This window comes from Hyperolius riggenbachi, chromosome 10 (assembly GCF_040937935.1).
Source record: "Hyperolius riggenbachi isolate aHypRig1 chromosome 10, aHypRig1.pri, whole genome shotgun sequence".
Taxonomy (NCBI): domain Eukaryota; kingdom Metazoa; phylum Chordata; class Amphibia; order Anura; family Hyperoliidae; genus Hyperolius; species Hyperolius riggenbachi.
Window position 1 is genome coordinate 211,523,906 of NC_090655.1, and position 56,623 is coordinate 211,580,528.

General features: G+C 46.0%; 2 protein-coding genes across 6 annotated transcripts; one reads left to right on the forward strand and one right to left on the reverse strand.

Annotated features, from left to right (window-relative positions):
- Positions 1-1,864: 1,864 nt before the first annotated feature.
- On the reverse strand, positions 1,865-33,968 carry LOC137534341 (gastrula zinc finger protein XlCGF26.1-like). 2 transcript variants are annotated; one of them, XM_068255794.1, is made up of 6 exons: positions 33,886-33,968; positions 24,842-24,995; positions 24,631-24,728; positions 24,035-24,143; positions 14,065-14,490; positions 1,865-10,849 (listed from the first exon to the last, which is right to left on the reverse strand). In XM_068255794.1, the coding sequence occupies exons 2-6, from the start codon at positions 24,957-24,959 to the stop codon at positions 9,852-9,854; spliced, it is 1,749 nt and encodes a 582-aa protein (XP_068111895.1). In that variant the 5' UTR covers positions 24,960-24,995; positions 33,886-33,968; the 3' UTR covers positions 1,865-9,851. The 2 variants fall into 2 exon arrangements, with proteins under 2 accessions (XP_068111895.1, XP_068111896.1); XM_068255795.1 differs by lacking the exon at positions 33,886-33,968 and having other exon boundaries at positions 24,842-24,884; positions 24,923-24,988.
- On the forward strand, positions 33,754-54,630 carry LOC137534349 (zinc finger protein OZF-like). Of its 4 annotated transcripts, XM_068255810.1 has the most exons (8): positions 33,754-33,815; positions 43,728-43,874; positions 44,729-44,856; positions 47,482-47,661; positions 48,324-48,447; positions 48,552-48,649; positions 49,402-49,513; positions 52,471-54,630. In XM_068255810.1, exons 3-8 carry the CDS (start codon positions 44,782-44,784, stop codon positions 53,424-53,426), a joined length of 1,545 nt encoding a protein of 514 aa, XP_068111911.1. In that variant the 5' UTR covers positions 33,754-33,815; positions 43,728-43,874; positions 44,729-44,781; the 3' UTR covers positions 53,427-54,630. The 4 variants fall into 4 exon arrangements, with proteins under 4 accessions (XP_068111911.1, XP_068111909.1, XP_068111910.1 ...); XM_068255808.1 differs by lacking the exons at positions 33,754-33,815; positions 43,728-43,874 and adding an exon at positions 34,106-34,139 and having other exon boundaries at positions 44,732-44,856; XM_068255809.1 differs by lacking the exon at positions 33,754-33,815 and having other exon boundaries at positions 43,533-43,874.
- Positions 54,631-56,623: the final 1,993 nt, after the last annotated feature.

Here is a 56,623-nt window from a genome sequence, read left to right on the forward strand (position 1 = left end):
GCCCGCGAAACGGCTGTCAGGCCATAACCTTGTATTGTATGTCGGGATGCTGGGAATGAATTCAAGGTGATCAAGCTGCTATTGAGGTCGGTGCCCGGATTCTGTTGAATTTACTACTCCACACTGATACAGAAAAGTTAATTGGCTTCCCCTAGAAATTGATCCTAGACCACGATACATACACTACACGATACATAGACATATGATTATGGTAGGGATTAGATTGTGACCCCTCTGAGGGACAGGTAAGTGACAAGCCAATATACTTTGTACAGTGCTGCGGAAGATGTTGGCGCTATATAAATACTAAATAATAATAATTCCTACCTTGAGTGCATAAAGGAGGGCTCCAGGGAGTGTGGGCACATTGGGGGCGTGACCTGTCACTGGTGGCTGTTTTGTTTGTCCACAGTGGAGGCGCCAATTGGTCTGTCGTTTTTTCTACGTACGTGATAGTCAAGGAGTATCTGGATGCACTGGTTTTGAGCAGTGAGCCAGGCATTGGAGGACTGACTTTTTGCAATTAGCCACAGCCTATGTTTGAGACTTTCAGATCTGAGCTAAATTCATTTTGTCATTTTAGTTATTGAGCATAATTTCATAGTTGTGCTAAGGATCTGCGCACCATGTTTTTTCTTGTCACTACTTTCTCATAAGCGCAGAACTTGATTTTGTTTTTTGACTTTCTAACTCTTGTTCTGCATAGTCTGTCTACACCCATTAGAGATGTGCAGTAAGATGCAAATAAGTCCAACTTACATGCAAATTTATTGCAACTTATAATTAGACTGGTGCAGGAAATGCATTTGACTCGTCCACTTCCGAGCTGCATATAATCTTTATGCAAACCAGAATTACCTGCATCTCATTGACCATCTGTACTTGTCAGCCAAATTCAGATTTCATCCACAATTCTGGGCCTAATTTACTGTATTTCAGCTGCAGGATTAAACATCGTTATTGTTAGTCTTTAGTCAGGTTAAAGGGTACAAAATCAGATACTTACCTAAAGAGAGGGAAGCCTCAGGATCCTATTGAGGGTTCCCTCAGTTTTCTGTTGTCCACCTTCGCTGAGCGTGGCGTTGTCGCTAATCATATCGAGGCCACGTGAGCCCGCCTGTGCAGTAAGCCAGAGTCACGGGCTCCAAGCTACTGTGCATGCGTGCTCGCAAGGTTACTGCACGGCCGCACTCGTAACAGATTTCAGACCACCGAGGGAAACCCCAATAGGGTCCTGAGATTTCTCTCTTCAGGTGAATATCTGAACCTGGGCTTCATCTTGGGATCACTTTAACAAACAACTTACAGGGCCTGTGATAATGCTACGATGTGAATGAGACGACTTACATGACCCTTTGCACATCAAGAGCTCTGATTGGTTCTTTGGAAAAGAATAGTTAATACTGCCCATCCATCATCATTCCCTGTTACGGTAGTGATGGTCATGTGTAGAAGAACTCATCGAGAAGCATGGGATCTGTTTGATCAGCTGATGACTAGAAAATCAGAGACTTACATTTCTATCACCTGACCAAACAGATCACAGGTTTCTCCATGAGTTCTCCTAGACATGACCATCACTATTCCCTGCTCTTTAGCAAGCAAACTACTATGTGTGGCGAAAACTTAGCAACAATCAATTAGTAAGGTCTGCACACCTCCATACAGGCAATAATCAAAACTATGGTTATAGCATTAGTGGGTGCTTAGTCGGTAAAGCGGACCAGTCACCGTCCTAACACACCAAGTACCAAAATTGACCAGCACACCAGTAGTAGTTTGCAATCAAGTAATGTATTGTAGTAAACTTCAATTCAAAAATAGAATATGTACATCAAGTATATCACACCACATGAAATGGCACGTACAATAGTACAGAAAGTGTCAACATTTTATACAGGTATATACAGTAGACATATACAAAGATATATAGTTTACAGAATCACTCAAAATGAATCAGCAAATACATATGCATAATAGAGGCAGCAAAAATGGTAGTCCACCCACCAGCACAGAGGCCAGTATGAGCAAAACATTTTATGCACAAAAGTCCAATGTAGAGTGAAACTGAGTGATCCGCAGTTATAAAGATCCAAAGACCCTGACAGCACTGTTTTGACATGATTTTCTTTATCAAGGGTTTATGGATAGTCTTCTCGGGCTCCATAATCCTTTTGATAAAAGGTAATCATACCGAACTTCTCAACATTCAAGAATCCAATAAGTTATCCAATATCAATTTATAGATTGTATCAAAATGAGATTGTCATCAAAGGCATAACTAGAGGGGAGTAGTACTTGCAATAGCAGGGGGGCCCAGAGCTGTGGGGGGCCTTATCTACTAACCTTCCCTTCCTTCGATGCAGGGGACTTTACTTCTGATCAGGTGTTTTGTGTCTTCATTTGTTACGGGTGTGAGGATCATTATGGCCACACTTGTTTTATGACCCATATAAGATGGGCCCTAAGGCCATGATGGGCATCAAGGGGAGGCAAGGGGAGAGGTGGGAACATGGCGGGGGGGGGGCATCAATTATAGTTATGCCACAGATTGTCATTAAAGAATTCTGGAATCCAACATTCTATTTCATCTACTGTATTTTTCGGACTACAGGACACTACTAAACATAAATGTGCAGGTTCAAGAACATTTGGGAAATAGTGATCACAACATGATAACGTTTGATCTGGTGACTAATAGGCCACGGGACAGCAGGACCACTAAAACTATGAATTTTAGAAAAGCAAAGTTCAAGCAATTTAGGCAGGCACTACGTTTGGTGAACTGGGAAAATGTACTACAAGGGGAGGACACTGAAGGGAAATGGCAAGCCTTTAAACTTATTCTCAATCAACATTGTAGTATATATATCCCATATGGAAACAAATCGTCTAGGAATAAAAAAAGAGATGAATGGAAAGGTTAGAGATAAAATGAAGTGGAAAAATAATGCCTATAAGGTCCTAAAACAGGAGGGGGCCGAAGCTGCATTAAGCAATTATAAGGAGTGCAATAAAAGTTGTAAAGAAGAAATTAGGCTGGCAAAGATTGAAACTGAAAATCAAATCGCTAGGGATATCAACTCTAACCCAAAGAAGTTTTACAAGTACATCAACTCTAAAAAATATTTTCTTTGCTTCTGTCTTCACAAGGGAAACATCACTGTTGCAAATTACAGATGCAGAAGAGTCTCAATCTTCCAATTGTAATATTAAATACTTACGCAGGAAGAAGTAAAGGCAAGACTAAATAAATTAAAAATAGACAAGGCACCTGGCCCGGATGGCATGCATCCTCGGGTCCTAAGGGAATTAAGTTCACTTATCGATAAACACCTTTATCGTATCTTTTGTGACTCTCTTTCAACTGGCAGAGTTCCAGTAGACTGGCGTACAGCCCACGTTTTCCCATTATTTAAGAAGGGCAAAAAAATCAGATCCAGGAAATTATAGACCTGTAAGCTTAACATCAGTTGTATGCAAACTATTTGAGGGGTTCCTAAGAGATACTTAACAAGACTTCATAGTAGAAAATAATCTTATTTCTCAGCATCAGCATGGGTTTACTAAAGACAGGTCCTGTTTGACTAACATGCTCAGCTTTTATGAGGTAGTGAACGCTAATGTGGATATTGGGAATGCTGTAGATGTGATATACTTGGACTTTGCAAAGGCCTTCAACACTGTTCCCCACAAAAGTCTGATGCAAAAGTTGAGGATGCAAGGACTGGGGAAGAGTCTGTGTGCATAGATAGGGAACTGGCTAATGGACAGAAAACAAAGAGTTGTGGTCAATGGATCATACTCTAAATGGGTGACTGTTAGTAGTGGGGTCCCACAGAGGTCTGTACTGGGTCCAGTGCTCTTCAATTTATTTATTAATGACCTAGTAGATGCAGTAGAAAGCAATGTTGCTATTTTTGCAGATGATACAAAATTGTACAGAATCATCAGCTCTCATGAAGATAGTGACATATTTGCAACAGGATCTGGATAGGATGACTATATGGGCACATAAATGGCAGATGAAATTCAATGTTGAAAAATGTAAAGTCATGCATTTTGGCCGTACCAATAGTCTAGCACCATACAAAATAAACAGGATACAGATGGGGACATCAAACTTGGAGAAGGACTTAGGAGTACTCATCGACAACAAGTTAAATAATCGTATTCAATGCCAAGCCACTGCAGCTAAAGCTAATAACATTTTGGGATGCATTAAAAGGGGTAAAAAAAACTCGAGATGCTAGCATAATATTGCCCCTGTTTAACTCTGCAGTTTTAGAGCAGGTGCAGAGACGAGCAACAAAATTGATACGAGGGATGGAAGTTCTAACTTACCAAGGTTAGATAAACTGGGTTTATTTAGTCTAAAGAAAAGATGCCTTAGAGGGGATCTAATTAACATGTATAAATACATCAGAGGACAATATAAAAGCTTGGCAAATTAGCTTTTTGTCCCTATGCCTTCACAAAGGACTAGTGGACATGATCTGCGCATGGAGGAAAAACGTTTTAGCCATTTATTTAGGAAAGGGTTTTTTTTACAGTAAGAGTGATTAAGATCTGGAAAGCGTTGCCACAGGAAGTAGTTATGGCAAATTTTATATCTGCATTTAAAGGACTTACGAGCTGAAATAAAAAAAAAAGTTAATTACCTTAGTGCACCATTAAGGCCCATACACACGTTGGATTTCCGCGAACGACGGGTCGTTTGAACGTCCCGTCGTTCGCCCGCTAAATCGGGCGTGTGTACAGACTGTCGTTCGCTTGATAAGGGTGAGTTTGAGCGATCCGAAGTTATAGGTTCCCAAAAGTACAGTTTTTTTTGCTTTGTGAGCTGACTTTGCATTTTATTAATAACTGGTTTTATTAATTGCTGTATTGCAGGCAGACAAGCTTTCAGTGTCTCACTCTCTCTCCAGCAGTTTCTCCACAGTCAGAGAATGTGTCACATTCCTCACTTGATACATTTAAGTAAACACAAGATAACATTATCTAAAGTTCGGATGTGTCCACATTTCACTGCACTGAACTCTTAAGTTCTGTGTGTAACCCTTTGAATGCTGGTCTAGTAAAAAAAGAAATGTTGGTTGCATATAATATGCTGTAAATAATGTTTTAGAGCAAAAGATGAAATGCTGGGTTATATTCCGCTTTAAGGGGGGCATATAATTTGATCATGATACGTCAGGTTGCAAATGGAAGACGGCCTTTAACACCCAGGATGGACATTACGAGTATCTCACAATGCCCTTTGGCCTATGTAATGCTCCAGCCATCTTCCAAGACTTTGTTAATTATGTTTTTAGGGATGTTCTGGGTAAATATGTCGTGGTTTATTTGGATGATATTTTGATCTACTCTCACTCATTGTCAGAACATCGGGAACACGTTAAATGGGTTCATCAGAGGCTTAGAGAGAATTTCATTTGCAAAACTAGAAAAATGTCTTTTTGAAGTTACTCGGGTACCATTTTTGGGATATATAATTTCTGATTCTGGTCTGTCTATGGATAAGCAAAAAGTATCTGCAGTTTTGGATTGGCCACAGCCCAGTGAGAGCTGAAGGCCTTACAACATTTTTTAGGATTCGCTAATTATTACCGCAAGTTTATCACTAATTTTTCCACCTTGGTGGCACCTCTGACAGATTTGACTAAAAAAGGAGCTGATCCTTCTAATTGTCCAGTTTCGGCTTGTGAAGCCTTTGCCACACTTAAGTCAGCCTTTTGTTCTGCTCCCATATTAACACATCCCAATGTTTCATTGCCTTTCTGTGTGGAAGTTGATGCCTCTGAAGTGGGAGTGGGGACAGTTCTCTCACAATATTGGGGTCAGCCAGAGCGTTTGCACCCCTGTGCTTTCTTTTCCAGGAAATTCTCAACAGCAGAGCGTAACAATGATATAGGGAACAGGGAACTCTTGGCAGTCAAGATGGCTTTTGAAGAATGGAGGCATTGGCTGAAGGGCGCTGAACATCCCATCACGGTTTACACTGACCACAAAAATCTAGAATATGTAGAAAAGCCAAGAGACTCAATCCCAGACAAGCGCGATGGGCGTTATTCTTTTCATGTTTCAATTTTACTATTACTTATAAACCGGGAAGTAAAAATGTGAAGGGTGATGCTTTGTCCAGGTGTTTTGATTTTGAAGTTTCACAACCCACGTCCCCTGTTTCCATTATTCCTAAGCACTGTGTGGTCGCCGCCACCGACACTCAAGATTTTTCTGACCTGTCTGAAATATTGTCTTCTTTTCAGGAGGACTGCCCATCTGGAAAACCTTTAGATGTGTATTATGTACTGATTCATCTTCGCCTACAGGTGCTTCAGCAGTTTCATGATACTAAACTGGCAGGACACCCTGGCGAGACTAAAACCCTAGAGTTATTAAAACGTCATGTTTGGTGGCCTACCATAGGGAAGGACTTTAAGGCTTTTGTTGGCGCTTTCAGCATCTGTGCCAAAAGCAAGGTCTCTAGGAATGCTCCTAGAGGTAATTTGATGCCCTTGCCCATTCCCCAGGTTCCGTGGACTCATATTTCTATGGATTTTGTGGTCGATCTACCTACTTCTTGTGGGAAAAGTTTAATTTGGGTAATTGTGGACAGATTTAGTAAGATGGCTCATTTTGTTCCATTATGTAAGTTGCCTTCTGCCAAAGAGTTGGCAGAATTATTTATTGAATATGTATTTCGGTTACATGGTATTCCAGAGAATATTGCATCACATAGGGGAGTTCAGTTCATCTCCCAATTCTGGTGATCATTCTGTTCTCATTTGGGAATCTCCTTGTCATTTTCATCTGATTTCCATCCTGAGACCAATGGTCAGACTGAAAAGACCTTAGAACAGTATCTCAGGTGTTTTGTGTCTGATCGTCAGGAGACCTGGCTTCAGTTCTTACCATTTGCAGAATTTGTTTTCTAGTGCTTCCACCAAATTATCACCATTTCAGGTAGTTACTGGCCGAAGTCCTGAATTTACCTCATTCTCCAGTTCACATTCTTCTCACCTGGTCTTGGAGGAATGGATCTCTCACATGCAGACAGTCTGGGCTCAGGTCAGGGAAAATTTGGAAGGAGCGGTTGACAACAAAAATCACAGGCTGATCGTCATGGGTCCCCTGAGTACGAGTTTTGCACCCAGGATCTGGTGTGGGTGTCTACTCGCAACATTCCTCTTCGTCAACCATCTGCCAAGCTAGGTCCCAAATATATTGGTCCTTATCCTATTGCTGAGAAAATTAATGATGTTGTATATCGGGTGACTTTGCCTCGGTTTATGAGAGGAGTAAGATCTTTCCATGTTTCCTTATTGAAACCGGAAGCTAATGTTTCTTCTTCTGATCCTCCTCCACCAATTGAGGTAGATGGGGAACCCGAGTACGAGATAGAAAGAATTTTGGATTCTCAGAAGTTCCGCAATTCTCTGCAAATACCTGGTGGATTGGAAAGTTTATGGCCCAGAGGAGAGAAGTTGGGTTCCTGCACGGCAAGTTCATGCTGCTGAATTAATTCAAGAATTTCATTGTCATTATTATTTATTGTATTTATAAAAAGCACCAACATATTACGCAGTGCTGGACAATAAATAGGGATACATACATTGCAACAAGGGGTGACAGACAGAGAGGTAGCAAACGGTTATACAACATAGCACAAGGTTATACATACAATCAGGGTATAAAATGCGGTTTACAGAAACCCGGCAAAACAAGTACGAGTTAGTCCATGAGAAGGGTGCAGGGTCGGACTGGGCCACAGTAGTACAGTTTTTTTCCCTCGGTGGGCCCTGCCTCCAGGTCTCTGGTGGGCCCACCCTCCTTGTCTGACAGAGCTCCAAATGCTGCCTGCAGCACAAAAATTCTCTTCTCAGTGCTGTAATCACTCATGCTGAGAGCAGTGGAGTAGCTAAGGAGCTGTAGGCTTCGATGCAAATTTTACAATGGGGCCCCCCAAGCACTCTATACATAACAATTGATACGACGCACCAAAACCTGCCAATGGCAACTACAGTGTCAGAGGTGCAAGAAAGGGATGGGAAATAGCTTGTTAATGATTACCACTGTTCAAAGTATCTATAGAAGTGATTATTATGAGCACAGGACCAATAGAGAGGCAATACTGTAGTTGAGGGAGGGTCCTTCGAGGCCCCTTTGGCCCAAGGGCCCAGATGCGGTTGCAACCTCTGCGGTCGCAACCTCTGCAAAGTAGGACATTACTTTATATTGAAGGAGGAGACTCTATGCAAAGTTTTGCTGGGCAGCAGTGTCTCTGAATTACAATGCTGCTAAGATCATGTACATTTGTCCCTGTCCATAATACATCATGACCACGCCCACCTTCCGATGCATGGTCACGCCCTTTTTTCACTGCAATCATGGGATGTGTGGGCCCCAGGTTGAAATCTCTTTGGTGGGCCCCCAGTGTCCCAGTCCGACCCTGGAAGGGTGTAATTGCTGGGGTAGTAAAATTAAGAAGGACACACTAAGGGAGAGGGTAGGCCCTGCCAAGGCTTACAATCTAAAGGGTGGGGGGACACATAAGGTAGGACTGTGGAAAGGGTGATTGACAGAGAGTTAGAGTGTGGTAGATGTGGGGTAGGCTATTTTAAAGAAATGTGTTTTGAGGGCTTGCTTGAAGGTGTTGAAGGTAGGAACGAGTCTGAGGGGGAGTGGAAGGGAGTTCCATAGGGTGGGGGCAGCTCTTGAGAAGCTTTGAAGTATTGTCATCATCCTGATAAGCTAGGCAGTGAGCATCCGGAGGCCAATCCTCAAGGGGGGGAGGGAGGGGGTAATGTTACAAAATTACCTGATGCCGGCGGCTCCGGACAGCGGCGGAAGCCGCTTGCTTCCTCTTTTTCTGCAGGCATCCTCAGCCCTCATCCTCAGGGAATGTGGGCGTGGATCGGCGCAGCGATCCCGGCCGTCTCCCCAGGTGGGGGCGCACGTCCAGAGCAGCCTTTATAGGCTGAGGAGACGAGTGTGAGGGGTGTCAGCTGACACTGGCTCCCGCAGGAGCTCTGCGGAGGCGGGACTTTGTTACTACATTTTTGTATTTAAGTCCTGACTTATCAGTTGTCCAGTGTCCCTTATAGCTATCAGTTCGCTGAGCGCTGGACCTTGCCTTTCTTGTGCCTAGTTATCAGATTATATATATATATATATATATATATATATACATACACACACTCTAGTTAGATCAGTCTTGTATATTGTATATTGTGTTTCTCGATTGTTTTCCTGTGTATGACCCGGCTTGACCCTCACTCTGACTCTGTCTCTTCCTTATCTGTACCTCAGCCATCTGATCTATGTGTATGACCTCGGCCTGTGTAATGATTTAGTCTCCGTCTCAGCCTTCTGTACTATTGCCATCTGACCACCTGTGTATGAACTCAGCCTGTTATTGGCCTAGCCTCAGTCCTTTTGTACCGCAGAATTTCTGACTACACGTGTATGACTTTAGCTGACGAACTGACCATGATTTATCTGTTTTCTGTGATTACATCTAATACCCAGCGTTACACAGGGGAAATAATATATACTAAACCTGGTGCATCCATGGTGAAGGTGCATCTTGTGGATTATGCTCCCTTTGTACCTCATGCCCCCTTGTACCTATTGTCTTCCTGTGTCCTCCTCTGCCCCTCTTGTGTCCCTGTGTCCTCCTCTACATGGCAGGCATTCCCAAGTTAGGAACTCCCTGCATTGGGACTATAAGATGCAGTGAGTATTTTGACCCCTTTTTGGGGGAGAAAAAGTGAGTCTTACAGTCCAAAAAAATACAGTACTTGGTGTAGATAAGATGTGATCCACGTGCAGGACATCTCCCCGTACCTTCAAATTGCTGGGATCCAGCTAGTGTGACTCATCTTATGATACCTGAGGCACGAGTTCCTCTCAAAAAATTTTCCACAACTGGAACATGTGAACTTTGTTTCACTATTCTGAATGGTCAGGTGTTTATCCAACTGTGATTTCCGTAGAAAATGTTTCCCACACTCTGAACATGATTGAGGAGTGTCAATGATGTGCCATTGTTGATGACGGGCAAGGTCAGATTTGCAGTCAAAGCTCTTTCCACACTTACATGGAAAATATTTCACCCCTGGGTGCTTTTTATAGTGGGACCTGAGAGTTGCCCTGCGCTTAAAGCTCTTTCCACATTTCAAGCAAGAGAATGGACGTTCCGCTGTGTGAACTGCTTGATGTTGATGAAGACCAGAATGAAATTTAAATAGTTTTCCACAATCCAGACAGGAAAAGCGTTTCTCAAATCGTTTTCCTTGGTGGAACTTTTGATGATTAGAAAGACTTGATTTCTTGACAAAGCATTTACCGCATTTGGAACAGGAGAAGGGTTTCTCTCCCAAGTGTCCTCTTGTGTGTCTAAGGAAAGCTGACTCGTAGTAAAAACACTTCCCACACGTGGCGCAGGAAAAGACTCTCTTGTTGATGTGAAGTTTCTGATGCTGGTTAAGAAATAATTCATCCGTAAATATCCTACCACACTCCTGACAGGAATAGGTCTGCTCAGTGTGAATTTTCTTGTGAATAAGGAGAGCGGACATAGTCCGAAAATATTTTCCACACTGAGAGCATGTGGTTTGTGCTCTCATTTTGTGGTTTATCTCATGGACCATCAGTTTGGCCTTCTCATTAAAACTTTGATCACACTGAGAGCAAGAATATGTCTTCTCTGCATTGGGGTCGATCTGGTGTCTGATTTTTGTAGCAAAATCCTCATTTGAAGAATTTATTGTGAGGTCATCTCCTAATTCGCCCTTTGGAGTCACAGCACGATGTTCTTCTATGTTGTACCTTCCATGTCTTTCATCTGGAAAAAACAAACAAGCAAGAAGTCAACTAATTACAAATAACTCAAGAGATGATATAGCTTTCCTTCCAGAAACTCAGATATTGATAGTTACACCACCTGAGGCATGTTCGAGCACGTGTTGAGGCTGCACTAAAGTGGAAAGGTTCTAAATTCGGACATATCAGGTAATGGGCTTTGCAACCGAGAACAAGTTCTTCCTGCCAACTGATTAGACATTTAATGGAGAAAAGGTTTGAATTTATACCTTTTTTTTAAAAAAATGTTGGCCTTTGGGAGGTTGTCCGCTTCACAAGTTTCCTTAAGGTGCGATCACGTGCACAACTATTTTCCCCTGCAGTAATCAGATACAATCATTTGGTTGACAATTTGGGGCTAAGAGCTGTACACACGCATTACTAGCCTAAAGGCCAGCAATGTGCCTGTTGCTATGGAGGGGAGAGAAGGGACTACCGGACACTGTATGACAGGAGGAGTGAGGAGAGGAACAATGCACCCGGAGGTCGGTGGGTTTGGGGGTCACTAAAGATCCAGCATGCCAGATCTTTATATGAAATTAGGGGACTCCTGTACACATGCTAGATCCTCAGCTTAGATAGAAATTAATACCTGCTTAGGTTTCACCTAGCAGGTGTTAAGACAAATGCTCAAATTACCTAGCTAAATAAGATAGGAGATAAACAGCAAAACAGATTTGCATTGCAATTTTCATAAATAAAAGTATACTCATATAGCCATAGTAGTATATTAGCTACTAAGGTAAGCACAGAAGTATGTAAAGAGGTGGAGAAGATGAGGGAATGGGAGGGTCCAGCAGCATGGAGGGCTCCGCAACGCATGGGGCCCGAATATGCTGGGGGGGGGGGGGGGGGTGTCAGGTTACTTTTTCCCCATTGGGGCTTGAGCCAGCCCTGCATTAAGGTGCATCTAAATTAGAGATGATTGAGAATTAGGCTAATTGTTAGGAAAATCTGCAAGAAAATAGACTAATCAAATCTTGCAGTAAAAGCATTTCATTGCTCAATTTTCAAACTTCATAGATTTGCAGTAACATTTGCATAATTCTGCATCAACTGGAATGTAAAAGTAAAAAAAGAAAAAGTTAGCACTGAGCCAAAAACTTTGCACTAAACGCATCTTTTAGACTTCTGCTGCAGGCGGAGCTAGTTTTGTACTAAAATGCCTTTAGACATCCGTGGCGCATAGATGCAAAAACATAGAAAGCCTACTGTATAGATGGCTGTGGCAGTCAAAATATAGCTCAAATCAGTAATGCAAACATATTGCATTGTTGATCAAGCCTCATTTTGAAACAGTTCAACCAAACTTAAAACAAACCTGAGATGACAGGAGAAAAGGATTTTTACTTACCTGGGGCTTCCTTCAGCGAACACAGTGTATCCAGCGCAGGAGACTTGGGCGCAGCCAGCGCCACCTTAGGCGGTAATTGGAATTACGGCTAAAGCTGCGCACAGGGAGTAACTTCGGCGCCGTCAGAAGATGGAGCTGAAGTTACTTTTAAAGCACAATAATACGGCTTCCAGCAATTGCTGGAAGCTGAATTATTTCATTACCCACCATCCATGGCGGCCTGGAGGGGGAATACTATTTAACACAGCCAGGACTTGTGCAGCAGCAGGACCAGCCATAAACCGGCTGTATCCTGCGCCCAAGTCTCCTGCACCGATTCCTCTCATATGCTCCTCCAGCCCCTGTAGTCTGTCAGTTCCCTCAATGTCCTCCCAGTCCGATCTGATGAGCTGCAGTAAAGTCCGCAATCCAGCTGGGTTGTGCCCCCAACCCCCCCCCCCCCCCCAACTGCGCTCCCATAGCCGGGAGCTTTCTGCACAAGATTACAATTTATCCTGGACATGGGAGCATGATCTGGAAGGCACGAGGATGGGCCCGCACATGAGCTGTAGTCTGCGACTGAGCCGGATTCAGAGCTGATGTCAAAACAGAGGAGACTGGAAAGACATTGAGGGTGCTGACAGACTACAGGGGGCTGGAAGATGCCCCAGGAAAGTATCAATCCTTTTCTCCAAGTCATCTCAAGTAAGTACACTTAGGGACACTTTCCAATACACGCGGTGCGGTGCAAACCGTGCAATCACTGCACACAAACTGTAGTCATTGTTTTGTAGTCATTGTCAATGAAACTGTTTCCACTGACGCGAAGTATGAATAGAATGCTGCAGTTTTCCGCAGTTCACATCTGGGTACCATAGGGATTGTATTAAGCTGCACCGGAAATGCCGTGCGGTGACTGCACTGCGACAATGTGAACAGTAGAAACAGACCCTAACACTTTTTATATATATATTTTTTCTCGATTGGTTTCCTTTAGTCTGTAACTCTCCTTGTGGAAAAATGCTACTTATCTGCCTGTCACTTTTCAGCTAAACAATTTGTTATGTAGTACCAACTGAAGAGGATGTGATGCCATTTTAAAACATCCAGTGCCTAGTGGTCCCTCTACAATATGGCTGCCTTCCAGGGGCATAACTAGAAATAATCACTGGGCCACCCTGCAAAACTTAGGATGCCCCCCCCCCCCCCCCAAAAAAAAAATTTGGAAAGGCAGGCCAGGAGGGATATTTAAAAAAAGAGAAAAATACTTACAGTATAGATAGCCAGGTATAGGTGCCCCAGTAAAGGTTATCCAGGTAAAGGTGCCTCCCAGTGCCCCTCTTGAGGGGAGTAGTGGGCACAGAGTAGCGGCAAGAGGGGCCAGACCCCCCTCACCTCAGGCTCCCCCCCTGCAGTGCTCCCGACTCCCCCCTCTAGAAATGAGTGCAGAGGCAATGGGCAGGGAACTCCCCTCTTCCTGGTTCCAGGTGGCAATAGAGCTCTGTGTGCCTCTGTCCTCTATGTCTCCAAAGCCCCTGACTCTACTTCCTGATTAGCGGGCATTGGAGACATAGAAGATGGAGGCACACAGAGCTCCGTCACCGCCAGTAACCAAAGAGGGGAGTTCCCCGCCCACTGCTGCCATAATTTCTAGAGGGGGAGCCAAGAGTGCTGAGAGGGGCCTGAGGTGGGGGAGTAGGGCCTTCACCCCACCGCTGTGTGTCCACTGCCCCCCCTCTGCCGCTAAAAATGGCCCTGGGCAGGCCCGCAACCAGGCTTCACCTCACGAGCCCTCCTGTACCTGCATCCCTTGCAGGGGCTATTATTATGCCCCTGCTGCCTTCACTGAAAGTCACAGGACTTACCTGCACCGATCTCTGTGGGAATCTCCTCTTCCTTAATCTTCACATGTCCTTCATCCTCGATCTTCACATGTCCTTCATCCTCGATCTTCACATGTCCTTCATCCTCGATCTTCACATGTCCTTCATCCTCGATCTTCACATGTCCTTCATCCTCGATCTTCACATGTCCTTCATCCTCGATCCTCACATGTCCTTTATCCTCGATCCTCACATGTCCTTCATCCTCGATCCTCACATGTCCTTCATCCTCGATCTTCACTTGTCCTTCATCCTCGATCTTCACATGTCCTTCATTCTCAACCTTCACATGTCCTTCATCCTCAACCTTCACATGTCCTTCATCCTCAACCTTTACATGTCCTTCATCCTCAACCTTCACATGTCCTTCCTCCTCAGCTTTGACAGTCCCTCTTGTGTCTTCCAGGTCTGTAAGTATAATGGAGAGTGAGGCCCCCTATCTCTCTATTGCACACATAGTTTGGTTAAAAAACAAAACAAAAAAACACAAACATCCATCCATCAAGTTCAACCAGGGGGAAAAAAAAGGATAGCCTTGGGGCCCTTCCTCTCCAACCCTGTACCACTAAAATATGATGTACCCCAAGGTGTGACATTATCCCCTTTGCTATTCACCATATACATGCTGCCACTTGGAAAAATTATACAAAAACATGGCCTGACATATCATTGCTATGCTGAGGACACCCAGCTATATTTATCATTCAAACCTGGCGTCACAGACCCTACTCCACAGACAAACGCGTGCTTTGAGCTTCAGGAGTGGATGAATAATGACTGTCTAAAACGAAATGCTGACAAAACCAAGGTTCTTGTTATCGGAGGTCAGTGCTCAACCTCAAAGCGGCTCCAGACCCAGCCAGCACCACTAAGAATAGGAAGCTCAGACCTGAACAACTTAGACTTTGGCCTCGATTCATAAAAGTGTGTGCGGGTAATGAAATACGTGTGGGAAAACTCAGCGCACGGTATTTCACACTTCTGGGTGGTCATTCATAAAATTATGTCAGTTGCGATAACAGAGCGGAGATCTCCCGCTCTAGGCTGGCGGTAGGCTGGTGGAAGTCATGCGGAAATGTAGGAAGCTGCCGGAGTCCCTCCGTGCACTCCTCTCAGTGCTGCTGCTTGGGAGGTCTGTCCCATTCACTTGCACGTGTTCCGCATGGTTATCGCTACATCCTGAGGTAGCGGTAATCCCCGGCCGCATACCGCTTGCGGTAATTTTTATGAATGGGCATTTTGATACTTCTGTTAACATAATCACCGCACAAAGCTGAATTTATCGCTCTGCTCACGAATGTCGGCTTTTCATGCGGAAAAAGCCTTTATGAATACACATTTTGCTAAGTTGTCGGTAAAGTCATCTGTTTTCAGCATTCCCGCATGCGGGAATGCTTTATGAATCGAGGCCTTTGTGTGCAGCCTGGGTGTACTGGTAGATGGGGGATTAAGCTTCAGGAATCAAACACCTCATACCTCCAGCAGTTCTTCCAACCCTAGTTCATGCTTTCATCACATGAAGGCTAGACTACTACAATGTTCTCTATACAAGCCTCCCAAACAAAGACCTGCATTGCCTGCAATTAGTACAGAATGTCACGGCAAGGCTGTTAACTTGCCAACCCCGCCATTGCCACATAACACCAACCCTTCACTCACTACAATGGCTACCGATAAAATGGAGAATTCTGTTTAAGATTGTGCAAGGATTTGAATGTCAATATGCTAATCTGGGCCCTGGATACCTGAAGGAATTGTTGCAACTGCTTAACCCCCCCCCCCCCCCCCCCCACACACACACACACACACATTCTTAGATCAAAAGGATGTAATAACTTGGTCACCCACAGAGTTCACCTCAAAACCTTTTAGAGACAGAGCCTTCTGCCATGCTGCCCCTACACTTTGGAACTCGCTGCCACACCCAATTAGGACATCTCCACCTGTGGAGCATTTAAGTCCAAAACTGAAAAGCCACCTGTTTGGTATGGCATTTACAAACGCAATCTAGAGAAAACAGAAGCGCTCCATAGTGTATTACCAAGGAAACCAGATTATTAGCATTAAAGGTTCTACTCACACAGATATGATTAAAGGGATACTGTAGGGGGGTCGGGGGAAAATGAGCTGAACTTACCCGGGGCTTCTAATGGTCCCCCGCAGACATCCTGTGCCTGCGCAGCCGCTCACCGATGCTCTGGCCCCGCCTCCAGTTCACTTCTGGAATTTCTGACTTTAAAGTCAGAAAACCACTGCGCCTGCACGCCCGTGTCCTCGATCCCGCTGATGTCACCAGGAGTGTACTGCGCAGACACAGACCATACTGGGTCTGCGCTGTGCGCTCTTGATGACATTAGCGGGATCGAGGACACGGCAACGCAGGCGCAGTGGTTTTCACACTTTAAAGTCTGAAATTCCAGAAGTGAACCGGAGGCGGGGCCGGAGCATCGGTGAGTGGCTGCGCCAACACAGGATGTCTGCGGGGGACCGTTAGAAGCCCCGGGTAAGTTCAACTCATTTTCCCCTGACCCCCCTACAGTATCCCTTTAAAAATTGCTTGTAAGCGGTAAGGCATATCCGCTGTAAGCCCGGGGGGATGGATCCACACGAGCTGTGGCCTGCAGCATGGCCTCCGGTGGCTTGGGAGTACCGTCTCTCGGGGCGCTGGGCGGAGCCTAAGCTTAGCGCGCTGATAGCGTCATTACGCGTTTCGGCGCTCTGCGCCTTCGTCAGATGACGTTATCAGCCAGAGCATGCCTCTTGTATACTGAGGAGCGTCGCCGTGGTCATGGTAACCACTTGCGGGCTGTATAGCGGCAAAACGAACGGGTTACGGAGGACGGGGGGAGTGTGCCTGAGATTAGAATGCACATCCCATTATTCTCCACCTTCCCCGGCGGCGAATGAATCACTGTGATCACCATTTTTGTAAATGGCAGTTATAAGTTAAAAATGCAGTGGGAGCGTTATGTTGTCTCAGACCGCTCACTATATCAGAATTATTACGTCTCCTTACAAAAATGGTGATCACGGTTAGCCGCCGGGGGAGGCAGAGAATAATGGGATGTGCATTCTAATCTCAGGCACACTCCCCCCGTCCTCTGTAACCCGCTCGTTTTGCAGTCATACAGCGCTGCAAGTGGTTACCATGACCACGGCGACGCTCCTCACTATACAAGAGGCGTGCTCTGGCTGATAGAGTCATCTGACAAAGGCGCAGAGCGGCGAAACGCGTAATTACACGATCAGCACGCTAAGCTTAGGCTCCGCCCACCCCAGAGAGACGGAACTCCCAAGCCACTGGAGACCGCGCTGCAGGCCACAGCGCATGTGGATCCATCCCCTCGGGCTTACAGCGGATGTGCCTTACCGCTTACAAGCGATTTTTAATCATATCTGTGTAAGTAGAACCTTTAATGCGAATAAACTGGTTTCCTTGGTAATACACTATGGAGCGCTCCTGTTTTCTCTAGATTGCTCTTGTACCCATTGGTGGAGTTGCTCCAGTATACAGTGTACAATGCAGAAGCGACCAAGGATTTACTGAAGGGGTCATATCTTCATTGTGAAAGCGCAAGGACTTTGTGGTTTTTTTCCTTTGGCATTTACAAACACCTGACTGTTTCCTCTGTAACACAGTCCAGCTGGCAAACCTGTATTGATCTGAGACTGAGACATATCTATGCGCTTTGAGTCCTAGGGGAGAAAAGCACTTTACTAATGTAACTGTATTGTATATTGTATTTGCTCGTTACAGCCACGCTGTGCATATCAGGCGTTACCAAACCAGTGATTGTGCTGGGCAACTGTTTACTTGTCCATTGGGTTTGAGGAGAAGAAATGTATATCTGATGCATAGTAGAGGCTTTTACCCATACTCTATGTTACATTATGCTGCCCATACACGGTACAATAAAAATGCTCAATCTTCCCGTTTATTCGACCAAACGATCGAAAAAAAAGGGATTATTTTAGATTTTATCAAGGAAAGCAAACGATTATCCTGGTTTTTCAATAAAAATCCGATCAGACATGTTGGAAAAATCTTTATATTCGATCTAATGGAATAATTGAACAAAATTATCTAATTGAAAAAAAAAATTGTCCCATGTATGGACACCATTACTGATGATGCTTTGGTAGTGGCTGGATAGTATAATGGTTAAAGTGATCCTTAAGTCAGAAAAAAAAGGACTTTTACTCACCAGTTGCTTCCAATAGCCCCATGCAGCTGTCTGGTGCCCTCGCCGTGTCCCTCCGGTCCTCGTGTCCCCGCCGGCAGCCACTTCCGGTTTCGGCGTCAGGAGCCGACATGCTGGGAACGCGAGTGATTCTTCGCGTTCTCAGCCACAATTGCGCCGTCTATGCAGGGGCGTAACTAGAAATCACTGGGCCCTCCTGCGAATATTTGGATGGGCCCCCCCCCATAGATGCCAAATAATCGTAATGGGGCAGCGTTTCACTGTAAATTAATTGTAAAGTGGGCAGCATTTTACCAGACAATCGTAATGTGGGCCAGAAAATCGTAATGTGGGCCTTTAGAAAATCGTAATGTGGGCAGAGTTCACCAGAAAATCGTAATGCGGGCACCAGTCACCAGAAAATCGTAACGTGAGCAGCAGTCACCAGAAAATTGTAACGTGGACAGCATACACCAGACAATCGTAATGTGGGCAGCGTTCACCAGAATATCGTAATGTGGGACAGAAAATCGTAATGTGGGCAGAGTTCACCAGAAAATCGTAATGTGGACAGCATTCACCAGACAATCGTAACGTGGGCAGTGTTCAACAGAATATCGCAATGTGGGCAGCAGTCAGTCACCAGAATATCATAATGTGGGCAGCACACACCAGAAAATCCTAATGCGGGCAGCAGTCACCAGAAAATCCTTATGTGGGCAGCAGTCACCAGAAAATCCTTATGTGGGCAGCAGTCACCAGAAAATCGCAATGTGGGCAGCAGTCACCAGAAAATCGCAATGTGGGCAGCAGTCACCAGAAAATCGCAATGTGGGCAGCAGCCACCAGAAAATCCTAATGTGGGCAGCATACACCAGAAAATCGCAATGTGGGCAGCAGTCACCAGAAAATCGCAATGTGGGCAGCAGTCACCAGAAAATCCTAATGTGGGCAGCATACACCAGAAAATCGCAATGTGGGCAGCAGTCACCAGAAAATCGCAATGTGGGCAGCAGCCACCAGAAAATCCTAATGTGGGCAGCATACACCAGAAAATCCTAATGTGGGCAGCATACACCAGAAAATCGCAATGTGGGCAGCAGTCACCAGAAAATCGCAATGTGGGCAGCAGTCACCAGAAAATCCTAATGTGGGCAGCATACACCAGAAAATCGCAATGTGGGCAGCAGTCACCAGAAAATCGCAATGTGGGCAGCAGCCACCAGAAAATCCTAATGTGGGCAGCATACACCAGAAAATCGCAATGTGGGCAGCAGTCACCAGAAAATCGCAATGTGGGCAGCAGCCACCAGAAAATCCTAATGTGGGCAGCAGCCACCAGAAAATCCTAATGTGGGCAGCATACACCAGAAAATCGCAATGTGGGCAGCATACACCAGAAAATCGCAATGTGGGCAGCAGTCACCAGAAAATCGCAATGTGGGCAGCAGTCACCAGAAAATCCTAATGTGGGCAGCATACACCAGAAAATCGCAATGTGGGCAGCAGTCACCAGAAAATCGCAATGTGGGCAGCAGCCACCAGAAAATCCTAATGTGGGCAGCATACACCAGAAAATCGCAATGTGGGCAGCAGTCACCAGAAAATCGCAATGTGGGCAGCAGTCACCAGAAAATCCTAATGTGGGCAGCATACACCAGAAAATCGTAATGTGGGCAGCAGACACGAGAAAATCGCAATGTGGGCAGCAGTCACCAGAAAATCGCAATGTGGGCAGCAGTCACCAGAAAATCCTAATGTGGGCAGCAGACACCACAAAATCGCAATGTGGGCAGCAGTCACCAGAAAATCCTAATGTGGGCAGCAGACACCAGAAAATCGTAATGTGGGCAGCAGACACCTGAAAATCGCAATGTGGGCAGCAGACACCTGAAAATCGTAATGTGGGCAGCAGACACCTGAAAATCGTAATGTGGGCAGCAGACACCAGAAAATCTTAATGTGGGCAGCAGTCACCAGAAAATCTTAATGTGGGCAGCAGACACCAGAAAATCGCAATGTGGGCAGCAGACACCTGAAAATCGTAATGTGGGCAGCAGGCACCAGAAAATCGCAATGTGGGCAGCAGACACCAGAAAATCGCAATGTGGGCAGCAGACACCAGAAAATCGTAATGTGGGCAGCAGACACCAGAAAATCGTAATGTGGGCAGCAGTCACCAGAAAATCGTAATGTGGGCAGCAGACACTAGAAAATCATAATGTGTGCAGCAGACACCTGAAAATCACAATGTAGGCAGCAGACACTAGAAAAAAAAATGCACCTGTGAAAAAAAAACCAATTCACTTACCTGACAGAAGTCTTCTCCTCTCCCGGCATCTGGCTCGCAGCTCCCCGAGTCCTCCTGCAGCACATCTCCCGCGCTGACAGGCAGAGTGCAGGGCTACGGCAAGATGGCTGCCGAAGCCCTGTACTAGAGACACAAATAGTCTCCAGTGTAGGGCTTCTTCGGCGGCCATCTTGCCGTAGCCCTGCTCTGCCTGCCGGAGGAATATGCAGGCTGCCAGAGTGGGGCTGCGGGGAATGAACTGGCGCAGCGTCTATTAGACGCTGTGGCCAGTTGAGCACCTTGCTGGGGGGTCCAGAGCAGCGCTCCCCCCACGCACAGTGAGCGGGCCCCAGAGCAGCCCCGGGCCCCCCTGCGGCTGAGGGGGTCGCATCCCCGGTAGGTACGCCGGTGCGTCTATGCTGCTATATGATATATACTCTATGCTATAGCAGCATAGAGGACGCAATTGTGGCTGGGAACGCGAAGAATCACTCGCGTTCCCAGCCTGTCGGCTCCTGAGGGCAAAACCGGAAGTGGCTGCCGGCGGGGACACGAGGATCGGAGGGACACGGCGAGGGCACCGGACAGCTGCAGGGGGCTATTGGAAGCCCCAGGTGAGTAAAAGTCATTTTTTTCTAACTTAAAGGGAAGGTTCAGGGAGGGTGGGTAAAAAATAAAAATCAATTTCCACTTACCTGGGGCTTCCTCCAGCCCGTGGCAGGCAGGAGGTGCCCTCGCCGCTGCTCCGCAGGCTCCCGGTGGTCTCCGGTGGCCGACCCGACCTGGCCAGGCCGGCTGCCAGGTCGGGCTCTTCTGCGCTCCAAGGCCCGGAACTTCTGCGTCCCACGCCGGCGCGCTGACGTCATCGGACGTCCTCCGGGCTCTACTGCGCATGCGCAGAACTACTGCGCCTGCGCAGTAGAGCCCGGAGGACGTCCGATGACGTCAGCGCGCCGGCGTGGGACGCAGAAGTTCCGGGCCTTGGAGCGCAGAAGAGCCCGACCTGGCAGCCGGCCTGGCCAGGTCGGGTCGGCCACCGGAGACCACCGGGAGCCTGCGGAGCGGCGGCGAGGGCACCTCCTGCCTGCCACGGGCTGGAGGAAGCCCCAGGTAAGTGGAAATTGATTTTTATTTTTTACCCACCCTCCCTGAACCTTCCCTTTAAGGATCATTTTAAGGGCTCTGCCTGTTCAGTAAGCCAGCACCTATTCAGTAGGGGACCTTAGGCAAGTCTCCCTAACACTGCTACTGCCTATAGAGCACGTCCTAGTGTTCCCCTTCTAATAGGGTCTGATGTTTCCCAACTACCCCACTGGGCACATACTGTCTCCCCATTAGTTCTAATAGGGACTGATGTCTCCTGACTCCTCCACTGGCCACATACTGTCTCACTATTACTTCTAATAGGGGCTGATGTCTCCTGACTCCCCCCACTGGCCACATACTGTCTCCTCATTACTTCTAATAGGGGCTGATGTCTCCTGACTCCCCCACTGGCCACATACTGTCTCCCCATTACTTCTAATAGGGGCTGATGTCTCCTGACTCCCCCCACTGGCCACATACTGTCTCCTCATTACTTCTAATAGGGGCTGATGTCTCCTGACTCCCCCACTGGCCACATACTGTCTCCTCATTACTTCTAATAGGGGCTGATGTCTCCTGACTCCCCCCACTGGCCACATACTGTCTCCTCATTACTTCTAATAGGGGCTGATGTCTCCTGACTCCCCCACTGGCCACATACTGTCCCCCCATTACTTCTAATAGGGGCTAATGGTTCCCGACTCCCCCAACTGGGCACATACTGTCTCCCCATTACTTCTAATAGGAACTGATGTCTCTTGACTCCCCCACTGGACACATACTGTCTTCCCATTACTTCTAATAGGGGATGATGGCTCCTGAATCCCCCACTGGGCACATACTGTCTCCCCATTACTTCTAATATGGGCCAAGGTCTTGTGACTTCCCCACTGGGCATATACTGTCTCCCCATTACTTCTAATAGGGGCTGATGTCTCCCTGACTCCCCCACTGGGCACATACTGTCTCCCCATTACATCTAATAGGGGCTGATGTCTCCTGACTCCCCCACTGGGCACATACTGTCTCCTCATTGACTCCTCACTGGGCACATACTGTCTCCCCATTACGTCTAATAGGGGATAATGTCTCCTCAGTCCCCCACTGGGCATATACTGTCTCCCCATTACTTCTAATACGGGCTTATGTCTCCTGACTCCCCCACTGGGCACATACTGTCTCCCCATTACTTCTAATAGGGGCTGATGTCTCCTGACTCCCCCACTGGGCACATACTGTCTCCCCATTACTTCTAATATGGGCTGATGTCTCCTGACTCCCCCACTGGGCACATACTGTCTCCCCATTACTTCTAATAGGGGCTATTGTCTCCTGACTCCCCCACTGGGCACATACTGTCTCCCCATTACTTCTAATATGGGCCAAGGTCTTGTGACTCCCCCCACAGGGCACATACTGTCTCCCCATTACTTCTAATATGGGCCAAGGTCTTGTGACTCCCCCCACTGGGCACATACTGTCTCCCCATTACTTCTAATAGGGGCTGATGTCTCCTGACTCCCCCACTGGGCACATACTGTCTCCCCATTACTTCTAATAGGGGCTGATGTCTCCTGACTCCCCCACTGGGCACATACTGTCTCCCCATTACTTCTAATAGGGGCTGATGTCTCCTGACTCCCCCACTGGGCACATACTGTCTCCCCATTACATCTAATAGGGGCTGATGGCTCCTGACTCCCCCACTGCCCACATACTGTCTTCCCATTACCTCTAATAGGGGCTGATGGCTCCTGACTCCCCCACTGGCCACATACTGTCTCCCGATTACTTCTAATAGGGGCTGATGTCTCCTGACTCCCCCACTGGGCACATACTGTCTCCCCATTACTTCTAATAGGGGCTGATGTCTCCTGACTCCCCCACTGGCCACATACTGTCTCCTCATTACTTCTAATAGGGGCTGATGGCTCCTGACTCCCCCACTGCGCACATACTGTCTCCCCATTACTTCTAATAGGGGCTGATGTCTCCTGACTCCCCCACTGGGCACATACTGTCTCCCCATTACTTCTAATAGGGGCTGATGTCTCCTGACTCCCCCACTGGGCACATACTGTCTCCCCATTACATCTAATAGGGGCTGATGTCTCCTGACTCCCCCACTGGCCACATACTGTCTCCCCATTACTTCTAATAGGGGCTGATGTCTCCTGACTCCCCCACTGGGCACATACTGTCTCCCCATTACTTCTAATAGGGGCTGATGTCTCCTGACTCCCCCACTGGCCACATACTGTCTCCTCATTACTTCTAATAGGGGCTGATGGCTCCTGACTCCCCCACTGCGCACATACTGTTTTCACCATTACTTTTTGAGGCAGAACTATGGAGAAGAGATGAAGTCACAGAAAAAGACAAATGTGTGGCTCACCTGTGCTGATCTCTGTTGGAATTACCTCCTCCTTACACAGATCACCACCTATCCTAGAGGTCTCTTCTGCTTCCTCCTCCTTTACTTCCACTTTGATTATATCTTCATCCTAAATAGAACAAATTGGATAAAGATACTGCATTTGTTTTTACAACATCTAGTATAGCAGAGACAGAAAGAAGGGTGAAAATGTCACAAGGTGAAAAGAAATGGAGGGGTGGGGAAAGGAGACAGAAGTTTGGGGGTGGAACATTGGTCAGCTTTTGCTTTTCAAGGCCCCTGTTCAAATAAAAATAACATTACACGAACATCCGCCTCTCTCCCAAGTATTAATTAGGTCTCAACTGTGAAATTCAATTGGAAAAGAGCTATTTCCCAAGCTCCCTATATGGAGCAGTAGCTGATTTCTGTATTCAGCAACATATGTAGCAGCCAGCCATACATTGTGCAGGATGGTGGAAGAGACCAACGGGGGGGGGGAGGAGGTCGGTCCTGGGCAATTTCCCTCTTTGCCTAAATGGCAGCCCCAGCCATAGCTCAAGGTATAAAATTATGAAAATTTGCTGTTAACTTTTAAAATCTTCAGTGCCAACTACCTGATTTCCCTCTGAGAGCTTGTGATCTTCCTGTGCACATTGTTGGAGATAAAGAGGACCTGTACATCTCTCTGGAGAGTTTCTGTCACTTGAAGCATCTGTAGGGAAAACACACACGGATTGAATATATGTTTATATGGTATGTCTATTAGAGGAGGAGGTGGGTCCGACACACAGCTCTCCTCTACAATAAATAAAAGTCTTTGCTCACCTGGCGATGTGAGGAGCTGCTCATTCTCCATGATGATGTGATTGTATCCCTGTAAATACTGGCACACATCCACGGAATTTAGTTTTTGTTTTTCTAAAAAAGCTTCATAGATCTTCATCCACTTGTGAATGTTACAAAGGAAACCAAGGTTACACTGTGATGAAGAAACAATACAACTTTAGCGTATCAGTGAACCCAGTAACATATCCAAAACATCAGTCTTAAAGTGAACCTGAGACGGTTTACTAGCGCTAATTTATAATTACCAGGGGCTTCCTCCAGCCCCATAAGTATCGTGGCCTCCATCGCTGGCCTCCTTGGCCCCTCCGTTCAGCCTCTATGACTCCCGGTAATCCAGGCAGTCACAGCCGTCTTACTCACGCAATCCCCTGGTCGCACTCCCGTTCCCTGCAGCATTCTGTGCCTGTAGTAGTAGCAGTACTGGTAGTACTGTGCAAGCGCAGAATGCTTCAGGGGACTGGAGCACCGTGGGGGTGTGACCGCGGCCAAGCCGCGCATACGCACAAGCCCTCGACTGGCAGCGACTGACCGGGTTACCAGGAGTCGTACTGCCTGAACTGAGGGGCTGAAGAGGATGGCAAGGGAAGCCACAGTGCTTATGGGGGTGGAGGAAGCCCCAGGTAAATATAAATTAGTGCTAGTGTACCATCTCTGGTACACTTTAAAGCAGATCCGAAATGAAAAACTAAATATAACAAGTGACTTGTCTATATATCTTATCTAAAGTTTAGATAGTTTACACAGCAAATCTATCTTCAAACAGCTTCAACAGTATATTAATATTTTTTCCTGTGATACAATGGGAGCAGACATGTTTTCTGCTTGTCACTATTACACAATTACACACACAGGCAAGCTAATCTGTATCTAGGCATGCTAATCTGCATATTCTGTGAAAACTCCACTCTTATCTCCTCCATTACACAGGCAACTGATCTGTATCTGCACTGCAGCTCTCAGATTGTAAAAACTCTGCCTCTGAAATCTATAGCTATTAACACCTTTTTCACCTGCCCAGACTGAAATCCCACAATCCCTTGCAAGCGCCAAGGCACTCTGGAGAAGCTGTGGGTGTGGCTTGTTTAGTTTATAGGAAATTAGGGTATTAAAACAAAACAAGTATTTGGCTTGAGGAATGCCCTATAAAATATATGTAAGGAACACAATTATGCAAGGAGTCGGATCCATTATTGCAGACAAAAAAGGCAAAAAGACTATCATTTGTGTGAAAGAGAAGAGGAAAATACCTGCTGCACCAGGTCATAGATCCTCAGCAACTCACAGGTGCCTTCTTACATTCAGCCTGAAACGTTTCCCTTTATTCACATGGGGAAGTCTGTCATTTAAAGCCATACTCCCCTCTCCATGCTGATAACACCCAAATCTATTTCTCATATGAAAAAGGGAAAAAGAAAGGAGCAGTTTGGCACTTGCATTCCACTAAAAAAGCTTTATTCTTGCGGCTTCAGAATTTCTCTTGAATAAATACATATAAATATCATGCTGAAAGTTCCTACCAGGTCCTTTGGGCGCTGTGGGGTTGGTGGGAGCGGTGTGGGGCCTGACGACCGTTTCGCTCACTGAGCGTCCTCAGAGGCTCTCTGCACGCTGCGGCATCCATTTTTGGAATCATTTATAGGGATATCCTCCCTCCCGCTAGCGTGCTTAATCACCGCCGCTCGCCGAATCCCCGGCCGGCTGTCGCTTGATCGACGTCACGCCGGAACCGGAAGATCGTGCGTTCCACCGCGCACGGCCTCTTATTGCCAGGAAAACAATGTAACCACTGGCAATGTAAGAAGCCGCCGCTAGATGGCGCCAAAACATAAAAAGCATATGACAGTTCAGTATGGGCGATTCTTATCTCCCATACCAGAAACCGTCACATTCTGACCTGGAAGAAAGATTACTGTTTAACCCTCCTGGCGGTTTGTAAAAATCCGCCAGGGGGCAGCAAATACGGTTTTTTTTTTAATTTTTTTTTTTTTTCATGTAGCGAGACGAGGTCTCGCTACATGATAGCCGCTGCTCGGCGGCATCCCCCCAGCCCCTCCGATCGCCGCCGGCGATCGGAGATCAAGAGATCCCGTTCAAAGAACGGGATCTCTTGGAGGGCTTCCCCCGTCGCCATGGCGACGGGGCGGGATGACGTCACCGACGTCATCGACGTCGTGACGTCAAAGGGGACTCCGATCCACCCCACGGCGCTGCCTGGCACTGATTGGCCAGGCAGCGCACGGGGTCTGGGAGGGGGGGCAGCTGCGGCGACGTGTATAGCGGCGGATCGGCGGGTAGCGGCGGCGATCGGACACTGCACGCAGCTAGCAAAGTGCTAGCTGCGTGCAGCAAAAAAAAAATTATGCAAATCGGCCCAGCGGGGCCTGAGCGGTGCCTCCTGGCGGCATAGCCCGTGCTCAGCACGGGCTTACCGCCAGGGAGGTTAATTAAAAAGTGCAGGCAACAAAATAAATAATGGTGGATAGTGATGTTGATAATGAAATGCATAAAGGGGGGGAGGGAAGAGGAACACGTGCGGGTGCATGCGCAATGGCCACCAAGGAATAAAGTCCTATTGAGGTCTGCCACCGCACATCCACCCACACCCCATCCACCCCTACAGACATCACACCATCCTAAGGGGAAAGGGGAGGAGAAGAAGGACCATGGGATAATTTATACTATCTCTCATAGTGCTTGTTTACATTTTGGCTATTCAGTTCCCACTACTCACTCCCACGTGTTCCCACCTATTCTGACTGTACTAACTAAAAACAACAATAAAACAAAGTACAATTAGACATGTGACTCTTTCCATAATAACTATCTAGGAAGGGTGTATTCTCCACAGGCAGCTCACTACACCTAAGTTCAGGGGTCAAGAAAACAGGCCATGTCCACATAATCATTTAGTCCCAACGCGCCCATGGCATCAGTTCTAATAATCCATTGGGTTTCTTTTCTCAGCAGCATTTTCTTCCTATCTCCACCTCTATGTGGTGTCATGACCTGTTCCAATCCAGCAAATCGTAAACATCCTGGGTTTCCATCATGTTGTAACCTAACATGTTCTATCAAGCGGGGACAGCCCTTCCCTGACCCTATAGATCCCAGGTGCCTTTGTATTCTTTCTTTAAGTTTTCTGGTCGTCATGCCAACGTAAAAACGCTGGCACGAGCACCAGATAATATATACCACATACCTCGTCTGGCATGTAATTAAGGTTTTCAACCTGTTTTCTACCGGGCCTACTTTCAAACTCTTTCCCTGCTCCATTTGGGGACATACAGAACAATGTCCACACCTATAGTTGCCTTGTGGCTGCATTTTCTCCAGCCAATTCTGTTTTCTAGGGGTCCTGAACTCACTACTAGTTAGATGGTTTCCCAATGTTGGAGCTCTCTTGAAGGTAATTAAAGGGGGTTCTTTGTATATTTTCCCTAAAATGGGGTCTCTTTCAATGATTTTCCAATTTTTCAAAATACTCTTTTTTACTTCTCTGGCCATCGGTGTATACTCAAAGGTGAAGGTGAGACTATCATCTGTTCTCTCTTGTTTTTTATTTTTCCTTACTATCAGATTTTTCCTATCCACTCGTTGTGCCTTCATCCAGGCTTCATCTAATTGTTTCTGGTTATATCCTCTTTTCTCTAGGTTCGATTTGAGCTCTTGTGCCTGTTCCATGAAGTCCTCTTCATTTGTATTATTTCGCCTAAGGCGCAAAAATTGGCTGTATGGCAGGGATTTAAATACATGTTCCGGATGGTAACTTTCTCTGTGTAACAGGGTATTCCCTGTAATTGGTTTTTTATAACCTTTTGAAGTAATAAATCCATTCTGTATTCGGATACATAGGTCCAGGTATGCATATTCTGTGAAAACTCCACTCTTATCTCCTCCATTACACAGGCAACTGATCTGTATCTGCACTGCAGCTCTCAGATTGTGAAAACTCTGCCTCTGAAATCTATAGCTAGTAACACCTTTTTCACCTGCCCAGACTGAAATCCCACAATCCCTTGCAAGCGCCAAGGCACTCTGGAGAAGCTGTGGGTGTGGCTTGTTTAGTTTATAGGAAATTAGGGTATTAAAACAAAACAAAACAAGTATTTGGCTTGAGGAATGCCCTATAAAATATATGTAAGGAACACAATTATGCAAGGAGTCGGATCCATTATTGCAGACAAAAAAGGCAAAAAGACTATCATTCGTGTGAAAGAGAAGAGGAAAATACCTGCTGCGCCAGGTCATAGATCCTCAGCAACTCACAGGTGCCTTCTTACATTCAGCCTGAAACATTTCCCTTTATTCACATGGGGAAGTCTGTCATTTAAAGCCATACTCCCCTCTCCATGCTGATAACACCCAAATCTATTTCTCTGCCTCAACCTCTTTAAAATTATTATCTCGATTCCCTGACTGTCTATCTGTGGTCTCTACATTCATGTCATCTTGATTCATTAAAGGGACTCCGAGCTCACAATAAAAAAGAAAGTTGAACTCACCTGGGGCTTTCTCCAGCCCAGTGCTGGTCGGGAGGTCCCACGACGGCGTCCTGGCTCCTCTCCAACACCCCGATCCGGAATGGCTGACAGGCCGCAGCCCGGGCGACACTCTCCCGAGTGTCGGGCTGCTTCTTCCGCGTATGACGTCACACGCCGGCCGCCCCGCGTCATCACGGCGGCCGGCGTGAAAGTACTGCGCATGCGCACTTTAATCGCGCATGCGCAGTACTTTCACGCCGGCCGCCGTGATGACGCGAGGCGGCCGGCGTGTGACGTCATCCGCGTCATACGCGGAAGGAGCAGCCCGACACTCGGGAGAGTGTCGCCCGGGCTGCGGCCTGTCAGCCATTCCGGATCGGGGTGTTGGAGAGGAGCCAGGACGCCGTCGTGGGACCTCCCGACCAGCACTGGGCTGGAGAAAGCCCCAGGTGAGTTCAACTTTCTTTTTTATTGTGAGCTCGGAGTCCCTTTAAAGGAAACCACCTAAAAGAAATAATATACAGTGGAGGAAATAATTATTTGACCCCTCACTGATTTTGTAAGTTTGTCCAATGACAAAGAAATGAAAAGTCTCAGAACAGTATCATTTCAATGGTAGGTTTATTTTAACAGTGGCAGATAGCACATCAAAAGGAAAATCGAAAAAATAACCTTACATAAAAGATAGCAACTGATTTGCATTTCATTGAGTGAAATAAGTTTTTGAACCCTCTAACAATAAAAGACTTAACCACTTCTCTACCACGGGGTTTTTCACCTAAAAACCACAGCAATTTTCACATTTAAAGGAGGCAAGGGTTAATGGGCTTAATGGGGGTATAATTTATTTAAAAAAAACCTCACTGATGCTGATCAGTCACTAATGCTGTGTTAGTTATCTGAGATCCTCTCACGAGTGATCTCAGTAACTGTAACAGCATAGTGACTGATACAATGTTTACACACATTCTGCATGAATAAGCACTGTCATTGGCTTTGTGAACACATGTTCACATCAGCCAATCACAGACCAGCGGGTGCCCGAATCGTATGCACGTCCGCGTGCATGCGAACGCGGACGCGAACGCGATCGCGCACAGCAGGAAAATTAACAGGAGTTGCCTATCTACGCCCCTGTGACTCAGGTGAATTTTAAAGGGGCGTAGATAAGCGTGGCAGAGGTTGTTAAGTGGTTAATACTTAGTGGAAAAACCCTTGTTTGCAAGCACAGAGGTCAAACGTTTCTTGTAATTGATGACCAAGTTTGCACACATTTTAGGAGGAATGGAGGTCCACTCCTCTTTGCAGATCATCTCTAAATCCCTAAGGTTTCGAGGCTGTCTCTGTGCAACTCTGAGCTTGAGCTCCCTCCATAGGTTTTCTATTGGATTAAGGTCCGGAGACTGACTAGGCCACTCCATGACCTTAATGTGCTTCTTCTTGAGCCACTCCTTTGTTGCCTTTGCTGTATGTTTTGGGTCATTGTCGTTCTGGAACACCCATCCAGGACCCATTTTCAGTTTCCTGGCAGAGGGAAGGAAGTTGTCGTTCAGAATTTCACGATACATGGCTCCGTCCATTTTCCCGTTAATGCGATTAAGTTGTCCTGTGCCCTTAGCAGAAAAACACCCCCAAAGCAAAATGTTTCCACCCCCATGCTTGACGGCGGGGACAGTGTTTTGGGGGTCATAGGCAGCATTTTTCTTCCTCCAAACACAGTGAGTTGAGTTAATGCCAAAGAGCTCTATTTTGGTCTCATCAGACCACAGCACCTTCTCCCAGTCACTCACAGAATCATTCAGGTGTTACTTGGCAAACTTCAGACAGGCCTGCACATGTGCCTTCTTGAGCAGGGGGACCTTGCGAGCCCTGCAGGATTTTAATCCATTGCGGTGTAATGTGTTTCCAATGGTTTTCTTGGTGACTGTGGTCCCTGCTAATTTGAGGTCATTCACTAACTCCTCCCGTGTAGTTCTAGGATGCTTTTTCACCTTTCTCAGAACCATTGACACCCCACGAGGTGAGATCTTGCGTGGAGCCCCAGAGCGAGGTCGATTGATGGTCATTTTGTGCTCCTTCCATTTTCGAACAATCGCACCAACAGTTGTCACCTTCTCTCCCAGCTTCTTGCTAATGGTTTTGTAGCCCATTCCAGCCTTGTGCAGGTCTACAATTTTGTCTCTGACATCCTTGGACAGCTCTTTGGTCTTTCCCATGTTGGAGAGTTTGGAGTCTGCTTGATTGATTGATTCTGTGGACAGGTGTCTTTTATACAGGTGACTAGTTAAGACAGGTGTCCTTAATGAGGGTGACTAATTGAGTAGAAGTGTCTAACCACTCTGTGGGAGCCAGAACTCTTAATGGTTGGTAGGGGTTCAAAAACTTATTTCACTCAATGAAATGCAAATCAGTTGCTATCTTTTATTTAAGGTTATTTTTTCGATTTTTCCTTTTGATGTGCTATCTGCCACTGTTAAAATAAGCCTACCATTGAAATGATACGGTTCTGAGACTTTTCATTTCTTTGTCATTGGACAAACTTACAAAATCAGTGAGGGGTCAAATAATTATTTCCTCCACTGTATACATGCCTGGGGCTTCCTCCAGCCCCCTTCAATCTGATCAGTCCCTCGCCGTCTTCCTAGGCCGCCTGGATCCACCGCTAGGCAGCCAGGTAATTCTTGCAGTTGGATCGTACTGTATGTGCGGCCCATCGTGCTCCTGTTGCCGGGAGAGTACTGCGCAGGCAGTGACGGGGAAGCAGGCACGGGGTACTGCGCATGTGCCGACTGACGGAATTACCAGGCCACCTAACGGGGGATCCAGGCGGCCTGAGAAAATAGCGAGGGATCGATCATCCGTCAGGCTTCAGCATGGTTTATTTAGGAAAATAAACCATTGCCAGTAAAGCAAAATCAAACCTCGCACGGCTGAGCAGCCACCGGTCTCACTACAGTCCCTGACTAACTACACAGAAATAGTTCTTAGCAAAGCAAGCAAACAAGTGGCAACTTACAGCGTACATGCAGAGATTAGCCTCTTCTCCCATCCGAGAGCTCCGGTCCCTCCAGAGTTCAGGAACAGACTGAGCTCTTTCCTAATCAGGCTGGCTGATCTTTATTCAGCACCTGCTTCTTCACCCTGCACAGGTGTAATGCTGGGAATACACGGTTCGTTTTTGCCTTCGTTTAAACCTTCGATTCGTTCGGTAAACGAATCGAGTGTTGAAAACGTATGTGAAAATAGTCATAATCTCATTATAGTTTCGATTAATAGACCCCAAAAACGAACGACTAGTGATCGAACATGTTTGATATTATCTCTCTTTATCCATCTAATCGAGCCATTGGTAGGCTTGATGGCTGTTCAGATCGATTATATATTCGTTTCTGCTAGTCCGTCCCTGTAAAAAGGGATTTTCGTTTCGTTTCTTTGCAGCCTTCGATCATTGGAAAAACGAAACCATCAGAATCGAAAAAAAAAACGAAACCGTGGGTGGTGATATTAACCGTATGACCGATTATTTCGGGATCGAAAAGGACAAAAGGCACAATCGAAACGAAGGTTTAAACGAAGGCAAAAACGAACCGTGTATTCCCAGCATAAGGGCTTGTTCACACTATGGGCTTGATTCACGTAACCGTGATAACTCATAGCACGGCCGCAGTAGACTTTTTTGCGCACAATAGCAAAATTTCCATGCATGAAAATTCACGATTACGCACGAATACACGCGCAAAACGCTGGCGTGGCCGTGCTATGCGTTATTACAGTTTAGTGAATCAACCTTATGAGCGCTTTGAGATGTTTTTTCAAGCGCTGGCAATTTTAAAAAGCGCTAAAAGACCCTGAACAAGCATGCAGCAGATAAGGTGTTTCTGACATTATTGTCAGATCTAACAAGATTAGGTGCATGCTTGTTTGTGGTGTGTTTCAGACATTATTGCAGACAAATATATCAGCGGGGCGGCCAGGTAACTGGTATTGTTGAAAATAAAAATGGCAGCCTCGATATTCTCCTCACTACAGTTGTCCTTTAACTTTTGTAAAAGCCAAATCAGCGCACACGATTTTTTTTCCTGAAGCTTTATCTGACAAAGGCATCTAACTAGACGTGAGAGGGATGTGGATGCAGAACGCTTGCTGTTACGGGACCTAGACAAGGCAGTGCACACAGCCCGACTGGATGATTTACCAGTTGCGGAGGCTGCAGTGCAGGCAGCGGTGGACAGCATTCCTGTTTTCTCTCACATCCCTGGACTGTAGCAGGGGCAGTAGCTTGTGAGATGCGACGAGGGTTCGAAAGTGACTCAATTTGTTCAGTGATCTCTGTAAAGTGCTGAAGCAAATAATATTGATACAAAATATTATTTACACCCACATAAATGTGCCAGCAGAAATTATAGACATGGATGCAGCAAAAAATGCACAGTATATCTCTCCCAATGGAGAAATGAGATAACACAATGCAGGTTTGGGCATTACAGTATACTTCTATTCATAACTGTATACCTAAGCATAGAAAAATAAATAAAATATTACCTCCTTAAAACAAGCACGTTCACCACCAGGTACAAGCCTTACAAGGAAACTGGACTAGTTGACTAAAGTAAAATGGCCGCCCCATACACTAAAGGCAGCTACAGTGACATGTTTTTGTTGCAACTTGTAATATTGTTAACTATTGGCTCCTCCTAAAATGTATTCAGCTGTACTCTGTCCTCATTACAGGAACAGCGGCGGCCATTTTGTTGTAGTCCGAGGTCGGCAGTAAACTGGGATGATAGAAGCTACTAGTGAGTAGAGTTGGAGACTATAAATAAGAACTTTTTTTTTTTAATTAATTAATTATTTTATTTATCATTTTGAGAGAAGATTGTTATCAGTATAAGAATATAGAGAAGATGCGGGGAAAGCACGTGGCCTCTGATCAGCAGGTTGTTGTGGTACATAGCTCCCAACTGTCCATATTTCGGAGGGACAGTTCCTCTTTGGGAGCCCTGTCCCTCTGTCCCTCTTTCCTCCTCACCTGTCCCGCTTTCACGACTTTGTCCCTCTTTCTATGTAAATATATATATTTCTCTACTAAATGTGGTTGATTGACTCTAGACTTTATTCCCATCCTTTAAATTAATATATTACTAATTTTAAAATGTTACTATTAAGGAAAATGAACCAGGATAGAAAGGACCAGTGTGGTTTGAAACTTTGAATTATAAAACAACATATTAATCTTATGAAATCTTCATGGTATGCATGACTAGGGGCGTGGCGGGGGCATGATCAGGGGCGTGGCAGGGGCATGGCTTAAGTGTCCCTCTTTCTCATCTCAAAAAGTTGGGAGGTATGCAGTCTGGAGGAGGAGACATTATTCAATGTGGTAGAAGCTTCTCCTTGCTTAGCACATCTCTGCTGTCCACGAGGTATCATAGGGAACCTCAGGAAGGAAGTTACCTAGTCAGAATAAGTTGATATAAGCTGGGGAACTTAGGTGATCAATAAACCTTGAACTGCATTGAGGTGGCAATATGTTTGCAGCTCTTGGCTGGGTCATATCAGATTATAGGGAGGAATGCTGAAAGTACACATCACCATTTGCACTCACAGCAAAAGCTTATTTTTCAATAAATCTAGATCAGCTTGCATGTATTAGTTTAACCACTTGCCGACCGCACGCTTATACCGTGCGTCGGCAAAGTGGCAGCTGCAGGACCAGCGACGCAGTACTGCGTCGCCAGCTGCAGGCTGATTAATCAGGAAGCAGCCGCTCGCGCAAGCGGCTGCTTCTTGTCAATTCACGGCGGGGGGCTCCGTGAATAGCCTGCGGGCCGCCGATGGCGGCTGGCAGGCTAAATGTAAACACAAGCGGAAATAATCCGCTTTGTTTACATTGTACGGCGCTGCTGCGCAGCAGCGCCGTAAGGCAGATCAGCGATCCCCGGCCAATCAGCGGCCGGGGATCGCCGCCATGTGACAGGGGACGTCCTGTCACTGGCTGCACAGGACGGATAGCGTCCTGTGCAGCCCGGATCACTGGGCATGACAGGTAGGAGAGGGAGGGGGGGAATTTCGCCGCGGAGGGGGGCTTTGAGGTGCCCCCCCCCCCCCCCCCGCAACATGCCTGCAGGCAGGAGTGATCAGACCCCCCCTGCACATCATCCTCATAGGGGGGAAAAAAGGGGGGCGATCTGATCGCTCTTCGTGCCCGCTGATCTGTGCTGGGGGCTGCAGAAGTTCGCTTCGCCCAGTTCGCATCAAAAAACAAAATTTTTACCCTCCATTTCACTGTCAGCAGCCATGTTATGGTCAAACACACTGCTTGAGGACCCGCTCACCCTCCTTTCAAGCTAGGTCCTTTATACCATTTGACTCAGTTGTCTGCCTACACTAATTATGGGACAGCTGGTACACACTCTGCTAGAGAGTTTTAATTCCTCCCTCCTCCCTCCAACCCTTCAACCTATTCTACCGGAGGGAGGAGGGTCTCTTCTGGCAGGGAATTATACTACTTTAAAAGCCAGTATACATCATACCATAGCTGGGAATCGAACCCAGATCTCACTGTGTAGTGGACACGTCACCCTAAGCACTGTACCACTACAGTAGTAAGTGAAGCTAGCCGAAAATGTACCAACTGGTATTATTTTAAAAGGACCTGGCTAGGTCAAGTACGGAGTTCAAGGCAAGACTCCCTAACACTGCAGGGTGGCCTCTTGAGCATGTCCCTGTGGCTGCAGCTCTTGAGTGCTTTGAGTCTGACAGGAGAAAAGTGCTATACAAATGTTTGGATTATTATTATTACTGCAGCCAAATAGATCAGCAGGGCTGCCAGGCAACTGGTATAGCTTAAAAGGAAATCAATATGGCAGCCTCCATATACCTCTCACTACAGTTCTCCTTTAACCATCTTAGCGGTATGGACGAGCTCAGCTCGTCCATCACCGCCGATGGCTGCCGCTCAGGCCCTGCTGGGCCGATTTTGTTCAAATAAAGAGCAGCACACGCAGCCGGCACTTTGCCAGCCGCGTGTGCTGCCCGATCGCCGCCGCTCTGCGGCGATTCGCCGCGAGCAGCGGCGAAAGAGGGTCCCCCCAGCCGCCTGAGCCCAGCGTAGCCGGAACAAAAAGTTCCGGCCAGCGCTAAGGGCTGGATCGGAGGCGGCTGACGTCAGGACGTCGGCTGACGTCCATGACGTCACTCCGCTCGTCGCTATGGCGACGATCTAAACAAAACAAGGAAGGCCGCTCATTGCGGCCTTCCTTGTTTATTCTGGGCGCCGGAGGCGATCGGAAGAACGCCTCCGGAGCGCCCTCTAGTGGGCTTTCATGCAGCCAACTTTCAGTTGGCTGCATGAAATAGTTTTTTTTAAATTTAAAAAAAACCCTCCCGCAGCCGCCCTGGCGATCTTAATAGAACGCCAGGGTGGTTAAGCAACCTAATGGTTCTATTGCATTGAGCATTAATGGTACATTTTCAGCTAGCTTCACTTACTACTGTAGTGGTACAGTGCTTAGGGTGACGTGTCCACTACACAGTGAGATCTGGGTTCGATTCCCAGCTATGGTATGATGTATACTGGCTTTTAAAGTAGTATAATTCCCTGCCAGAAGAGACCCTCCTCCCTCCGGTAGGAGGGAATAGGTTGGAGGGAGGAGGGAGGAGGGAGGAGGGAGGAGGGAGGTGGGAGATTAAAATCTTCCTAGCAGAGTGTGTAGCAGCTGTCCCATATACTAATTAGTGTAGATAGGCAAATGGTATAAAGGACCTTGCTTGGAGAACGGAGGGGGGGTGGGTCTGCAGAGATGTGTATTTCACTCAATTAGGTGTGGCTCCAGGTATTAGAGCTTTTGAAACATGTTTTCTATCATTTTTCCAGCTGATAGAAACTTTTAAACTTTGAAAGTTCGCCTCCCCATTGAAGTCTATTGCGGTTCGCAAACTTTTTCGCGAACCGAACCTTTTGCGAAAGTTCGCGAACTTAAAATCGGAGGTTCGGCCCAACTCTAGTCCTTAAGGGGGGGGGGGGTAAAGGGTGGGTCCTCAAGTGGTTAAAAGGTACTTATGTATTATCCCGTCTGGAAAGTTTGGAAACTTTTTTGTGAAAGTTCTCTTTGCTCCCCCAGGAAGATCTGACCATCATTTTTGGAAAGCTGAACGTCCCGGCTCTCTGTTGCATCGGATCCCGAGTTGGTATGATGCTCAGTTCCCAAGTTATGGGGTTTTGAAGGAGGGGTGTCCCCTGAACTTGGCTGCAGAAAGTGCAATTACAGAAGTATGGGACGAACCCGACATGATGATAAGCAACACTGGGATATTGAGGCTACCCATTCTGGTAAAAGCAGCAGATTTCTGGCAGCACTACAGGACAATTACTTGACTCAAATGGTAACGGAACCAACTAGGGCAGGGGTCGGGAACCTATGGCTCGTGAGCCATATATGGCTCTTTTCATGCCTGCATATGGCTCTCTGGCTCGCTAAAAGACGTGTGACAGAGCGGCCAGAGAGCCTGTGTTTACTAATCTGCGCCGCCGCCCCCTCCTCCATGGCGGGTCTTTGTATTTATGTGTGCCTCCTTCATCGGCACCGCCTCACGCGCCAGAACGCCTTTTCTGCCCGACCCAGATGGATGCGCTGATGCTGGCGCTGCCTGTGAAACAGTGATGTCACACGTTACGTGTGACACGTCGGCGCAGCCAGCGGGAACTGAGGCAGCTTGGCGGGGGGAGGAGCCGACCCAACGACGTGCGACCTGGAGGCAGCCGCACCCATAGCTACGCAGCCAGCCACTACTGTTCCGGAGTGCACTAGTGCACAAGCCAGCAGCAGCAGCCGCCGTCGTGGTCACTGTTCAGGAGGTCACTCCAGTCTGGTCAGTTCATTTGTGGGGAAATCTTCTGCCAATGAGAGTTCATTTGTGGGGAAATCGTCTGCCAATGAGATTGCATTTGTGGGGAAATAGTCTGCCAATGAGATTGCATTTGTGGGGAAATCGTCTGCCAATGAGATTGCATTTGTGGGGAAATCGTCTGCCAATGAGATTGCATTTGTGGGGAAATAGTCTGCCAATGAGATTGCATTTGTGGGGAAATCATCTGCCAATGAGATTGCATTTGTGGGGAAATCGTCTGCCAATGAGATTGCATTTGTGGGGAAATCATCTGCCAATGAGATTGCATTTGTGGGGAAATCATCTGCCAATGAGATTGCATTTGTGGGGAAATCGTCTGCCAATGAGATTGCATTCGTGGGGAAATTTTTGTATTTAGTTTTAAACATATTGTATGGCTCTCACAGAATTTCATTTTAAAATATGTCGTGTTTATGGCTCTCTCGGCCAAAAAGGATCCCTACCCCTGAACTAGGGGGAATGCGTTACTGGATCTGATCATTTCTTATAGACCAGATAATGTATCAAATGTGTAGGTTCAAGAACATTTGGGAAATAGTGATCACAACATGACAACGTTTGATCTGGTGACTGATAGGCCACGGGGCAGCAGGACCACTAAAACTATGAATTTTAGAAAAGCAAAGTTCAATCAAATTAGGCAGGCACTAAGTTTGGTGAACTTGGATAATGTACTACAAGGGGAGGATACTGAAGGGAAATGGCAAGCTTTTAAACTTATTATCAATCAATATTGTAGTATGTATTTCCCATATGGAAACAAAATGTCTAGGAATAAAAAAGGCCTCTATGGATGAATAGAAAGGTTATGGATAAAATGAAGAGAAAAAAGAATGCCTATAAGGTCCTAAAACAGGAGGGGGCCGAGGCTGCACTAAGCAATTATAAGGATTGCAATAAAAATTGTAAAAAATAAATTAGGCTGGCAAAGATCGAAGCTGAAAATCAAATCGCTAGGGATATCAAATCTAACCCAAAAGTTTTACAAGTACATCAACTCCAAAAAAAGAAAGGTTGACTGTATAGGACTCCTAAAGGATGAGGGTGGGAACTCAATGGTGGATGACCAAGGTAAGGCAGAGTTATTAAATGCTTTCTTTGCTTCTGTCTTCACAAAGGAAACAGCACTGTTGCAAATTACAGAGGCAGAAGAGTCTCAATCTTCTAACTGTAATATGAAATACTTAACGCAGGAAGAAGTGAAGGCAAGACTAAATAAATTAAAAATAGACAAGGCACCTGGCCCGGATGGCATGTATCCTCGGGTCCTAAGGGAATTAAGTTCAGTTATAGATAAACCCCTTTATCTTATCTTTTGTGACTCTCTTTCAACTGGCAGAGTCCCAGTGGATTGGCGTACAGCCCTCGTTTTCCCATTATTTAAGAAGGGCAAAAAAATCAGATCCAGGAAATTATAGACCTGTAAGCTTAACATCAGTTGTATGCAAACTATTTGAGGGGTTACTAAGAGATACTATACATGACTTCATAGTAGAAAATAATCTTATTTCTCAGCATCAACATGGGTTTACTAAAGACAGGTCCTGTTTGACTAAGGACTTTTAGCTTTCCAAAAATGGTTAGATCTGGCTAGGGCAGTGATGGCGAACCTATGGCACGCGTGCCGGCCCAGACCCGGCACGCGTAGCCGAATGTGCTAGCATGCCATCGCTGCTAAGCCCATTGCATGAACTGGCCGCGGTATCTACTAGACGCCGTGCCAGTTCATAGCCCGCATCCCTGCTCCGGCCTGCATAGTCTTCCGGCAGGCAGAGCAGGGCTATGGGAAGATGGCGTCCGAAGCCCTGTACTGGAGACTATTAATCGTGGGAGATATGCAGGAGGATCGTCTGGGGGAGCTGCGCGCCAGAGGCCGGCCGGGACAGGAGATTTTTGTCAGGTGAGTAAATTGCTTTTTTTGCAGGTGAAATGTTGCCGACATTGCGTTATTTTCTGCTGAAATGTTGCCCAATGCATTATCTTCTGGTGAAATGTTGCCCACTGTGTTTATTTTCTGGTGAAATGTGGCCCACTGCGTTTATTTTCTGGTGAAATGTGGCCCACTGCGTTTATTTTCTGCTGAAATGTTGCCCACTGCGTTTATTTTCTGCTGAAATGTGGACCACATTGCGTTTATTTTCTGGTGTCTGGGGTAACTGTTGCTGCATTTATTATTTAATGGTCATAGTTGGCTATATTTGCTGCTTTGGGGTTACGGCGGGTATACTAATAAATAGCATCACACAGTTTCTGCACACCCATGATGTGAATCCTTGTTTCACCACATCATGGCGGAAACACTGCTTTCTTATGCCTCGCTGTTATATCATTACGTTAGCTCCGCCCAAACAATGTCATGGTCACACCCATTTTTTGGCGCAAACCTCCCCTCCCCCATTGGCACTCAGTGATAAATAAATTGATGTTGGGTCGCAGTTTGGGCACTTGGCCATCACTGGGCTAGGGGATCAAACAGAACGTTAACAAAAAGCTGCCAAACTTTCCAGATGGGATAATACGTAAGTACCATTTAAAACAAAAATCTTGCTGTGAGTGTACACGAGTTCTTCTATTGTGCAACTACTACTCCATTTTGTTTTTAATAATTTCACTGTTTACTGATACAACCCAGGCCAGGCCTGCAATCACCCCCCTTGTGCTTTTTTTATGTACCTCTTGTGGCTCTAACGTCCCCCTTGTGGCTCTGAACTCCCCCTTGTGGCTCTAACGTCCCCTTTGTGGCTCTAACGTCCCCCTTGTGGCTCTAATGCCCTCCCCCCCTCCCCCATGTGGCTCTAACACCCCCCCCCCGTGCCTCCTCTAATGCCCCCCCCCCCCTGTGCCTCTTATGCCACAGTGTGCCTTTTATGTCCCCTAATGCCTCTTGTGTCCCCCTTTTGCCTCCTATGTCCCCTCGTGCCTTTCATGTCCCCCTGTCCCTCTTTTGTTCCCCTGGTGCCTCTTGTGTACCCTTTGTGCCTCCTATGCCTCCCCCCATGCCTTGTTTGTCCCGCTGTGCCTCTTAACCACCACTGTGCAGTGCGTATATGTGGCATTTCGTCTGTCAGTGTGAAACAGGCCTAACCCATACACTACCTGATGGACGTGTACACACATCGGATGTTTTAAAGCACTTTATTCCACAAATTTAGGAAAGTAATGTTATTTCTGCCCTTTAGACAACTACATAATTTTTTTTGTGGGACTTTTGCCTTGGATCCCTCACTGGTCCGCCACAGAGCAGGTGTTAGGCCCCTTTAAAGGGACTCTGACCTCTAAAAAGAAACGAAATTGGTACTCATCTGGGGCTTTCTGCAGCCCACCGTAGGTCGTGAGGCCCCCCGGCGTGGTCCTGGCTCCTCTCCCGATCCCTCCGCCGCATACCGCACTGGGGACACCCGGGGCGGGTATCGGGCTCCCACTTCCTGAATGGGGACGCTCTTCGTCATTACGCCGGCCGCTGTGCGTCATCACGATGGCCGGCGTGACAGTACTGAGCATGCGTGATGTAAAAGCGCATGCGCAGTACTGTCATGCCGGCCGACGTGATGACGCGCAGCGGCCGATGTAATGACGAAGAACGTCCCCGTTCAGGAAGTGAGAGCCCGACACCCGCCCCGGGTGTCGGCGGTGCGGTATGCGGCGAAGGGACCGGGAGAGGAGCCAGGACGATGCCGGGGGGCCTTCCGACCTACGGTGGGCTGCAGAAAGCCCCAGATGAGTACCAATTTCCTTTCTTTTTAGAGCTCGGAGTCCCTTTAAACGACTTTTCCATCACTTTTGTGGCCAGAAACAGCCCCTATAGGTTTTAGAATTCGCCTGCTCATTGAAGTCTATGGCGGTTCGCAGACCCCGGACAAGGTCCTCCAGCACCCAAGGCTGACATACCAAAGTGTGTCCCTCCGTCCCTCCCACCGCAGCCGTCTCTCACTCTGATTGATATTAGACTAAGAAGTGTCTCAGTGCCCTCAACACCTTAATCGCTAGGTATCTGGCTTGCAGTCAGTCACTGCCAAATATCCCCTTTTCTTATTTCTCTCTGCTTCAAACACAATAGGGGAATGATAGCTGAGTGAGTTGTGCGCCCCCTTCTACACTGCGCCTTGAGGCTGGGGGCTCTCTCACCTCTGCCTCGGCCCCGACCTGGTGGTTTGCAGGTTCACGAACATTTGCGGCAAATCAGTCAATTTCACTATACATTGGTAAATTGCCTTGTGGAGCAGAATATGGCAATTTTATTGTTACATCTACATAGCATGTGTTGTGCAATTAGCATAACCCACACAATCTCTATGCTCATTTACCCATACAATGCAAGCAGGAGGAGAAAAAAAATTAAATGTACTGGGATGAATTGTGGCACAGCTGCGTGAGTCCTCTCGTGCATAGCTCCCAACTGCCCTTCTTTTGGAGGGACAAATGCCTCTTTGAGAACTCAATCCCTCTGTCCCTCTTTCTTCCTCATTTGTCCCTCTTTCAGGGCTGATGTACAGATCTATGTAAATGTATGCACTTTTCTACTGACAAATATGTTTAATTGACTCTAAACTTTATTCCCATCCTTTAAGTTGGTATATTTCTTATTTTCAAATGTTAATATGAAGGAAAATGAACCAGGATATAAAGGACCAGTGTGGTGTGAATTATAAAACAACATATTTTTCTTATGGAATCTTTATGGTATGCATGACTAGGGGTGTGGCAGATGCATGATTAGGGGTGTGGCTTAAGTGTCCCTCTTTCTTATCTCAAAAAGTTGGGAGGTATGCTCCTGCAACTGCAAAGGTATATGTCTACCACTGCTGGCATACCCCCTACTGGGTTTTGTTATAGTATGTTTAAGACAGTTCCGCTTAATAAAGTAATGCAGTGTGAGGAAATATTTTGTTTCTATTAGCTATGTTTATGTGTTATTATCATGTTTGTTGTTGTTGTTGTAATAATAATAAAAATTATTGTAAATTATTATTATTACTATTATTTATATATATATATATATATATATATATATATATATATATATATATATATATATATATATATATATATATATATATATATATATATATATATATATATATATATATATATATATATATATATATTCAGCACAGAGAAATTGCTTCTCCCTCCCTCTCTACTATTAAATAGAGTTAGGAACCCTCATATCCTCTCAGTGCCTATGTTCCACAGCTTCATTACTAAATATCTGGTTGTCATAGCAACACCAAGCCCAATGATTGGAGCATGAAATAAAGTCCCTCCCCTTCCTGTCTTTTTTTCTGGTGCAGTCTTATTTAAGATGGTATAATAAACATGTCCTTACAGCAGGAGAATCAGTAGCCATTTCAATTGGATTCTTGCTCAGACACTTTAAAGGATAAAATAATCACCCTCAGAAGTGCAACATAGAAATTTCTGTGACCTGTATAGCATTTAGAAATAATGTTTCCTCTGTCTCTGTATTATAATAGTATATAAAGCAAGTTCTGTCTGAGAGCAGGAGCCATTTTGTTGTAGTCCATAAGAGACACACCTCTCAACTTCCAGATATTCCTGTGTTCCCACAGCACAGTAGTGTCTTAGATTGTTATGGGGACATTTGACAGCACAGAGTAAAGGTAATACATTTTTATTATTATTTTATGTAATATGTATAATTATATAATTTGGATAGTACAGCAATGCAGAGATGGAGCATATACTGTAACTATATGAATTTGAGAGGTTTATATGGTATATATGCTCTCATTGCAAGTTATACATGAGTAGCACATTAGAGTTAAACATGGACACTTGGGGAGTCAAACATTACAAAGTTATAAAGTTAGAACTCGAACTTGGGGTGTGCAGTGCTGGGAGTTTGTACAGTACAGCTTTCTGATGTTAGTTTGGAAATCAAGTGGGGTCAGAAGAACTTGGATACATTATTCTATTTTGTTCCCATTTCCACAACTCACAGAAACAATGGCATCTGTCTGCACTGCGACAAGACATGTTATACATATTATACATAGCTCCCAACTGTCCCTCTTTTGGGGGGACAGTCCTCTCTTTCTTCCTCATTTGTCCCTCTTTCAGGACCGATGTACAAATATATGTAATTCTATGTATTTTTCTCCTGTACAATGTGTTGAATTCACTCCAAACTTTGTTTCCCCACCCTTTAAATCAATATGTTTCTTATTTTCAAATGTTAGTATAAAGGGAAATGAACCAGGATAGAAAGGACCAGTGTATTTTGAATTATAAAGCAACATATTTTTCTTATGAAATCTTTATGGTATGTGTGACTAGGGGGCGTGCCAGGGGCAGGGTTAGGGTTATTGCAGGGGTGTGACTTACGTGTCCTTCTTTCTTATCTCAAAAAGTTGGGAAGTATGATGTATTTTTTTCCTTTCCTGTGTTCCTTTTTTCAATATAATTCAAGTGAATGTTGGTCAATTTTAATACAGCACTTTTTTTTTTTTTAAAGCAGGTTCCCCCTCCCCTGAGGAACAGCAGCCATACACAATCTCATTACTGAGGATGGAGGGCAGAAATACCATTACAGAGAAGATATTACAACTCACCCTGGAGATCATCTACCTGCTGACTGGAGAGGTGAGGGGGATTCTGGGAGGGTCACATTTGCCTACACTTATCTTGTTAAAGAGGCACTGTAGTGGCATATAGTAGAATGCAATTCACTATTCAGGATTCCCATTCTTACAGTAATTATCCTCATTTCATCATCAAAAAAACAAACGCACGCGCGCGCGCACACACATGCGCACGCACGCACGCACGCACGCACGCACGCACGCACGCACACACACACACACACACACACACACACACACACACACACACACACACACACACACACACACACCCTCCCTGGGCTGTTTTTGGAGACCAGGCATTGTTTACACTGGCTTTGGAATTCTCAGGAAGAGAATGCAGCAGGTTTATTGAGAGAAATTTTGGACAGAGGGTCATAGTGAGGATGGACTGGAGAGTGCTAGCGTGAAACTAGGCAGATAAAGATAAAGCAGGTGTCCAGACAAACAGTGAAAGAGGGTGACAGGGATTGTTTGGGTTTTCAAAAGTAAAAAAGTTGATACATTGGTAGGAATAGGGACAGAAAACAAGAGAGAAGGTGAGCAGAGAAAGTGAGGGAGAGGAGGAGGTTAGAACACAAGAGTGTGGACAGGGAGCAAGAGAGAGGGTGGAAAAAGACAGAGGGTGGTCAGAGAAGGTGGAAGTAAGTGAGCAAAGAGAGATGGAACATTATGCTCTTATACAATTAACAGCCAGCCACAGTTGAGCTGCACAATATTAAATGTATGTTACACAAATTACTGCACATAAACACATCATCAGTAGATTTTATTCTGCAAACACAGACCCTGCCTGCAAAGTTGTTTGTGAATTCTTTCACATGACTGCACAAGATGCACTAAACTACCCTGACCAGACGTCCCGTTTTACCTGGGACACATCCTAGGCTCAGGGTCCCCTTTACCAGGCTGCAACGTGTCCCAGGTTATGTCCCACTTTTGGCAGCCGGCAGTCCCAGCTATGGCACTCTCTGGCCGCATGAGGTAATGTTTGCCTCATTTACCATTTGCGGAGTCGAAGTAATCGTTTTCTGCTGCATTTCATGTGTCAGAGGTGACGGGAGTTGCATCTCATGTGTCGGAGGTAACGGTTATTGCAGTTATTATTTGATGGTCATAGAGACTGCATTTGCTACTTTGGGGTTATTGTTGCAGCATTTGGCATTTTGGGGGCTCATAATTATTAAATGGTATGCTAAGACTGTAGCATAAGCAGCTTCTGCAGATTTTGCGCACAATCTAATTCCACCATAGTCATAGTCTAATGTCTTACAATATTATTATGTATTTATTTAGCACTGGCATCTAACGCAGCACTTTACAGAGTACATAGTCATGTCATGAACTAACATCCATGATGCAAATCTCCCATTTCACTACATCATTGTGGCAACACTGCTTTCTTATGCGTTTGGGGAACATTGCCTAATTACCTTTAGGGTCACCGTCTATCTGTGTTTTGGTATGAAACTCTGGCCCACTGCCTCAGAGTTACATTACAGTTCGCTCCGCCCACACCATGTCATGGACACGTCCAATTTCCCACCACAGTCATGGACACGCCATTTCCCAGGTTGAGCATATAAAAATCTGGTCACTGTACGTCCTCTTCAGGACAGCCCCAAATGTAAACTGCTGGTGTATATTTACAGGCAACTAATCTGCAAACAAGAATGCTGCCTTCTCCCCTGTTGTGCAGAGCTGGCAAAAGAGCTGGGCTGCCATAACATAACTACCTGTCCCAGCGCTGGTAGTGCTGTCTTCCGTGCCTTCTCCTCCTCACATGACTCGTTCTCCTCTGATCTCCTCCTCACAACCATGATGCAGAGGGAAGGGGCGGGACTCGGAAGTAGTGCGAGCATGGAGAAACCCAGCGCTGGAGGGACATGTAAGGTCCTGAGCCCGCTGATGCAGTTGTATCCGCTTCTGTCCGCTTTTCAGCATCTCTAACATTGATGTTTAACTGAAAAGTGGACACAACTGCGTCAGTGGGCTCAGGCCCTTACTAATCCATGTAATAGCGCTGGGCTGCCGACACTAGCGGAGACGCGCCCCCCCTCCCTCAGCGCTCAGGGCATGACTGACATGACTAAAGATATTACCTGTGATACATTTTAGAATGTAAATCAGTGTGAGGAAGGATTTGAGAATGGACAAATACTGACTTAATAATTTATATTGTAATTTTTTTTATAGATTTTTTGTTCAGTACAGTTTTTTTAAGCCCTGATTGTTTTCTAACTCCACCCTGAAATTGCTGAGTGAGGAAGTGACCGATTCTGGGAGAAAGGGATGTGCGGGTGCTTCCAATAATGACCCTCCCCCATCAGGATGTGACATGGGTTGGGCCACCTCTCAATCCTTCCCCCAATGGGATGAACAGAGTGGGCGGCTCTGAAATCCTGCACCAAAACAGTGCAGTGGCAGGTCACATGATCATTCTGCTGCTGATCTGTTTGTTTGTTTTTCCTTTTATATTCATAACATTTTTTTCACTTACAACTTCTGTTTTCAAGGAGAGCCAAGGAAGGGACAGTAAATATTTGAACAAAGAGAGGGACTTTCATATATTGCTATGAATCCAACCCCATGTTTAGGTTCATTCCATGTATTTTCTGATACTCAGGACTATAAAGTTGTGAAGAAGTCATCAGGTGATCATGTGACACACAGCCATTGTTCCCCTGTTGTAGAAGATTGGAGCTCTATTACAGTGCCTCCACCTAACTTCCTGACACCTGAGCGGAACAATAACAAGAAGATTGTGGAAGTCACCAACAGGATCCTAGAACTGCTAGCAGGAGAGGTGAGCAGTGCTGGGAATCATGGGAGATTATCCAGTAACAGCAGCCCCGGAGCAAAAGGAACCCGGGGCCCCCCTGACCTCCACCTTACCACATCCCCAGTGATAGCCAGATGTGCTCCCTCCTAATTCCTTCCCCATCCCACTAAATTAGCTGCTGGCCAGATGCACCCACAAGCTCCCTTCTTCCCCCCACTGTTGCTGCTAGCCAGAGAGCCCCCCCCCCCCACACCCGCCAGTGGGAGTGACACACTCACCTCTTCCAAGTTCCAATCGATACAGCTCCCGTCTGCCTCCCCTGTAGTGACTCTGCCCTTCACTTCCTGCTTATTTGTTTGAAGCAGGAAGTGAAGGACACCGTTACTGCAGGGGAGACAGACGGGAGCTGCATCTTTTGGAACTTGGATGAGGTGAGTGTCACCTCCACTGCCTCTGTAAACTGGTGGGGGAAGGGGGGGGGGGCGAGTGGGGAGGCCTTTCTGGCCAGCAGCAACAGTGGAGGGGGAGCCGACAGGGGCATCTGGCAAGGTGAAGGGAGATACTTGGGGGCCCCTATAGATGCAGATGCCCTGGGACAATTGCCCCCTTTGCCTATATGGAAGTGCCGGCCCTGGATAACAGCAATAGATTTGTCTGGATGGTGACTGTATCATTGTGTACATTAGGTTCCTATCAGGTGTGAGGATGTCACAGTCTTTTTCACCATGGAGGAGTGGGACTATATAGAAGGACACAAGGATCTCTACAAGGACATCATGATGGAGAATCGGCCACCCTGCGCATCACCAGGTTAGAGCAGAATTGTATTATCTATAGAGGAAATACTGGCATGGCAGATCCACCTAGATACACTCATATAAACCATGTATTTAGTTAATGTTTGTTTCCTACAGATGGACCCACTAACTGCAGTCCACCTGAGGCATGTACCTCCCCCCCTCATTCTCCAGATACTGAAATGAAGAATCACAGCCTCCCACAGCATTATCAGGTACATGGAACTCAGAATCTTGCACTAAGTGCCCTTACATTAATCAATCTTGCTGGCCAATTTACCCTTTGATCCGATCATTTTATTAAATTACAGGAGAATCGATGCTGCAACATGGCCAGTCAATTAATGTTTTGATCAATTTCCAGCAAAACTCAGTCGACAATCAGGCATGCTAGAAAATCTCAATCTCAAGGGCTTGATTGGGTGCTCGGCAAGGACGTTTAATCACCTGATGACCGACATACCCCTGGCCTGTGTTCCCTCAAGTGTATGTGCCCCTCCCATGCCTATGGCGAGTGTTGAAGGCTCACGTGTTCACTGGCACGACTCCTGGCCTCTTCCTGTGTCCAGCATCATCGTGAGAGCCTTTACCATGTGACACGATTGCATGTAGTGAAGTCATTACATGCGCCAGTGTCATGTCCTACAGGTGATCATGGTGATACCGGACCCAGGAAAAGGCCAGGAGTCACGCCAGCGAACGCGTGAGCTTCAACCCTCATCACAAGCACAGGGTAGACACATTTATGCGGACATCTACTGGAAATGTGTCTGCAGTTTAGGCAGGCAATAGGTCCCTCTCTGATCAGATTCAGTCAGAGAGGACTCGATCTGATTGTCGATCTGGTGGCAGATCAGCAGGTGTATAGGCATCTTAAGTGAGAGAATATTGATGACAACATTGCAATATGTTATTTATACAGTGAATTTAGATGATCGTAATAAATGTATTGATTTGTGCCCCTAAGAATGAAAATATGATCAGCATTAAAGTTGAAGTGAAAGAGGAACCAGAAGAGATGCATGTGAGGAGTGATGAGCCCTGTAAGGAGGAGGAAATTCCTGCAGAGATCAGCACAGGTGGGGAAGAGCAATACACAGTACACAAAACAGTCAACATTGTCCTTGTTTCCTCTCTCTGGCCTACATGCAATTCCCTTTTCCTCCTTAGTTTTCTCCTGGGTGATATTTTCAAACTTGCCAATAAAATGCCTTTTAAAGCACCAAAAGCAAGAAAATACTTAAAATAATTTTAATAGCACATTTTCATCTACTTTTTGATACTTTTTCAATTGCAGAGTGCTAAAAAGTTAGTCTAAATATAAGATGAAAATGTATCTCCTAGGAGAAAACTGAGGAGAAAAAGTGAATTGCATATGGGCCCTTGTCTCTACCTAGTGGGGAGGCAGGAGCTGCCAGTCTCTTTCACAAGGAATGTGCACAGCTGGGAAGAGCCTTAAGCCCCTACTACAGGGAATGGGGACACAGTGGGGGAGTCAGGAGACATCAGCTCCTATTAGAAGTAATGGGGAAACAGTATTTAACCAGTGGGGGAGTCAGGAGACATCAGTCCCTATTAGAAGTAATGGGGAGACAGTATGTGGCCAGTGGAGGAGTCAGGAGACATCAGCCCCTATTAGAAGTAATGAGGAGACAGTGTGTGGCCAGTGGGGGAGTCAGGAGACATAAGCCCCTATTAGAAGTAATAGGGAGACAGTATGTGGCCAGTGGGGGAGTCAGGAGACATCAGTCCCTATTAGAAGTAATGGGAAGACAGTATGTGCCCAGTGGGGGAGTCAGGAGACATCAGTCCCTATTAGAAGTAATGGGGAGACAGTATGTGGCCAGTGGGGGAGTCAGGAGACATCAGTCCCTATTAGAAGTAATGGGAAGACAGTATGTGCCCAGTGGGGGAGTCAGGAGCCATCAGCCCCTGTTAGTGACTCCACCACTGGGCACAGTATGTGCCCAGTGGTGGAGTCAGGAGCCATCAGCCCCTATTAGAAGTAATAGTGAGACAGTATGTGCCCAGTGGAGGAGTCAGGAGACACCACCCTTTATTAGAAGTAATGGGGAGAAAGTATTTGCCCAGTGGGGGAGTCAGAAATCATCAGTCCCTATTAGAAGTAATCAGAGCGGGGACAAGGTCCTCCAAAACCCAAGGATGAGACACCAAAGTGCGCCCCTCCATCCATCCCACCCCAACCATCACACACTGATTGCTATTAGATGTGTGCTCCCTCCTACCCTGCGCCCTGAGGCTGGAGCATCTCTTGCCTCTGCCTCGGCCTGGAAGTAATGGGGAGACAGTATGTGGGCAGTGGGGGAGTCAGAGGTAACTAGTCTCTAGTACAAGGAGTGTAGAGACAGTATAAGAAATAGCAAGTACTCTATTACCTCAGCACTCTTTTTCTCTCGATTCTTCCTTTAGTGTAAAATAATGTGAGACAGTAGCAGAGTCAGGATGCATTGTGCACAATACTCTATGTGGGAATAAATAATCCATTAGCATCAATTACAGGACAGCTGAAGGGAGAAGGATATGGAGGATGCCATATTTATTTACTTTTAAGCAATACCAGTTGCCTGGCTGTCCTGATGATCCTCTGACAAGATTAGCTGCATGTTGTTTATTACAACAGAATCTGTTTTATGAGCTGTACAAACTTGTTGGAAGGGATGGAGACAGTACTGTATATGCACAGCGGAACATTCAGCAAACAGCAGACTCCATTACAATGACCTAAAGCAAACCTGAAGCGGAAAACAAACCAGCAAAAAACCTTATAATATAAGGAGTTGTATGTGTAGTATGAATAATGAATAGAACATTAGTAGCAAATAAAAGAGTCATATTTTTATTTTCAGTTATATAGCTTTTTTTTTTACATAACATTTTATCATTCTGTAATATTTGCAGTTTAGAAACCTTACACTGTATTTTAATCTATTAAACAAAGCAGAAATTATGACCTTTTGAACTTTCCTGCAGTAAAACCTTATCCCAAGCTGTCTGTAATGCTGGGTTCACACGTTGCCTTTTTCCGTACAATAGATGCATCCGATTGATAAATTCCGTCATGTCAGATATCACTCCTGAGTGTTTTAACTGCTCGATTTCTCATAGAAGTTAATGGAAAAAGATAAGAGAATTGATAAGCGCAGAATCAAGTGCAGAATGGAGCGGAAAAAAACATTGGGTGGAAAACAGAGCAGAACAACGTGTCGTGTGTGTTAGGCATTACTGTTTCTTGGCTGTTCAATGCGGTGTATACACGATACAATTTTCTGGCAGATTTACTTGCCAGAGCGATTATTTTCAACATGTCCAACATGATTTTCAAAATGATTTTTCGATCAATTTCTGTTCACTTTTATGGAAACGAATCGGAAAAAAACGATTCGAAAATTAATTGAGATTCAGATCAGACATGTTGGAAAAAATTCGATCAGGCAGGAAAATCTGCCAGCAAATTTTATTGTGTACCTAGCATAAGTGCTTAAAGAAAACAGGACTGTATCCAACCCATGTTGGCTGGAAGAGCTCAGAGAAGCTCTTTGCATAGATAACTGAAGTTTTTTTTAACTCTTCCTGTCCTGAAAAACTACATGAGACTTTTTTCTTTGCTACTAATTTTCTATTAGCTGCAGCTGTACTACACATACAATTCACTTCAGGTTTGCTTTAAGGGAAAGAGTGTGCTCAGTGAAAGAGTCAGGTGTCATCTGCTGCTATTAGAAGGGGGATACAGCATGCACTTAGTGGGAAAATTGGAAGCCATATAGTAAAAGTAAAGTTGAGATGATGTCGGGTACCATCAGATTTTCTTCTGGATCATTAAATTCTCACCACATCCACCATTAAGGGGACAATCCACAATGGGCATAGAAAACAGTTTTTTTTTTTGTGGCGTTAACATCTCAACACTACACTAAAGAATGTAGAAAACTAAAATGGCAGTTTCAATCATTTTTGAGCTGTGAAAAATGTCTCTGAAATGTAACTTTTTTTACCCTTCCTATCTTGCTTCCTTCAGATGTACAACATGACAGGAGTAACCTCGACAATCATTCCTTCAGCTGTCCAGTTGGTGAAACCAAACATGATGGCATCACATCTGATTCTTCGGAATGTATCTCCAATGGCTCAAATTTCCAACCAGTGCTTCATTCCTTTGCTTATTTTCCCATGACCCATCATTCAGCTCATACATATCTTAAGACCTTTCCAGGTTCTGAACCTGGAGAATGTTTCCCGGAGGAGTCATCACTCATCAAACACCATCCTACTCGCCCATTGGAGAAGCCGCATGCATGTACTGATTGTGGCAGGGCATTTACATTAAAGAATAATCTTGTGGCACATCAGAAGCTTCACTTGGGTGAGAAGCCTTATTTATGTACGAACTGCGGGAAGGCCTTTGCCAAGAGGTCTAATCTGGTCAGACATCAAATAATCCACACAGGGGAAAAACCTTTTTCCTGTTCAGACTGTGGAAGATTTTTTAACGACAAATCGAACCTCCGTTCTCACCAAAAAAATCATACTATTGAGAAGCCTTTCAAATGTTCCCAGTGTGGCATATCTTTTACGGAAGAGTCCCATATGGTTTGCCACCTGGAGGCACATGCTGCTAATATGGTTCTACCATGTTCTGAATGTGGAAAGTGTTTCACTCGAAAGTCAAAGCTTATCACACACAAGAGGATTCATACGGACATAAAGCCGTATTCCTGCTCAGAGTGTGGCAGATATTTTTCAAAGAGATCTAATCTCACTACCCACTTGACGATCCACAGCAAGCACAAGCAGTTTTCATGTATGGAATGCGGGAGATCTTTCACGGATAAGTCCACTTTCCACAAACACCAGGCTAACCCCACCAATGAGATGGTGTTTCCGTGTGGTAAATGTGGATTAATGTTTACACGGAGAGCCTGTCTCATTTACCATTACTCAACACACACTTCTGAGACATCAGTTTTATGTTGAGGCCATAAAGATATGTTCCTCAAAAAAAATGCTTTCCAGTCAGGGAACTAAAATACTACTGTAGGCCATCGAAACTTGCTCAAAGTAATTGCAGACCACAGGTGCTGGATAGGAGTTTTCTGAACTGGTCGGTATCTAAGGGCCTGTTTTCACTAATCGGGCCAAATCCGCAGAGTTCCGCACAGGCAAATTGCGCTGGAAAACTCTGCCATAGGGAATAATGCTGACGCTGGCCGAAACGTTTGCCGACTGCAGCGTTTATCTCTGTGGGCGGCAGCGAATCTCATAGCCGTGCATGGCACGGCTTCTGGGATTCGTCTGCATACTCGCAGACCAGGACGTGCCGCCACGCGTCTCGCAGCCGCGCGTGACGGCTAGTGGAAATAGGCCCTAACAGATGAAAATCTCTCTCCACTGACTTGCTCCTGCTTATTGGAACCTCTATTTGATAAAAAGGCTTATGCATTTCATGTCTCTCCAGGTGCTAGGTCATAACCTAATCTTAGCATAGTTACTTATTGATTAATATACCCTGCAACAAATCAAAGTGTGGAGATGTTAAATGCATAACGATAACTGCCTTTGTACTGTATTGTCTTATCTAAAAAAGGTCTCAATGAGCAGATAGTGTCTCAGGAGGCCCTGAAGCAATTTCATCAAGCATACACAGCATTTTCAGCCCTTATCAATCAAGCCGTTGATGGCTCGATTGATAATATCCGATAGGTCCGATGACCTGGCAGATAGATTCCCTGCTCGATCACCGGCGGGGGTGAGCGGGGATCGATCCGCGCGCACGAGCGGGTATGCGCCGGCATCGAGCCAGCGGCTCGATCCGGCGCATAATTGGCTAGGTGTATGCCTAGCATTAAAGTGCGTACACACCTCTTTTATGTCACCTGCTTCCTGCCTATCCCTAACTTGGCCAATAAACTCGGATTCTCATCCTGAAATGTAACGGGTGCCAAACTCAATGTAAGGCAAATATTCTGGTGCCAAATGAATCTGCTTTGTCATAGAAGTCCACAAAAGTTACAGGAAACCAGCATATGAAACAGTCTAACAGTTACCTACAATAGCTGATGTACCACATGTGGGTTGAACTGATCCACACAGGTTTTAAATTCTTTGTTTTATTTATGCCTTCAAAAAAATAAATGTGTAAATCTTGTTTTATTGTTAATAAAATCTATTTTTTCATTAATGCCATACTGAAATGTCTGCTTCTTGGTTAACAGTCTTAAAAGTTTCAGGATTTCAGTTGAAATATCCAGCAATCCTGTATCCCCTCTGCTGGTTCCTGTTGCTGATTTCCCCCAGAATGATAGTTCTGCACAAAAGGTTTACTGCCCTCAGTGCCCTGCACAACTTAAATTATTTTCCATCATCGTTATATGGCAGTTCTTTGGGTTTTTTTCGGTGGAGGTTGTAAGTCTATCTCTTTGTAAAAATGTACTCTGTATCTCTGTTTCCATGGTTCTAGCAGTTATACATTATACAAGGAACAGTTTAGGCAAGTGGTTCTCCTCAAACATTTTCAGGTGAGGGCACCCTTAACGAAGTTGGCAAATTCAGCACCTGTCAGTTGCTCCCATACACCTTCCGGGTGCTTGGTAGCACTTGGGGCTAACATAGAGCATGTCATATGTGCCCCCAGTATTAGGTAGCACCCGCCCAACCCAGTATAGGTATCCAGATGTGCCCCCAGTATTAGGCAGTCTCCTTCCCCAGTATAGATAGCCAGATATGCCCTCAGTATTAGGCAGCCCTCTTCACATTATAGGTAGGCAAATATGCCTCCAGTATTAGGCAGCCCTCCTCCTCAGTATAGATAGCCAGATGTGTCCCCAGTATAATGCAGGCCCCCTCCCCGGTATAGATAGCCAAATATGCCCCCAGTATTAGGTATGCCCCCTCACCAGTATAGGTAGCCAGATGTGCCCCCAGTATTAGGCAGTCTCCTTCCTTAGTATAGATAGCCAGATATGCCCTCATAATTAGGCAGCCCCCCTTCCCATTATAGGTAGGCAAATATGCCTTCAGTATTAGGCAGCCCTTCTCCCCCGTATAGATAGCCAAATATGCCCCCAGTATTAGGTATGCCCCCTCCCCATTCTAGATATCCAAATACGCCCCCAGTATTAGGCAGCTCCCCTCCCCAGTATAGATAGGCAAATATGCCTCCAGTATTAGGCAGCCCCCCCCCCCCCAGTATAGATAGCCAGATGTACCCCAACATTAGGTAGCGCCCCTTCCCAGTATAAATATCCGGATGTGGCCTGAGTATTATGTAACCCCCACCCCAGTTTAGATAGCCAGATATGCCTCCAGTATTAGGTAACCCCCTCCCCAGTATAGATAGCCAGATGTGTCCCCAGTATTAGGGATCCCTCCCCCCCCCTGCCCAGTATAGATAGCTAATACACATCCAATGTCCTTAAAGTTTACCAGAAATGAAAACCTTAGGAGAAATGGGGGAGCCAACATGTATGAGGATCTGTCCTGATGCACATAGCTCCCCCATTCTTCTGTGTCCCCCTCTTATCTAAAGCCCCTCAGTGCGTAGCCCTGCTGCGCGCATCCTACAGCACGCAACTGTGTTTGAGAGCGCTCTGCACATATCATAATTATGTTGTGAGCAGTCGTGGGCTGTAGGACGCGTGTAGCTGGGCTAGTGCCTACCCCCTAAAGCCCCCCAGCGACCAGGAAGAGGCTGCTGGGGGGCTTTAGGTAAGAAAGGAAGGGGGCAGAGGAGAAAGGGGGAGCAGTGGACATCAGGACAGCTCCCAATATATGCCAGTATCCCCCCCCCCTCCCATTTCTTCTAAGGTTTTAAGCTCTGGTATCCTTTCAGCGAAATTAATGTGGCAGAAAAGAGCAGGGAATGGGAGGGTGACAGGAGGGAACATCACCCTTAGCCTGCGTCTTTCTGTCTGCAAATTTGGTTGTGGGCGAAAATAATTCTTCAAGGAGTGATTATGAGAAGTGGGGCAAATGAGAGGAATGAGCAATGTACAGAAGAATGTGCTACATGCACATACCTCTGTATACTTTCGCAGCGATCAAAGACCTCTCTTCTCCGGCACAGTTTCCCTAGTGACGGCTTTTGCTGATGACGCAGAAGCCAACACTAGGTGAGCTGAGAGGTCTGTGATTGCTGCTTGAATCCATGGATCAGGTGAGCCGGAGCTGCTGCT

What these genes read in the sequence shown, in the direction of transcription:
- LOC137534341 (XM_068255794.1), bottom strand. Translation starts at nt 24,959, where the DNA reads ATGAAGATCTATGAAGCTTTTTTAGAAAAACAAAAACTAAATTCCGTG. An exon ending in TCCAACAGAGATCAGCACAG is followed by an intron (nt 14,491 to 24,034) that starts GTGAGCCACACA and finishes TTATACTTACAG; the next exon opens with ACCTGGAAGACACAAGAGGG. An exon ending in TCCCACAGAGATCGGTGCAG is followed by an intron (nt 10,850 to 14,064) that starts GTAAGTCCTGTG and finishes TGTTTTTTCCAG; the next exon opens with ATGAAAGACATGGAAGGTAC.
- LOC137534349 (XM_068255808.1), top strand. An exon ending in TCTACCTGCTGACTGGAGAG is followed by an intron (nt 44,857 to 47,481) that starts GTGAGGGGGATT and finishes TCTGATACTCAG; the next exon opens with GACTATAAAGTTGTGAAGAA. An exon ending in TAGAACTGCTAGCAGGAGAG is followed by an intron (nt 47,662 to 48,323) that starts GTGAGCAGTGCT and finishes TGTGTACATTAG; the next exon opens with GTTCCTATCAGGTGTGAGGA.